Source organism: Chanodichthys erythropterus, chromosome 3, assembly GCF_024489055.1.
Source record: "Chanodichthys erythropterus isolate Z2021 chromosome 3, ASM2448905v1, whole genome shotgun sequence".
Taxonomy (NCBI): domain Eukaryota; kingdom Metazoa; phylum Chordata; class Actinopteri; order Cypriniformes; family Xenocyprididae; genus Chanodichthys; species Chanodichthys erythropterus.
The window spans coordinates 40,168,145-40,229,092 of NC_090223.1; the positions used below are offsets into that span (position 1 = coordinate 40,168,145).

The window sequence follows — 60,948 nt, forward strand, 5'->3', positions numbered from 1 at the left end:
TACCTGTGCATAGGGGTAGGGTGACAGCTTGCTTGAGACTACTGGGTGGAGACAGATGCGAACCCCACCTTGTTTTCCCTCATCCAGATGCTCTGTCAACCTCTCTAATTCTCATTGACTTGGAAATACTATGAAGTTTTGGGGTCATGGAGTTTACGTACCTTGGTGATCTGCTCATCTAATTAGAATTTTAGATGACATTTGTAGAATTAATTATTCGGTGTACCAGTTTAAAAGGTTCCAATCAAGCTTTTTCAATTTAAATAAGTATAAAACAAAACTAAGTGTTTTAAAAGTAAAAAAAATAAAATGAAATACAATTATGCTAACACTTTAGTTTAGGGTCCAATTCTCACTATTAACTAGTTGCTTATTCAATATCAAGGCAAGGCAAGGCATGGTTTATTTTATGGTTATGCTTTGTTTCTTTGCTCTGTTTGTTTTGCCATGTGTTTTGTGTCATGTGATTTCCGATTGCCCTCATGTGATCATGTCATGTGCTCCCCCTGTCTCATGTGTCATGTTCTGATTGGTTGTCATAGTCATGTGATTTCAGTTCTGTCCTGTCATTGGTCCTTTGTCTTCATTGTTCACAGGTGTTCCTTGTTTGTCATCAGTCTCTTTGTATAAATAGCCCTCATGTTTCATTGTTATCTTGTCTAGCTTTGTTGTATGTAACCCGCTAATGGTGAGTGTCTGGATCTGTTGTCAAGCCAAGCCAAGCCAAGCCAAGCCAAGCCATGCCATGTCAAGTCACGTGTTTGTTTTTGTTCCTGTTCATGTTTTTGATATATATTAAACTGCACTTGGGTTCTACCTACACTCGCCTCCAGTGGACTCCTTATGTTACAGCTGTTTATTAGTACTTATAAAGCACATATTAATGGCTTATTCTGCATGACCTTATTCTACATCCCTTAATCATACCCAATACCTAAACTTAACAACTACCTTACTAACTATTAATAAGCAGTAAATAGAAGTTTATGGAGGTAAAAGTCAATTAATAGTGAGTTAAAATTAATTAAAAGTCAGTTAGTGGAAATTGGACCCTAATCTAAAGTGTGACCAAAATTATATATATATATATACTATTATTCCTAAATTGTATTGTTACTTTTAAAACACTTAGCTGTACTTCAACTAAGCATAATTACTTATTTGCAGATTAAAATGCAGCATTTGATATACGTCAGACAGATAACATCTCTAACATACGGTATACACACTGAGGCCAGGCTTAAGTCAGTTTTGTACAATTTGTATTTTTATACAGTATACACCAAGGGATCTTTGACTTGAAAGAGGTTGACGACCTTGATGTACACTGATGGACTTTTGTGAGGCACTTTAGATCTAACCCTTTTTGGAAAATAAAGCTCAGGTCTTTGCCCTTCACATTGAAATGCTTTAGTGTGTTATGCCACACAAGTTACAGCCGAGGTACTAACAAAATTAGTTCAGATTGTCCCTACTGGTAAGTCACTCCCATCTTTTTTTTATTCCGGCTTTAACCATGAACACATGCTTAAGAAGGCCTTTACGCTCAATCACTTTTATCTCTAGCAGGGACCATTACAAAGAAGAACAATTTCACCCTGATTAAACACTTACACTCTAAATTAACTGCTGCTAACTATCGAGCACTTGTGCTAGGAACCAAAGAGACTGAAAGGCGTTCATAGAAAACTCTACTGAGAGCAACATCTAGATGTTTCTGAAGAGATTTAGTGGGCCAGTTGTTGTGAAAATTGAAATAAAAAGAGTGCTGTCCTACACAATCACTTCAAATGTTTTACATTTCTAATGAGACAATTAAGAAAATGAGATCTGATTGTACAATTAGCATGCCCACAAACCAGTGTAAATAATTAGATCTAAACGTTATAGTGTGCACTAGTGAGAGCGAATAGAATTTAGGTCTAAACTAATTGGGCAAATTAGTCATTCACAAGGAGAATCATGCATTTCAAATTGACCACCCATTGAGATGTTCTGCAATTTGGTGTTTTGTTTTTACGTCACCATTTATAAATATGTATGCACTTTTCTCAATGCTTCGCCCAGCTCTCAGCAATTAGGTTTGTTTTCCTTGAATGCCAAGTGATTGTGTGTCTTACATGCTTGTCTTTGTTCCTTGCCGGGTGTTTGCGAAAACACACACTTTGCCAGGGTCGGATTTACGCATAGGCATTCTAGGCATGTGCCTATGCTCGCACGTCCAAGAGGGCCCAATTACAATGACAGAAATAATATATATATATTTAAGTACTATTATTATTTCACTCTAATAGTAAAACACTGTACTACAATTACTATTTAAACTAACAAAAATTTAAATATAGGGCGAAAACCTCATATCTCCATATTTTGTCTTTTTTTCAAGAGTCATTATTGGTCATGCTTTATGTCTGTCTGTGGGTTCTGCAAATATTTAACCAATGAAAATTATTAAAAAGAGCTTGTTACTGAACCTCGTATATCCACTGGATCATCAAACTGTCAATCAAACCTCATAACTCCACCTGCCTTTATCTGTTGTTTGCAGTGCATGGGTAAATAAAGAACTGGATCTTTGAATAAGTAGCTTCATTCTTTACTCATAAAACACTTTATTATAAAGGTTAATCATTTATGTGTTTGAGGAGCAGCGTAGAGTGTCTTAGTCTAGAATTTGTCATCGAGTCATTGCCAATAGCTGTCTTAAAGGGATAGTTCACCCAAAAATGAAAATTATTCCATGATTTACCCACCCTCAATCCATCCTAGATGCATATGACTCATCTTCTTTCAGATCACAGATCGGCTGAATGGATTCAACAATGGTAAAAACTCAACTTTTTAACTCTAGGGGAGTTGGAAAATGAGCATATTTTCAAAAAAAGTGGAGTGTTCCTTTGAAAATATCCTTGAAAATATCCCAACTTTTGTAATGGTTGTGAATGGGGGCCACATTTTGAAGCAAAAATAAAATGCATACATCCATAATAAAAGTAACCCATGTGGCTCCAAGGGGTTAATAAAGGCTGTTTGAAGTGAAGCAATGTTTTTTTGTAAAAAAAACTTTAAAAACTATAATAACTAGCTTCGGACAGACAGATGGATTTTTGGGTGAACTAACCTTTTAAATAGCATGTGTGAAGCACTTCATCTTTTATAACATGATATTTGGCCAAATGATAAAAAAATCGAGTGCCCACATAGTTACAGTAAACTTTATAACCAGTAAGTTGATAAAAACGTAAAGCCATGCCCTTACTGCCTTAGATGCCGTATGATGGACAAACACAAAATTCTTCTAAATTTGCAGGTCAAAAACTCATTTGACTCACATTTGAGCTTGATTTAGGTTGAATGTTAATATAATGGCACATGCAAGTGTCTGACCACATATAAAGCCACTACATCAACTTTGACAACTCGGGGCCCTATTTTAACGATCTATACACAAAGTGTAAAGCGCACGGCGCAGGTGCACTCAGGGCGTGTCCAAATCCACTTTTGCTATTTTAACAACGGGAAAACGGTCCATGCGCCGGGGCGCATTTTTGAAATGGGTTGTCCCTATTCTCTTAATGAGTAATGGGCATAACGTTCAATTAACCAATCAGAGTGTCATCTCCCATTCCCTTTAAGAGCGAGATGCGCTCGAGCCATGGCGGATTGCTATTTACATGCCGGAATTTGTTGGCGGAAAAGCTGAACGCTTTTCAAGCGAAGAAACCGATCTGCTCGTGCGCGAAGTTAAACGTTTAGTTAGAAGGTAAACGAAGTTACATTTTTATATTTATGTAGCCTACACAATAATATTTTTTTACACTGTAATCCTTTTGTTTTTAATATTTGGCATGTTTGTGTGATGCGCATCCCTGTGTGTAATAAGCAAAGTCGACGCGCCCAGAGGCTCAGTTTCTACCAACGCGCTCTAACAAAAAAATATAGTGCCATTGACTTTAGACTTTAGACCAGGTTTGAGTTGGTCTCTGGCGCAGTCTATTTTCGGCTCCTTAAAATAGCAATGCGCCGGCAATGCACCTGAACACACCTCCTTTTTAGACCAGCACGCCCATGGGCGCACTAACTGGTGCAAATGCATTTACTAATTTAAGGACGTGGCGCTGAACGGGAAAACGCGAACGGCGCCGGACGCAAACTAGCAAACACACTTGCGCTGCGCCTTGCGTCGCATTGCGCCAGGTGTATTATAGGGCCCGCGGTGTTAAAAAAAAAAAAATCCTTTTCCTGAAAAGTAGCGGTTTTGGATATAAGAGTTTTCTGCCAGACAGTGACGATATGTATCCTATGTAGTAGGCTGTATGTTGGCCTAGTACTGGGTGGGTGGGCGTGGGGTATTGGGGGGGCCATAATATTTTTTTATATTATATTTTATAAATATATATTATATATTTAATTTTTTTTCAAGCACTTTGCCATTAGTCTTCAAACACAAGTGAGTTCTTGTCTCTTTGCGCGATAAATTTGAGGACATATGCTGGCAACATGTGGGTGATTAATCTGAGTGCCGCATCTCATCTGTTATTTTTTTTATTATCCCTGTAAGTGTGCTGTCAGCACACGCTACATGGCTCCTACGTCTATACGGTAAGCGGCTCTCGAGCAAGTGGCTCAGTCATTATCTGTTTACACCAATTGACTCTGCCATTTCCTCAGCTCCTTATCTCCCTCCGTAGCAATTCAAGCCGAGTGTGAATAAAATTATTCTGGTAGTTATGAATAGCTGCTCTGAATGTTGCCTTCGTACTGGAGGAAGCCTATTTAAATGAAGTCGTGTTCAGCTGTTCCCCACATTGCTGTCGCTGAAGAAAATGAATAAATAAAAGTCTAGAATTGAGAAAATAAAACATGTGGAACTGCAGTGTTACTCAACAAAAAGGAGAAGAGTGAGAAGGATGTTCCGCACACCCACCCAAAGTGAAAATCGGGCGAAATGAAGAGTCACGGTAAAGTCAACAAAGAGTCAAAGCTTTAGCCATCGGCCATGATGAGATCAATCTGAAATAATGGGTTTCCTCCACAAAAATCATTCCTAAGCCATTTCCCATTTCCTGTTAAGACAGCATCACAGAGGGCGGCTTTTATTCATAGATTGACTGCTGTCTCAATGAGGGAGTTCATTGGCCTCCATCGGTGTGCACTGGCCTGTCTTACTGGAGGAAGTTGAAGATGTGATTGAGAAGGTCACACTAAATCTGATCCCCCTGCTCCTGTCAGGACCTGTGTGAAATAGTCTTGGAGGATTTCAGCCCGGGCTGGTGCTCAATCCATGCACGTTAATATATTTGGGAAGGGTGGGGAGATAAGGCATGTTTTATCGCTAGAAGAGGGTAATTTAAAAATGTTGACACAGCAGCTCAGATTAGAATCTTGCCAGGCTGGATGAGGCCTGCATTGTCTCTGGTCTGCGATAAAAGGTGTTCTAATGTTGTATAATCAAGACTTCAAAAAGAAATGAATTATGGGCAGACACCTAAATGTTATGATTGCTTAAGGAATTTTTGTGAGAGATGTGTTTACTGTGCATGGTGTGACTATTAAGAATTCAGTTGTACTATATAAAGTGACACTGTAATTCACACTTAAAAATGTAATTGCATTAGATACATGTCAAACAAAGCAGCATCTGCAAACACTAAGCTCACTTTCATGAGCCATTATTTTTAACCAGCAGTTGTTGAGGTCATTTTCATGGATGTATGAATCAGTTTCCCTCAAGATCACACAGTTGTAGCAGAATTACCACAGACGTAGTTCATTATATGTGACCCTGGACCACAAAACCAGTCATAAGTCGCACGGGTATATTTGTAGCAATAGCCAACCATACATTGAATATGGGTCAAAATTATCATTAGGATATTAAGTAAAGATCATGTTTCATGAAGATATTTTGTAAATTTCCTATCATAAATATATCAAAAATGTATTTTTGTGAGTGGATATGCATTACTAAGGACTTCATTTGGACAACGTTAAAGGCGATTTTCTCAATTTTTTTTTTTTTTGCACCCTCAGATTCCAGATTTTCAAATAGTTGTATCTCAGCCAAATATTGACATATTCTAACAAACCATACATCAATGGAAAGCTTAATAAGTCAGTCAACTTTCAGATGATGTATAAATCTCAATTTCATAAAATTGCCCCTTATGAAAATTGACCTTAATTGAATAAATTACCCCTTAAATTGCCCCTTATATATATAATATATATAATATATATATATATATATATATATATATATATATATATATATATATATATATATATATATATATATATATATATATATATATATATATATATATATAATTCCTTGAACAAGCTACATTTTTATTATTTTTAACTTCATTACTCTTATAAAGCAGCTATTGTAATGTATCATGGATGACTGCCTGTAATGCTTCACTTATAGACAACTTCAGACTTGAGCAGAAGCCTCGTCTGTAGAGTTAGTGAGACTTAAGATGGAGGAAGTGGAATTGACAGGCAGAGATTAAAACATTGTTATGGTGAGGATGGCTGACTATCTCCAGACTCAGGCAGAGAGGAGCCAATCTGCAGCCTGCACTTGCTCCTGTAGATAACTCACCCAGTGAATCATCAAAGCCTGTTTAGAAAGCACACATCCAAAATTCCCTTCATCCTTTTCAGTGCAGAAATGAGGTTTTCATAAATCCTCTTGTTTTAATTTTCATCCATCAGTCTTGCCGCTGCTTAACAGACATGCTCAGGGAGCAAAATAGCTGCTTTTTCAGACAACATGAAATTATGTTTCTTAAAGTTTCCAAGGTATTTTTTTTATCAACCTTGGCTCACTGGAAAAACGTGCCTCTACCTACATTTTTGCAAAATTCACTGGTGTTTACAACTGAAATTACCACTAGTGGCAGTAAAACACCACCATCTTTTATTCCTGTTCAAAAACAAAATTATAATTACAGAGGCAGATCTATAAAGACTTGTTTTTGTGCAGTTCCTTGTACAATACGATGTCAAAACACTTTTACCTTAATGATTTGTAAACTAATACATTTTGATGTTTGCATCACACAACTAACTCCATACTGTATACATATCATTGGTAATGCAATTTGAACTTGCTTGGTAGCTCACCTGGTACAGCATTGCACTTGTAATGCAGAGCTATCAGATATGATTAAACACATGTTTGAAACACAAGTAATGATAAAATGGGTCAAAAAGTTCTTGAAGCAAGTTGACATGGCATGGTTGTGTTTGTATTTCACATGTGCTTTTGATAACAATATCTGTTAGGATTAAGGTATGATTTAGTGTAGGTGGTATGTTACGTTAAACTTAAAAATAAAGGTTCTTTACTGGCATTAATTAAGAACCTTTAACATCTATGGAACCTTTTCATTTTAATGGAAAAGCATTCTTTAGATTGTTAAAATGTTCTTCACAGTCAGAAAAAAATGGTTCTTTTAAGAACTGGTCACTAAAAGGTTCAATGGGGAGCCAAACATTGATATTTTTTATAAAATCTGATGGTTCAGTGAGTCTTCCATTGCCAGCAATATAATTAACACTTTCAATGCCCAGAAAGGTACTAAAGACGTATTTAAAACAGTTCATGTGACTACAGTGGTTCAACCTTAATATTATGAAGCGACAAGAATACTTTGTGTGCGCCAAAAAACAAAGTAACGACTTTATTCAACAATATCAAGTGATGGGCGATTTCAAAACACTGCTTCATGAAGCTTTAAAGCTTTATGAATCTTTTGTTTTGAATCAGTGGTTCAGAGCGTGTGTCAAACTGCTAAAGTCACATGATTTCAGTAAATGAGGCTTCATTACGTCATAAGTGTTTGAAATTTCAATGGTTCACCACTGGAGGGCTTGACTCTGGCAGTTTGATACACGCTCTGAACCACTGATTCGAAACAAAAGATTCGTAAAGCTTCGAAGCTTCATGAAGCAGTATTTTGAAATCGACCGTCACTAGATATTGCTCAATAAAGTCATTATTTTGTGTTTTTGGCACACAAAAAATATTCTCATCGCTTCATAACATTGAGGTTGAACCACTGTAGTCACATGAACTGTTTTAAATTTGTCTTTAGTAGCTTTCTGGGAATCTGAAAGTGTTAATTATCTTGCTGGCAATGGAGGCCTCACTGAAAATAAATCAAAAATATCTTAATTTGTGTTCTGAAGATGAACGAAGGTCTTACGGGTGTAGAACGACATGAGGGTGAGGAATTAATGACAGAATTTTCATTTTTGGGTGAACTAACCCTTTAAGCTTTTAGTACCACTCACCAGACATTTAATTTCCAGCTGTTGTGATATGTAGGACAACCAAAATTATAAAACATTTTCAGATTCACATGTATTCAACTGAATGCATTTTAGCACCTCTCACTGGACATTTCACTTTGAAAGTGTCACTAAACAAGCAAAAAAGCAACAATATTATTTTGCAAAAATGACACCACAGGCACGTTTTTCCAATGTGGTTGATGGTTTCTTGAGAATGTATAGTCGGTGTCAAGTTAAAGGGCCAAAAGGGGCAAACAGGTGAATAGGGGAAGGAAAAGGGAAGAACTGACTGAGAAACATGACCTTTGTGTGATAGCTATCTTGCTACTGCTATATGTGGGAGCAAGCTGGTGGGTGCCCATGAGGAATAGCAATGCTTTTGTTGGTAATCTTTGCACGATCAACCTGCCCTGTTCTGTGTCTATGACTCAGATCTCCCTCATCTCCAAAAGACACTCACTCAATACCGCCTGCATGGATGCCCTCACTCACCCCTGCAAGGGACCAACCTCAGGGCTTCAGACCTTCATCCTTCCTTATCCACCAAAACACAGCCTCTTGAGAGACTCGCCTCAGGTAATGTCACTGAAAAAAAAGCTCACCTGCATATTCGTATTCAGTCAGTCGCGTACCTGAGATCTGCTGCACTTTTTATATGGCTCCGTGGGATGATTATCGTTGCAGACGTGCAGCTGTCCACCTGTTTGGAGGTCCTATGTGCTCCACTTCAGTCTGACGGCTCAGCTCTCACTCACATTGGCCCAAATCAAGCGGCAATGCCCTATTGAAGATGAAGAGGTGCAGCCTGGAGCTCATACGCCACAGACAGGGCTCCTATTGATTTTATAGCACAAGCTGCTGGTAAGCTGTGCTCTCTCTGGCATACTAAGTTCCCTGCCCTTCTTGGGGGGCTTGATGAACTGCCCAGATAGCTCTCACTCATTCCTCTTGTCAGAAGCACTTGAGCTAGATGAATGTCTTACCTGTGCGTCATGTGCATGCGAGTCACTTAAATGTTTCCCGGCAAACTCTTGGAGCTTTTACTCCCGTCTCTGATGATGAATGGCTTTTTTGAGAGAGTGTTTTAAATGATTTCCAGGCTTTGCTGTGGAGGATTTATCTTCTGATGAATGAAGACACATACCTGCCACTGACCTCTCAATCAACGTAGATAGACAGACTGAAAGTTAAACATCATTACGTGGGATATAATTGTTTAATAGGGTATATAATAGGGCACTGAATGGGCGTACCTTCATTGTGTTAAAGTCAACATGAAATTGCATTCAGAACCCATTTTACATAATGTGACTTATATGTGATCTGTATGATTCCTAAAGGCTCCATATTGCGAATAAATAGTCTCAAATACGACAAAAAATGACTGCTAGTGACAGTCAGGAAAGCTTAATGTTCGCTCATATGCAGTTTCGTCAGATATTATCTTGATAGCCAACATTCAAAGTACTGTATGAATATATCCACAGAAAACAAATTACCACCAATACATTTGAAAGAAAAGCATAGTACGTTTTCTAGAGCTAATCAACAAAATTAATAATTATTTCTGACATAATTATTTATTATGCCCGTTTTACAGAAAATTTTGTTGGGAAACATTGGTAATTCTAACCTTGTCCTCACAGTTTTGATTAAAATACATCACAACTGGTCAGGCAGCTGCATACAATCTAGCCGAAAAAAGTTCAAATACTGCATTACTCTACAATGGAAAAGGTAGAGTCTGCATCAAGTTTCATTCACAGAAAGAGCCGTGATGTTTCATTCATGAGCAAATTACTCTTATAAAATGGTTCATTTGAATAAAAAGATTCATAAAACAACCTTGATCTCACTACTTCACTGAACTGTGAGTCCTTTTTTTTCCAAATTAACCAGGAACCATCACTTCTAATTAAAAATACATATTCACAACAGAATTGTATTGCAACACAAGGTATTTAAATGTTCCATACTGTCATTGTTTAGTTAGGCGCAATTGTAATGTCATAGTAGTATTTGTTTAGTCTGGAGCACTACAGAGCAAGTTATTACCTTTTCATGAAATTATTATTTTTTTTAAATAACGTGCACCGATAAGACCTTTAATGTGAATCAAGAAAGTAAATTGGGTCAATTTTGATTTCATGTTGACTTTAAACTTCTTCCATCCCTGATTTTGAACCAAAACATTGTCTGTGCATTACTTCAAAATCTGTTTGCACACATTTTGGGAAGAAGACAAAGAGTGCATTGTTGGCATTCTTAAAACTGACTTTATTTTTCTAAATCTTTAAATATCTCGCCAACTATTATCTTTATTGATGTAAACTACTGTATTGAAAAGGTGTGCTTTTTTTCTACAGCATGAATCAAGCTGAGACTGCTGTTTTTGTTGAGAGGTCACGTACACAATGTTGCAGGCCTAAGTGGTGAGTGACAGTGCCTAAGACTCTATGGGTGTGATTGGCTGAGCAATAACAGTCCTGGTAAAGAGGAGCTGATGCGAGACTGTGATGGAGATGAAGGAGCAAGCGAGCGAAAGCGATGGGTGCTCGGAGTAGGCAGAAGAGAGAGGCACTAGGTGCTCTGAGAGAGACTTGAAGGGTTAAACTGTTCAACTGTGCCGAAAGCACTCTGGTGGACTCCTTCAAATATGAAACACTTAGTTTTGGACCCAGAACAGCACGATTTCACAACATAAAGTGGATCCAAACAAAAGGCAACATTTACAGTAATATTTCCAGTGAGGCGGCAGTGAGATCTCTAGCATGACTCCAGTAAGCTGAATGAAATAAAACTGAGGATGAGCGACTGGCTTGCATGAGTCTGAAAGCTAAAGTACATGCATGTCAGCTTTTGGGGCTTCTGAAATGAGGTGGAAAAACTACGTTATTATAGATGTTTCAGGATCTACTTCCATTTCTACCTAACTGACACGTGGATTAATAATTGCGACAGATGCAAAGGAAAACTTACTGTATACATTATATCATTACGTCTGGATGTGTTTTGCATACATGTATATTGTTAGGTAAAGAAATGTTCTTTCAATTTAACTATTTTAAGGGCAGATCTGTTGGCTAAACTTCATTAAAGCCCTTGTATGCTTGTTGTTTGAAAACCAAAAGCCCTTGGAGTTTATATTCATCAGTGTGGTATTGATAACATTAACTAAGCAACTAAAGTACAGTATACATTTATATCTTGTAGTTAAGTTCAGTATAGCTTCAATGTAGCATTAACGTAGATAGAATGAGCAGTATATATTTTCAAAGAGGTGTTGCATGTTCATAAGCACAGCGTTTGTTGTTGTGTTGTTACTGTGTTTGGACTGGAACCTGAAAATCCCATCAGTCTATTTAGAGGCTTGTCTATTCATGATATGTGAAGGGTCCAAGTACTCAGGGCAGTTCCTTTTGACTCTTGATGCCCATCTTTTGGTAAATGTATGACAATATTTTCTCTAAAAATATTTCAACTATACACAATTAAGAAATCTACATTTGGCAGCCAACTGCTTTTCTTTCGCTAACAGGTGAGGAAAACTCTACAGCAATAATGACCACAATATCCATATTAATAAGCACAAGGGCCTCCAATAAACCTCTTATCAAGGATATCTCATAGGAAACCTTTCGCTAGGTTTTTTTTTTTTTTTTTTTTTTTAATCTCAATGAAAACAATGTAATACCAAAAAACTTTGGTGGGCTAAAAGATCATATTTAATAACACGCACTTTAACCCTGTTATAAAAGTTTATGCAGGGGAATCTGGGGTGTTTGAAATGGAAACATTGGGAGTAAACGTAAAAAACAAACAAAAAAACTGTGTGGATGGCATGCAGAGCCCGGCCAAGTAGCTCGTGGGCAGTGTGTAGGTGGGATGAGTGGGGGTGATCAGCATTAGACAGTGGCACGAGTTTGTGGGCTCAATTTCCGACCCGGGAGAGAAACCAACAATGTATACAATCTTGTGAGTGTGAGGCGGCACTCACAGCTATGGGCTACTGAGCTGTGCATAAGGCGAGTATCGGAACAGCCTTTCGGTTCATCTGTCAGAAGCGTAACAATCCTCCCCCTTAGAGGGCTTCACAGTTTCGCTGGGCTACCTTTGTGCACTTCAGGAACTTCAATCACAAAATAAATGACATTGAGGAAAGGACTAGCATTCTACTCGAGTAGCCCTTAGGGGGAGGGATGTGTGACTCAGGTGAAACGACAGAAACAGTGACTGAAAAATGAGGATTAAAAGGAAGCACCAATGATCTAACAATTACCATCTATATTTATATATACTGTTATAGAAAGAGGGTTATAGCCCTGCAGGCCTCAAGTGAATTCTTCTTCCTGCTGGGGTCCAGCTCAAGTCTGTGGTTGTAACGTCTTGGCCATGGCACTTCCTCTGTGCTTAGACTCTCTCAGACTGGAGTGGTCCTCCTGTTGGCCGCATCTTTGAAGTCCTTAGCGTTGGAGTTGTGAGCCTGCAAAAACTCCCTCTCGGAGTTGAGCAAGGCACCCATTGCCGCCTTGGAGGGATCCCTGGACAGGGTGTACATGGAGATGTCTGCCGCAGCGGGGCCCGTGTACCCGCTCTTGCCCATGGGCGAAGCGTCACGAGAGGCGGGCTCGCTGGAGCGGCAGCTGGAACGCCGGCGGAAGCGGTAGCGGTAGCTGGGGATGCGACTGAAGGCCGATTTCTTGATCAGTTCGGTGCGGGACTTGGCACGCAGCTTCCGGTGTTTCTCGATGAACATGTGCACGGCGAGCACGCCCACCATCTCGGCCATTATGAAGGACAGGGCGCCGAAGTAGAAAGACCAGCCGTACGAGTAGCTCTTCTTCGAGTCGCTCTGGCCCGGGTCACCTGAATTGGCGGATATGTACACGATAATGCCGATGATGTTACTTAGGCCTGCGTGAAGAGGAAAAGCAGAGGAGAGGGCGAGAGAGTGAGAGAGAGAGAGAGTTACGGCTCAGCACGCAGCTGTGGCTCATCATTCCGTATCATTACACAAGAATGCATCGCTTATCAGCCATGCGGAACAAAGAAAAAAAAAGAACAATTGAAACATTTTAATTAGCTTTTTATCATCTCCATCATATTGGAGGATAAATAATTACCAGTTTGCTGTCGAATATTTAGATCATAACCAATAGGATGAGGCGATTCGAAGCACATTGTTGTGTACAAAGCAACGCTCAGTCATCGGCAGAGCGTTCGCTGCAATCATGAAGATTGATTCATCATAATTCAGTTCTAACGGAGGGAGTTGGGCTCATTTGTGTGCTCATGAGGTCCTAATGGGGCCTTCTCTAAATATTTGACCAACATGCAGTTCTGTTTGAGGATCCCCGTCTGTCACCCCTTTCCAAAGCAGAACTACAGCAGTGGGTCAATATGCTGGCCTGCTGTTTGTTTACACTGCTCTAGTCGGCCCATCCATTTCCTTTGTCAATAATCAGAGTTAATCTGGGAAGTCAACACAGATCTGCAGAGTCTACGGGGAGAACGGCATCCTAACCTGCCTGTGAACTAATCCATTTTCAACATGCTGTATTCTGAACCCAACCATACTCTCTATTATGTGGGTAAACCCTGGACTGGACAGTTGACTGTGGTAAGACTGAAATATGCTAAAGCTAAAAATATAAACAGATTGAGAGTGCTAGCACTGATGCAGTGGGTTTAATCTCTTACCAGCAGAGACAAAGAAGATTCCAGCACTGAGGATGACATTGTGTCTGCTCCTGTAAAACTCACTGGCAGCTACACACAAACCTCCCATGAACAGAAGCCCAACGCTCATGATGGGGAAGATGCTGGACGCTCTCACCGCTCCTGAGGGAGACACAAAGAAACCCAACCAAATTAGCGTCACTGTAAAAAGTACAGAGGGAGACTCATAATATACAGTCATTAAACGCTTTTATGTGAATGACAGGTCCATTTATGCTTAAATTGATTATTTAGAAAATAGATTATTCTGGTTCTGGATTCAATCGAATGCAAACATCACAAAAAAGTAAATCAGCATCTTTTTGTTAATGAAGTGCATGATTTGTAAACAAATATATTTTGGACTTTGCATCGCTTAACCAGCTTGATTCACGTGATTAATCACGATAAAAGATTATCGTGATGATTCACGATAAAAAAGCTCAAAGATACGGAGCCCCACACGTGAAAAATTTAATTAAATTGTGCACACGACTTAGGCTACTAATTCATTCCCTCAATTCAGCAAATTTATATGTGCATGATTTATAAATCGAGCAAACAAAATAGTAAATCGTGTGCACGTTTTAGTAAATCGAGAAAACAAATTTAAATTGTGCGCGCTATTTTTTCCTGCATGTCATGTCCGTGGGCTCCTACAAAGCTGAGAGATCAAAAACAAGCTAAAATGGCATGATTGCTAATGCTTTTTATATCACATTTGCTTTTGATAACACTATCGGGTAGGTTTTGGTGTAATATTGGTGCTACGTTATTTTAATGGAACATTAAAGGGATAGTATATCCAAAAATGAAAATGATCCCATGATTTACCCACCCTCAAGCCATCCTAGGTGTATAAGACTTTCAGACAAACACAATCGGAGATATATTTAAAAATATCCTTAGTCCTCCAAGGTTTATAATGGTTGTGAATGGGGTGGTGTGTTTTTTTTTTTTTTTTTGCATTTTTTCATTTTTTACAACAAACAAAAGCATAAAAGCATATACCAGTGCACCCACCCTCCCTCCCTCCCCTTCCATCCAATGTAACCCAGCAGTCTCTGTACAATGGGGTACATAATGCATGGAAATGTTAACAGAAAAACAAAGCCACAGGAATCATAAAAAAAAAGGGGAAAAAAAGGGGGAAAAATACAGTATTAAGGTCCTGATCATGATCATTACTTTGTGCAATATACTTGGATATCTTTTCAGCAACTAGTCCAAATCTTTAATGTAGAGATTTGTGCCAAGTTCACACGAGCCGTGGATAATTCCAACATTATAATGTCCCGAAGTTGAAACAACCACTTGTATACATCCATGGAATGAGGTGGAAGCCAGTGTTGTGCTAGCAGTTTTTTCGCAGATGTTAAACCGGCCAGCCAGACAATTTTTTGCAGCTAAGAGACATTCAACTGAGAGTCGTCATTCAGTAATAATACAGAGGGGTTCAGCGGTATAGAACATTGAAGCATTTTTTATAAAATAGCACATACCTCTTTCCAAAAATTTTGAACTTTTTCACATTCCCACATCATATGGAAAAAGGATCCAAGTTGTTGGTCAGGACACTTATCACAGAAGGGATTAAAAGTGGAGTCAATATGATATCTTTTGAGTGGGGTCCAATAAGTTCTGTGACAGAAGTTATGGGGTGCCGCGTTTTGAAGAAAAAAAATAATGCATCCATCCATACAAAAAGTAATCCATAAGACTCCAGGGGGTTAATAAAGGTCGATGCGTTTTTGTAAGAAAAATATCCATATTTAAAACTTTGTAAATTCAAATAACTAGCTCCAGCGGACAACTTGCGCCAAATGAGTTATCCTCTGATGTGATGTATGACAGGATGTAGGAGTATTGTAAGCTTTGAAGCCTCTCATGGTTCAAACATATAGGGCTGTGCAACAAATTTAAGCTCCTCTTCTCTTATATCAAAATCCTCAGAAATTTCTCTTTAAAAATAATCGTTTTAGACTTATAATCCAAGACCGGTGATTTGTTTTGCTCTATCCTCTGTGCCTCCGCATTCGTCATTACATACGTTGTGTGTCAGGTCAAAGGATACTCTTCCGCAGCAAAATGAGCATTCTGCGTAGGGGCACCGGAATCTAGTTATTTGAATTTATAAAGTTTTCAATATGGATATTTTTTTTTTTACAAAAACGCTTCACTTCAGAAGGCCTGGATGCATTGTTGTGTACAAAACAAAACGTGGCCCCCCCATTCACAACCATTATAAAACTTGGAGGACTAACGTTAAGTCTGAAAGAAGATAGTCATGGCTAGGATGGCTTGAGGGTGAGTAAATCATGGGATAATTTTCATTTTTGGATGAACTAACCCTTTAAGCTATAGGACATTTCAAATTAGAACTGCGGTAATGCGTAAAAAAACAACGTAATAAAAACATATTCACATTCATCTATTTCAGAAAAAAACTGAACACGCTTTTAGTAAACATTTCTCAGTAAACATTTCACATGGAAACTGCCCCAAAACATACATATTTTCCTTCTGCAGAAATGTTCCCATAGGTTCGTTTTTCTAATGAGCCTGGGCTGAAAAAAAAAAAAAAAAAAAAAGTTTCAAACAACATGATGCTGAATTGATAATTATATTTTTTTAAACTATCCCATTAAGATTAACTGACATCATTATTTTATGATACCCATAGGTTGGTATTTTTTTGTATTTATGGTATAAATCAGACTGTCTCGTCTGCTCTTCTCTCATAGATGTAAAGAGAATTAAAAAGCACCACAGAGGTATAGGGCCTATTTTGGTCTAATAACCCTGAATTTGAAGGTTCCTTCCCGAGTGAGCCATCCTATGGTGCTCTGCCAAAAGAACGCCTGTGTTTAGTTAAGTCGTCGCAGATTTGAGCGCTGCAACAGACAGCATCTGTCCAAAATGCCTCGCACTTCCATCCAATTATTTGCGGACAGTTCTGCATCACAAAATGCAGCACACATGGGGCTTCTCAGACTGGCTGAACTCCTCGCTCCTTCACTCTGCCTCAGATCAAGCTTGATCAGCCTCTTCAGAAACAGGATAAAAGCTAAAGGAGGGGCGTCTGAGAGTGTCAGGATCAATGTCAATAGCCTAGTTGACTGCCCTTATCAGTACTCTATTGCTATGCATACCGCAGCGCTGCAGCATTTGCCCTTCTGAGCGCTTCTCCTCTAAGAAATAAATATTTTGGAACAAGAGGGGCAATCATGTCCACAGATGAAATAACCAGTGAATGTGATAGGAAAATGCATCAGTTTAGCTTTTTTATGAAATTCAGCTTTTACAGCTATCCTTTACTGCATACATGCAATACAAATGACAGTGATGTTTATATATACAACAAAACAATGTAAATCTCTTTACTCTTTTTACATTGTCAGACTTATATGCATTGCTGACAGAATGTGATTAAAGAACGGAATTTAGAATGCCAATTTAATTCCTTGTACAATTGAATTCCATCATTTAGAATAGAATTGAAATTCTTATAAAAGTTAAAGCATTTTAAAAATGTTTTCATACACAGTACACAGTATGTACTATTTTCCAGAAACATATATTAACAAATCAATAAAATACCATCTAGTTGAACTTAATTTGTATACACTGTGAACCCGAATAAGTTGTCAAAACATTAAAAAAAAGAAAAAAAAAAAAAGAAAAAAAAGAGGTAATCAGTTACATCCATTTTTTTTTAAGTTAAAGAAATTCAAAGTTTATGTAAGCAAAACTGACAGGTACACTTTAATTACTCCTAACTTGAAAATTTCTGAGTATCTTGAGGAATTTTAGTATTTATTCTCCCTTTCGAGTGTCATGGCAAGGCTTGCGGAGAAATAGAAATCCCAGCCCAGTTTCAGGTAAATTTAAGTTTGTCTAAATAAAAGCAAGTTCACAAAACTCAAAACAATGAAACAATTCAGATTACTTAAAATGTGTCAGTTTCGTGAACTCAAAAGAAAGTTTGAAATACTCATAAAAGTTAATTTGATTGAACAAATTTGTTGTTTAATTTGAGTTTGCCCTACTCAAACCAATTAATTATGAGCATTAAGGTTTAAAATAATAAATTAATACATTTATGGCAGAGGAACAATTCTTTTTCAAGGATGTTCTAAATTGCCTCAAGTTTTTTTTAGATATCTGAAACAATGCGGTGGACATTTTGCAGGGCTATATGCCAGCCAAAAGAGAGCGAGAGAGAAATAAGTCACAATTAATGACGTAATTATGTTTTCTTGCTAAACTAATGAAGTCCCTCTGTGTGACTGTGCTGAATTTCTTTGAATTTCAGTTCATTTATTCCTTTTCCTGTCATACCAATCGAAATTTCCATTCAATATCATGTGGGGCCTATTCAGTTCATCTTCATAGATTAAAGGAAGCCAATTCTTAAATTATGAATTCTGAAAACTGGAGTAACGAGCAAAGATCTTTGCTTTTTCCATTTATGAACTGCCAATGATAAAAGACTTTAAATGAGCATTAAACAGATGTGCATTCACTGATGATCATATGGGGTCAGTTGTTTATGAAGGCAACTGCACTATGGTTTCATTGTCTTTTTATAACAAATGTCACTCTCCTTGCCTCTCCTTCATTTCTCTCTCTTCTCAGTGGATCAGCAGTCTCCCATGGCACACCTCATTAATATATTGGTGCCCAGGGGAAGACAAAATACTCCTCCATCATCCAATTTTCCTGCCATCCTTGAAAAATGGATCAGTGGCCGAGCCGTGCTTAATTACAGCTGGAAATGGGAGATATTTATTGAAGAGGATTGTGCAGAGCATTAGCATGCAACAAAAGGGATGACATCTACGTCCTTGATGGGTCCATCGGCTCGCTGACAGGTAAGCTCTACGTAGGGTAATACCTCTGTGGGATGACTTAAACATTTATTTGTGCTTGGCTGAGACTTCCAGTTTGAAAACTGGATGGATGGGCCTCTCTGGCTAACAAGTCGAGGTTATCAGCCTAGCAAATCCCCTGAAGTCTGTGTGGTGGGCATTTTGTACACAAAGATGTGCAGGGCAGAATGTGAAATGCCCATCTGAACTCGCATGCAGTGCATGTTAAGCCAGAGGACACGGCCCTCTGCTTCAAATGAATAACAGAGAAATTAGAACAATGCTCATAGGGAGAGACAGCCATCTCAAGGGTAACTAAAGTACGCTGTGAGAGAGACAGATAAAGATCGAGAGAATCAGAGGCAGAGAAATGAACCATTTTGACTGCATTTCCCTTCATAATCAGCTGCTCACAAGTGTATGTTTTTATAGTGCTCATGAATGTATTTCACGGCATTATTGTTTACTGTGAACGACATGGCAAAATATCAATATAAACAGAGCAGCGAAAGGAGCTGTAACGCAAAGCTTCAAACTATGCCTCTGGTCTCCTGTTTTCTCTCTTTGTTGCCTTTTAAAGTCTGGGTAGGATGTCGGTATTTTTGGTTTGCACAGTCATGCCGACACTGATCACGCTAGACTCATCTCCTGTGAAACTTCAGTCTAAGACGTCTAGTGTAAATAGTTATTGGCAGAAATCTCGCTTGCTGTGGTTCGTTGTTTACATGCGGTAAGATCTCACATCACATCAGTCTCTCCATAAATCTCCAGAGTGGAAGGCTGCTGTTGGACTTTTTATTAAAATGATAGTTCACCCAAAAAATGAAAAATTACATTGCTGCCATTATTTACTCACTCTCTTGTCATTCCAAACCCAAATGCTTACGTACGTTTTTCTTCACATAAAACACAAAGAAGAATTTATTTTAAAGAAGTTTCACTCTCTACATACAACAACAGCACATTCACGAGTTCATATATCCATATCATTAAATGGAGTAAAGTTATTCGTATTTGGTGTGCTGTCTGGGTAGAGGGCTCCGAGCTCTGAATTTTGGCCTGAACCCAGAGTACTCCCCCCGGTGTGGTAAAAGTAGAGAAAATGGGGTGGAGGAGGGATACTGATAAACCCTCAGATGAACAGAAGTCAGTCTGCTGAATTTATACCTTTTGACATTGGTTGAGTTGATTAACTGAATGCTCTCCACCTGTGCTAATTATCTGAACTTGCTCCCCCCGAATTTTGTTAATAAAACATCATTTGTTTTATTAAACCTTGTATGTCTAAAACTGCTACTTTTCTGGAAATGGATTTATATATATATATATATATATATATATATCAAATAATTAAACACTGTGTTGTCCAAGTTGATATTGTGGCTTTATATATATGGTCAGACATGTGCATGTGTAATTATAGTATTAACATTTTACCAAAATCAAGCTCTATCTATCTATCTATCTATCTATCTATCTATCTATCTATCTATCTATCTATCTATCTATCTATCTATCTATCTATCTATCTATCTATCTATCTATCTATTAGGGGTGTAACGGTACACAGAAGTCATGGTTCGGTATGTACCTCGGTTTTGGGGTCACAGTTCGGTACGATTTCGGTACAATATGAAAAATGGTCACACTTTAGTTTTAGGGTCCAGTTCTCACTATTAACTAACTTTCGCCTCAATACACCCCTAATTACTGCTTATTAGTTAGTAAGGTTGTTAAGCTAAAATCTTACTAATATGCTTGCTAATAAACAACTAGTTAACCTGTTGGCATTTCACTGCACTGCCCTTTTTTAGACATTTTAGAAATTTTACAGAACTGCTAAGGGGTTAATAGTGAAAATTGGACCCTAAACTAAAGTGTTACCATAAAAAGCAACAAATCCACAATGCTAGGTTTCTTTTCATTTATTTTGAAGAGACAGTAGTGCAAATCACAGTTTGTTCCACCTAGCAGCATTTAGTTCCCCCTGAGGTAGTTGGTACACCACAGCCTCCTTTAGCCTTCCTCCTTTCCACTCTTGCATAGGTCATATTTTTTGCAGGGCTGATAAAAAAACAAATGGTATTTGGTCAGCTACAAAACTGAAAAGCATCTTGTGTTATAAAAGTACAAATTAAACAGAATAATAATAAAAAAAAAAAATTAAAAAAAAAACTTGTGCATTAGGACAGTTACAATTTGCTACACATAAAGTATATTTAAACATTCAAAGCTTAAGCCCTCCTACACTAAATTTCCACGTTCCGCTCCGTTTCATGAACAGTCGAGAGCGAGTTTTTTTCAAAGTACATTTCTTTGTTTGTGTGCGCAGCAAGACGTATGCAATGTTCTTCTTCTCCTCTTTTTCCTGTTGTGGCTGTTAGCAAACAGTGTTGCATTACCGTGTGTGCCCCCTTCTGGACTGGAGTGTGGATCGCCTGTGATTGACTGTATTTGTCATCTAACTGCATGAACCGAACCGTGACATCTGTATCGGTTTGGGATGAATAGTACATGTACCGTTACACCCCAATATATATATATATATATATATATATATATGAAGCCTCTAAGTGCCATCTGAAATTTTCTTCTAAAATAAGCATTTTTATCAAGTTTGTATGTTTATGTTCAGTTATTTCACTTTAATGTCAATGAAAAGGACCTATTATTTGCCATTAAAGTGGAATTACTGAACCTAAACATACAAGCTTGATAAAAATGCTTATTTTAGAAGAAAATTTCAGATGGCACTAAGAAGCTTTTGCATCTGAAGTCTTCATAAATTGTTTCTTGAGTAAAGAAAATGCTGTTCTTATTCAGACAAACTATTTTTTTATTTACCCTTGCACTGCAAACAAGTAGAGACAGTCCAAACTGTGTGCGGCACTTAATATGAGGTTTGACTGACAGTTTGAGGACCTAATGGAGTTACAAGGTTCAGTCACAAGCCCTTTTAAATACTTTTCACTGGTTAAATAACTGCAAATTCCAGAGACAGATGTAAAGGGTGACCAATGGTATATAAAAAAAAATGTCAAAATATGGAGATATCTGCCTGACAGCAACAATATAATCACCAATTGATAAACATAAAAAAACACCTTAAAGTCAACATGAAATAAAAAGTCACCCTATCTATTTTAAAAATGCATGTTATAGAATTTATTGTGAATGATTCATATATGTTTACTTTTCAATTTCTAAATCTAAATGTTATAATTTGATCTTTCGGTCAAGCGACAGACTTCTCTGTGGTGATGCATGTCGGACTTCTCACAAGATTTAGGGTGTTTTTCCTAGTTCATTTGCACACTCAAGTGGTCTTATGCAGATGTATATGATGTATTATGGTTCCCTTTAACTGACCTGGGTTTGGTTCATGTGAAAACACTCTTAGTCACCTTAAACCTACAAGTCCTCTACATTTCAGTTTCAGTGTGACTAGAGTAATCTATACGAGAGGACCACTAGGGGGCTTAACCTATGGTCCATGGTACACTTGTGCCCCTATAATAGCAGTAATGGCTATCATTTGCCCACACTTGACTGGTATATCTGTCAAAAGTGTATAAAATTCAAAAAATATAATCATTAAATCATTATTATGCAAATAACTTTATAATTTATAATTGCACCTCTAAATGCCTGTTAATGTAAAAGGTCTAATTACTGATGTCCAGGGTGTATTTATGGGTCATTAGCAGCATTGTGAGTATTCCCTCTCCACACATATTTATTTAAATTACACAAGATTGATTTTCCTGCTTTTGATGAATGGATGTCACTGAGAAAACCACTGGTAATTTCTTGATTTTTTCCCCCTGTGCAAATTTAATTGAAAATAAATAAATAAATAAATATGGTTGGGTTAAAACAAATAAAAGACTGGTCCCGATTGATGCACCATCAAGGTAGCAGTAGTTTTCTCAGTGATGTTCATTCATGCATTAGGATTCCTCAATGTTTTGCTTCTGTGTTCCACAGGAAAAAAACAGCATACAGGTTTGGATCAACATTTGGATGAGTAAATAATGAAAACATTTTCATTTTTGGGTAAACTATCCTATTAACGTGTCACTGTATGCACTGCAGCAGAGATTCATAATCACAGACATCTGCTGGACGCCTCATCATAAATGATGTAATTATGTAACACGCAAGCAAAAACACACAACTTAGAGAACAAACATATTGAACAAACAAGAATATGTACGAATTTACATAGGGGAGCCAGTTAAAGAAGATGTCACTTAAATAGTACAACCAAATGACCATGACAGTGTAAAGGCTTGTGGGTAAGCATGATTTATCACTAAGCATAAACCATGACATGCTTGAATGCGTGCATCTACTTTGTTCGGCTCCAGTCACCAAGCAATTTCAAGACATGCTGCACCTAATCTATAAGATGGTAAAAAGTGTGGAGGTCATTGCAAAAACTAAAGAAACCCAGCAGGGCTAAACAAGAAAAATCCATCTCACCAATATGACCCTTCTCTATGCATATCATCAGTCTGGGTGATTGTGAGACGGTGAGATGTGACTGTGTGTGTGGTGGACTTCTGAAACCTCTCTCTCTGGGTTTGAGTTTTTAGTCAATTCATGCATGTGTCATTTGATGTTTATATGGTTTATGGGAACAGCGTTTATCAGTACACAGCCAATTCTATAATAATATTGCGTGCTACAATATCACTATCGTTCAAGAGTTTGGAGTCATTAAGATTTCTTAATGTTTTTGAAAGAGGTCTCTTATGCTCACTAAGACTGCATTCATTTGATCAAAACCACAGTAAAAACAGTAATATTGTGATATAACTATTTTCTATTGTGAATCTATTGTTAAAATCTAATTTATTATTAAGCTGAGTTTTCAGCATCATTACTCCAGTTTACTCCATATTATCTTGTTTTTCCAAGATTCTCTGATGAAAAGAAAGTTTTAAAGTTCAGCATTTATTTGAAATATAAATCTTTGGTAGCATTATACATGTCTTTACTGTCACTTTCGATCAATTTAATGGATCATTTCTGAGTAAAAGGATTTCTTTTATTAAAAAAAATCTCACTGACCCCAAACCTTTGACTAATAGTGACACTTTTCAATAAAACCAACATACATAATTTATTTTAAATAACATTTATAAATGTGTTTAAATAGCATTTATGCATTTTTGTATAACTATATAAAAATGGTAACTCCAAAAAATACAGTAACAATCATATTTTGTGTATCTTTTTTTTTCAACTAATTGTTCAGCTATTATTATTATTATTCATAACAGAGACCTTCTCATAAAATGGTAGCAGGCATGAAGGTGCACCTGAAAAAGCACTTACTAAAAATCGACTAATTAAGTTAATTTTTATTCAGACAGGACAGTGATGATGTCATGTTGTTTGTAATTAAACAATTACTAGCATTTTGACCCATTAAGGCAATTTGTGGGCCATGATAGGCATTATCACACTGATAACACGATCAGCCAATCACAGTGACGTGGAGGCACTGCGTCTCCTCAAATGACTTATCGCCTGTATTTTACCTTTCCCCGGCCTTCACATTTATGTCATGCTATAGGATCTCAGAGACCTAAACAGAGCTAAAAGAGAGACTGCCTCCCTCTTTATCTGTTGGTATCACTGTTGGACAATGAGTTGAAAAATGAGTGCTATACACAGTATTTGAGCTCATATTTTGAAATATTTGTTTTTTTGTAGTCGATTTTTTTCTCATCTAATTTATTTTGAAGAGGTGCGTCGGCTCCTCAGAGAAAATGCCCCTGATGTGTGGTGTTTTGACAGACTTACGTAGTAAATACTCTGCTGCATCCTGCTCATAATCTGCATCCTCCGGAAAGTGGTCAATCTTCTTACAGACACCTCGAAATGTTCCTGCAGCCATGAAGAACAGAGAGCAGAGGAGAGAGAAAGAGAGAGAGAGTAAAATACCATTAGTCTGTTTTTTTGCAAGCATGTGTTGTAGTGCATACAAATACACGCAACACAGGAGTCCATTTTTTGTGTAAATACGAAAATATATGTGTCTTGGTGTAATTATTTTGCTGGATTTTCTTATGCATTTATCAGGTCAGTGAGCACAGTCCTAGTAAGCTGCTTGTTATGTATATGTGTGTGTGTGTGTGTGTGTGTGTGTGTGTACGTATGCATGCCTTCTTGTGCATTCACTGACAACCCGTTCACTCGGCTGTGTGCTCAAGATGACAAATGAACAAAAATAACGTTTCTGCCCTTGGGCGTAACATGTGACCGGCTAATGAAGAGGTTTATCGTACCAAATACATGTGCCCTATGTAGGGGGAAACCATTCTGACACATGCTGTCACATTCTCCTCTGCATTAAAGGCGTTTAAAATGTTTCCGTTTTAAGCAATACTGATACATCAACTTATCTGTAGCTAATATCAATGCACAGTACTGTTAAAACAAAGTAACTGTTAAAATGAAATATCAAATTAAATACTTAACCCCTATTTTCTGTTGAGATTAAAGTCTTTATTTTAGGGGTTCCAGAGATCCCCATGATTTACATAATTTAAAATAAAACCAACCTCTTATTTTCCATTCAAATTCTTTTGATGTGCTCCTTGAACCGAATCAAAACCCATCTGAAAGATACTGAAACATTAACCCTCTGTTTTATCATAAAACTATCATGTAATTCTCAAATATGTAACTGGTATCCATTTCTACTCAGGTTCAATTTGGTCACAGCAAAAACACACTTATATATGTACTTTATATAGAAAAATATATAAAATAAATTATCCTCTCAAAATAATCAACCGTCAAGAGTGCATTCGTGCCTACAAAATCACCATTTTTACTTGGAAATACATAAAATGACATGATTGAATATTTAATATATTAATAAAATTAAAAAATATGCTATATAAAGATCTCTAAAATAATATAAAATAAATTTTATAATTGAATCTGAAGTTTAAAAAAATCAGAATAAAGTATCAGCTGCTGGAACAATCAAATGTTACCTATTAAAATTGCATTGGGATCTCAGAACACAAGCAGAACATGAGGGTTATGACTCAGCCATTGAAAACCCATATTGATCAACTAACATTTTGAAAAAGAACATGCACGACTCTGAATTAATATAGAACACGCAGCACCTAAAGTATCCACACAGACCAACTTCATGGTTTTATTATCCATGTGTTTGCATGTGTATTTGTGTGTCAGCGGAATGCTTTTAGCCATTTTGTTTGAGAAAGAGACAGAACAGGTCTCTGTGGTGCATGGTGATGGCTTTCAATGATTAAGAGTGAATCAGGGCACTCAGGCTCCTTCAGAAATCCCCTCTGGCTCAGCCCGCAGCCTTCTTCCACCATCACTGTCTACAGGTGACCTGACAGACTGGCCATTCAAAGCCATTCAGCTCTATTCACTCCCTCAAACACACACACATACAGGCACACAAACAGCGCCTGCTCATAACACAGAGATGGAGGGAGATCAGAAAACGAGTAGGCGATAAAGGCACTGAGAGAGGGACGGTTATTGTCATGGTGACTGTGACTGCTATGACGTATATATGCTTTGAGTGGGAAGGGCTTTAATATGATTTGAGTTCTCAGATATTAAATAATTCAAATTTTGATAAGATAAAAAATTGTGGTATAAAACACCTCACTGATCAATGACTTCACACAGAGCTTGCAACGTACAATGTAAAAAAAAAAAATTACGAAGAATTACAAAGTGTTTTTATGACACTTTATGAACACAGCTTTTACAAAACAGCCCCGTATCTCAATATGAGCAATTGTATGTAATGGTAACAGTATATATTATTATATACAAATGTTTTTTTTTGCCAGAATTGTACCAGAAATTCATGAATACTAAAATATATATTATAAAAAATAAAATATATTAAATGACATCAAATCTACTATATATAAAACCTCCTCATTTTTGTCACGGTATAGAACTACAAGGCACGAAGCAGAAAGAATAGTTCTTTTTAATAAATCAGGAGAATACGCAGGATAAACACATCTAACACCGACAACATTGAATACTGAACAGAGAAAACTGTTCAGTGGGTTTATATACACACAACTAGATAATTAACAAAACTAAACATCCAGTAAATTGATTTTAGTGTGGCATTGTCCAGAAAGGAGCACTGTGCCAACACATAAAACCGGGCAGAATAATTTAACAAAGAAAGTCCTTCACAAGCGAGGAGCAATGAACGGTGCTGCTTTTTTTTGGTTCATCAGAGTTCTTTTTAATAAATAAGTTCAGAGGAGTAAAGAGTACCTGAAAACCATACTTGAGTAAAAGTACTGATACCTAATTACAAGTCACCAATTCCTAAACAACTTGAATAAAAGTCTTAGAGTTTCTGATTTTAACAGTACTTAAGAATTTTTCCCATGCTGAATGTAGGCTCAGAGATGCACTAGTCCTCAACACCTGAGAGACATGCCAGTGAATATAAGAAACAGTTGATTTGTAAGATGAGAAATCAAGTTTATTTTCTAAAATCAAAATAAAACTGAACACCTCAATGTTGCAATAAATCAAGGTCGACAGTCTCAGTTAAGCTCAAGTACTCAAAAAGGCCATAAATAAAACAATATCCATCAAAAAGATCTTCTCAATATAGTGAATACAATAATGTTAAATACAATTAAAAAGTCAAAGTCTACTAGCACTGGATGTGCTGGTTTGAGCCTCATCAGCTGCAGTCAATTCCTCATCTAATAAGTCAAACACCTGCAATCAGAAACTACCTGCTAATGCACTCACATTCACGTAAAGTAGCCTTGTAGACAAGTTTTGGGTGAGTAAAGGCAAAATGCACAAGATATTGTACCTTTAATGACTTTAGATATTGATATTGCTTCTTTATAGCAGAAATAAACTGCTGCAGAAAAAATTAGCTGCCATGAAAAATGTAATGTGTAATTGCATTACTCATCACAAATGTAGTGGAGTAAAAAGTACATTTACTTGCTCAAAAATGTAGTCAAGTAGAGAGTAAAAGTTGCCAATATCTTTGAAATTCAGTACAACTACAAAGTAGCCAAAAAGATACTTAAGTACAGAAACTAATTACATTTACTCAAATACTTTACACCTCTGAATCAGGAGAATACACAAGAGAAATAACTGAGGCAAATACACATCTAACACCGAAAATGGCAAACACAGAACAGAGCAAACTAAGGGCTTATATACACAGAGCTAGATTATAACAATACTCGAAACAGGTGTGTAACTTAATCAGGAACCATGGAAGCTAACAATGAACTAGAGGTCTGCATTCCCGATCAGATTTCTTGTGGCGTGGGATTAAATTTTGAATGAAAGGCGGTAGCAGTCGGTAACTCTGGTGTACTTTGGGTGGGAGCGGGCAGTCTGACAATAGCCTGGACGCTCCTTACATCCTTTAACAACAGTGCATTTGCGCTTGAACTTGAAGCAAACAAAACTTTCTGCAGTGGTGGCGTTCACACAGTTCCCAGTTCCCTGCCCTGATCAACCTGGCAAGATATGTTCTTTGCATCCCGGTCACAGGTGAAACCGTCGGTCAGTGAGTCAGTGACATATTTGTGTGGATATTAAAAAAAAGTTTTCATTTTGCAATATAGCTAGTAAGCCAACAGTTTTCGTATATTCATATTTTTGGCTTTTGGCCTATAGTTTTGAGTGACAGATGTCATATTTAATTTAGCCTATTTTTCTCTGTGACATTTTTACAGTGTTGACATTAGCCTATCATAAGACAATAACAAATAAAAATCTAGCCAACATTTTATATTATCCCCAATCATTCTTTCTTTATGGTAAGTTTAAATGTGAGATTCTGGAAAAAGATCTAAATTTAGCGGGACCAGTAGAGTCGGGAAAAAAATCATTGGGAGCGGGACGAAAAAAAAAAACAGTCCCGCGCAGACCTCTACAATGAACGAGAATACAGGCAAATGGGATCAGGGAAAACAAAACCAAAACACAATGAAACTAAACATAACTAAACAATCCCTAACAATTTCTCAGTATGCTACTCATCCATCCATCCATCAATAAAATTTCATTGAAAAATTGTATTATAGTTAAATTGTATTTTTTAGAGGAAATGTGTCTTTAAACAAAACTGTCAATAAAATAATGACAACGTAACAAGTCTTACCTAGTCCTAAAAAATTTACTAAATATATATTTTCTTTTGATTTTCAAGTGAAATATGATCTAGGCATTTCTATGTGAAATTTACCCCCTAACATTATAAAGCAAATAGTTTTATCTGTCCGGATGAGCCACATTCAAAGCCATTTTAAAATGCCTATACACACACATACACATTTACCTAGGTGTCTAAATGGAGGGTGTGTCTCAATCAGCTCCCTTGTTCAGTAGACAGGGCACTGATTAGGGAGTTGTCCATTTTAAGTGCTGTCTCAATCACATAATCCTTCCAGTGGTCTAAAAAATCCCACAATGCACAGTGAAAACCAGGGAGCATCGATGCTCCTTTAACTGAAATTCTGAAGCGTGAAACAAATTGCGCGAGCCAAACTCAATACACATAATGACACAAGATAGTGACAAGTACTGTAAATCAGGGTCCTTACTAGTGCCTTATTTAGTTTACTTGGCTACACATTTGTCCCCAAAATATGATTAGTAGGTGGAGACATGCACACATATAAACAGTAGTTTCTAACACTTCATTGGAATGTCAACAGAAAGACAGTCATCTCATATCATATTTCAATAAACCACCTGTCCACTGCCTGTGTCCATACTTATCTGTCTAGCGTAGTGTGAAGTACAACCAGGCCTCTCCATCCTCCAATGAGCTGCGATAGATTACAGCAATGCTAAAAGCATCATAAGACCAGCAGCTGCTTTTACCTACAATCACTCAGATTTAGAGCCCTAATCTTTGTCTCCATTTACATAACACAAACCTGCAGTCGCGGACCTTTCATAGAGCTTCACCAGAGGACGGGTGTATGCATTAGCGAGGACGTATTTCATTAGCTTTTATCTGTGCTAACTATCATTACAAACTGCCTGCGAATAAATAAAAAGAACACTGATGCTATTGGCTGAAAGGGTCCCCTGGAAAAACGCCTGCAAGGAATACTTTGTATTAAGTCCTAATTTGGTTTCTATGCCGACAATGCAATGATTCAGAACAACCTGATTAGGACATTTGAACATCGTCTTCATAAATTCACACACACAAAAAAGACGAACTTTTTTCCTGTGTTGTTGTTGTCTGCTGGTGGAAAGATTTGTCTTCATCACCACGTTGAGGTCTCATTGACCCTTTTGTCTCAGGAACCTCTTAAAACAATTAGTCACATCTGAGTCTCAGTTTCACACTTTAAGCTAATGGAGTGCCTGTGCTCGGATATCAATAGAGATGCTGAGAGAGAGAGGGAAGGGGAAAAGCAAGTAGTTTACAGTCAGTATTGAGGTAAAATCACCAGAGACATGTTTTCAATTAAAAGCTACCCTTGTGCGGATTAGAAAACAACTCATCCGGTTGTGTTGATTCGAGCCTCTGGGTCTCCGTGTTGGAGAGAAGGTGAAAAGAGCGGCGAGTCCCTTGGGTTGGGGGCTGTCGCCCCCACTGACACACCTCCAGTTTGAATAATTTAACAGAGATCGCCTCAAAGGTGACAGCTTTGTTGGATGAGACCAGAAAGATTAAGGAACTGATGGAGACATTTTCCACCATTCTTCCCTTCCTTCTCTTGGATTGTGTAGCCAGTGCAGCTCTCTGGCCCATTCAGCACACCGCTAACAGATAAAACGAGACTTTTATAAAAGGAAAAAGAGAAAGGGGGATGAAAAGGGGCTTTTGTGTTGCTCTGCATCGCCGCTCTCGTCCGCTGGTCCTGTGTGGCCGGCGGTGGGTGGCTGTGGGCGCCGTGACGAGCTCTGCCGCTGGAGCTCCTCTGATAGCACACGGGCTGCCTGCCTTGCTCTGATTGACACACGGTTAGTCACACTTCAGAGAAATACATGCTCAGCTTAATTTGCCTATGCATTCACCCTCAGCTTAAAGGGAACTTACAGTCAAAGTGTAAAGACTTCATTTGTGCTGAACAGAGCGATGGAGCAGAAGTCAGCATTTCCATAAAATTTCCTGTCAAGCAAGATTTCACCCTGTTTCTGGAATATGATGGCGGAATACATTGACGATTTTAGAGGCAAAAGCCTTTCTTTTTAGTGTGTTCTACATGAGAAGAATATTGTAATTTTCTTATAAGATATTATAGTTGCATTCCAAAACGTAGTGAGTTACCTACCTAGACAGCATTTCAAGGCATTATAGGACACTAGAGGCCCCGATAAAGTTCAGACGAAATTGAAGAACGAACTGATGTGACATCATTTCGAACAACGAAGTTCGTTTGGAGTTCATTTTGGAAGTTCGAAACAGCTTGCCAAACAGCAGTTGGTAAACACATTCGTGCTACCATTGGTCCGAGGCCATTACGTTAGGTGTGCGCTGAGGCTCTGCCTTCTTTCACTCGGAAAATCTTTTCCAATTCATTTCTCCTCTCAAGTCCGTAGAAGTCCTCGAGTGAAAACATGAACACTGGAGAGCTGCTTTATAGTAGAAAACAAAGTTGGACTTCTGATAAAATGAGAGACTGACACTGTTTTTCGTGTTTAATGTGGTAAAGCTGCTTGATTTTAAGCAATCTATTTTATAAAATGTTATATGTGACCTGACCGGAGTGCCGAATTACAGAGCTTGTGCAAACAAACATATCCACGTTGCAATGATCAGATGCTTTTCTTATGCTTTATTAAAAATCCTTGCTAGTTTCTCAATTTTGTTGTGTTTATTTTGTTACTGAGAGGAAAGCGCGCAACATTTTTACATATTCATCTAATCGTCGCTCTCAGCAGTGTGGGAGTCAGATGTTCGATTGCAGTGTATCACTGCTCACGTATTTCAAACTTCATTCTACCCCTAAACGAAGAACGAAAAAAAACTTTGCTTGTAGTAAATCGGGCCCTTAAGGGGCCATTCACACAGAACAGGCTTTTGTATTTCACTGTGCTGCTTTTACAATGTTTTTCTTTGTAAACATAGATGAACGTGTGTCTGACCGCTGCACTTGCGTCTTGCGCTCAAGTTCAACTTTTAAAAAACATGACGCTAGAGTCTCATGTTTTCTCTCATTTTGTGTGAATGGCCCCTAAGGCTGTCTCAAAAGGTATAGGTAGCATAATTATGTTTAGAATAGCTTGTTTTGAACAAATTCTAGGGTGGCATAAATGCACTGCAGCAATAAAAAAAAGTAATACAATTATATATCTAAGATGGAGGATGAGTTAAGAGAATAACATTTTAAAAGGTGCCCTAGAACTTTTTTTAAAAAAAAAGATGTAATATAAGTCTAAGGTGTCCCCTGAATGTGTCTGTGAAGTTTCAGCTCAAAATACCCCATAGATTTTTTTCTATTCATTTTTTTAACTGCCTATTTTGGGGCATCATTAAATATGAGCCGATTCAGGGCTACTGGCCCTTTAAATCTCGTGCTCTCCGCCCACGGAGCTCGCACTTGCCTTGAACAGTGCATAAACAAAGTTTACACAGCTAATATAACCCTCAAATGGATCTTTACAATGTCTTCGTCATGCATGCTGCATGCGTCGGATTATGTGAGTATTGTATAATGTTATATTGTTTACATTTGATTCTGAATGAATTTGAGGCTGTGATCCATGGCTCACGGCTAATGCTACACTGTTGGAGAGATTTATAAAGAATGAAGTTGTGTTTATGAATTATACAGACTGCAAGTGTTTAAAAATGAAAATAACGACGGCTCTTGTCTCCGTGAATACAGTAATAAACGATGGTAACTTTAACCACATTTAACAGTACATTAGCAACATGCTAACGAAACATTTAGAAAGACAATTTACAAATATCACTAAAAATATCATGATATCATGGATCATGTCAGTTATTATCGCTCCATCTGCAATTTTTCGCTATTGTTCTTGCTTACCTAGTCTGATGATTCACCTGTGCAGATCCAGACGTTACTGGCTGCCCTTGTCTAATGCCTTGAACATGAGCTGGCATATGCAAATATTGGGGCGTACACCAAGACTGTTACGTAACAGTCAGTGTTATGTTGAGATTCGCCTGTTCTTCTGAGGTCTTTTAAACAAATGAGATTTATATAAGAAGGAGGAAACAATGGAGTTTGAGACTCACTGTATGTCATTTCCATGAACTGAACTCTTGTTATTTAACTGTGCCAAGATAAATTCAATTTTTAATTTGAGGGCACCTTTAAATGTTATTAAAAACAGACTCCTTTACTTAATATTTCTGTGTCATATATTTTGTGTGCTTTATGCTAATACTGTGATTAACACCGGAAAGTACATCAGACTGATTCAAACCATTAACCGGACATCAAAAGAATCAGCTTGTTTTGGGAAGCAGGCTACACTGGTTGCTCTGTATGTTTTGATTAGCTAAAAAGGACCAATTCAGAGCACTTTTCCATGAATCAGACCACAATAGTGTTTGTTTTTTAATTATCACCATTGGCTAATTAGTTTTTTTGTTAAGCCAGTAAGATTCAGAAATGGATGACTTTTATTTTGACTCACTGAGAATGCCAGTGTCTGAACGCAGATGCACAGGATCTCCCATTCTCCATATTTATTAGTGTTTACAGTCTTTGTTTAACAGTTCTGTCAAATAAATAAATAAATAAATAAAGATAGGACTGTTTAACAAAGACAGTAAGTAATGTTATATGAAAAAGGATTTCAGATTTTGTCTTATTATTAATAATAGTAGTAGAAAGGCAAATAAATGCTCTTTCATATACCGTTGGCATTAGGCAAATACGATTTTATGTAATTTGAACAAGTCTTTTTCCATATTCATTCGTTTTTTCAAATGATTTGTTTCTCATTTTGTAAATATTACGTAAAATAAATATAAAATTCATTGCAGCAATTGTTATGCATATGTTATTTACGTCTTTAAAATAAATAGTACTATATCATACATATAAGCTTTAAATCGCTCAATGGCTTGTAACCGTGATTGTCACAAAGAAAAACATGTTCCTGGATCAACACATTTTGTTCATCCTGGAACAACATTCCTGTCCAAAAATTTAGTCCTAACCCTAACCCTACCCATAAGTTATCCCTAAAATGAGAGGGAAATAATAGGTTAATATAACACTGCTGTACACTCTAAAAAATGCTGGGTTAAAAACAACACTCAAAAAAATGATTGTTGGATTTACTTAAAAAATAAGTGTCAAGTGGTTCCACGCAACAATATTGAGTAATTTGTACAAAAAACTATTTAGTTGAATGAACAAAAGAATTCAAGTAAAGCTGACAAAATTTCATTGAGTAAATACAAATCATTTGAACGTCACTGTTACATAATATTTAAATGTGCAGTTTACTTAATAATATGTTGATTTTTTTGAATAATCATTTAAATAAAAATGATACAACATATCAGACTGCAACCCCAAAATGCATTCAAAAAGTAACTAATTGAACAGACTCAATTAAATGAGTGCAGGAATTTAATCCTATAAACATGCATATATGAGGCTCACAGCCTAAACACAGGCGACACTCTTCTGCATGATGGTAACCACAAAATTCAAAAACATTACAGAAACTACTCTAAATGTCCAACATAACTGAACATTAAACACTAACATAAACTAACAACATCTCTCCCTTTACTGAAAAACACATAAAATAACACTTTAATCCCTAAATTTACTCTCCTAATACAGTCCCTTGCAAAGCATGCTGGGAACTACGGATCCACTGCACAGTTAGTTATGTCAACAATAATGTGTGCGTTTCACACAGCAATGTTAAGTTGACTGAACAAACACTTACTAAGTAAAGCTGACAATACTCAATATAAGTAGAAACAACGCAGTTAAATTACGTTCATGTAGTTACATGAGTTTTTAAGTAATGTGAACAAGGGTGGTTTGAGTGAAACTAACAACAGTGAAAGTTCATTTTTTTGAGTGAACCCAAGTTGGGTTGAAAATGGACAAACCCAGCAATTGGCTTGTTTTAACCCAGCGGTTGGGTTAAATGTGTGCCCAACCTGCTGGGTAGTTTTATTTAACTCAACTATTGTTTAAAAATGACTGTATTGATTAATTAAAATGAATGTTCAATGAATAATTATTAAACAATAAACTTTTATTAAATTGCTTATTAATAAATTCATATTAATAAACTATTAAACTATTAAATTTATATTAATAAAATATTAAAGCTTATTAATAAACATTCACCTTTTGTCTATTATTGTTGTCTCTAATTGCATCTGGTTTTTAATTTCCCAACTATTTTGGGTTCATTTTAAGTTAGCCATATAGCAATTTTTAAACAATAGTTGGTTTAAATAAAACTACCCAGCAGGTTGGGCAAACATTCAACCCAACCGCTGGGTTAAAACAACCCAATTGCTGGGTTAAAACAACCCAATCGCTGGGTTTGTCCATTTTCAACCCAACTTGGGTTGTTTTTAACCCAGCATTTTTTAGAGTGTAGAAGCACCTAACCCTGCCTAAACTTGACATAAACGGTAAACTTGTCCCTCAAATTTGATTGGTTGATTGGAATGCTGTTCATCAAAGATGTTGATCAAGGAACATGCTGTACTTGATGAAATCATTTACATCGTCATGGGCTACTCGGCTCTCTAATTGCTTTTTTTGCCATTTTTTTGAGGTACACTGTCTTTTTTATTGCATCAAAACCCCGTCAAAAGCGGGTGGATTTCAGCAGTGGTGTGTAACGTAGTAACTTTGGAAAACCACTAGGCACAGAGGCTGGTGAGCAAAAAAGTTAATGTCAAGCCCTGTTCGATACACACTATCAAATTAAATTCAGAAATTCACAACCACTGAAAATAGGCACAGAGTGAAAGATCAACTTAGTGATTTTAATTGGATATCATTTAAATGAAGATCTCGATTATTGAGCTAGCGATGGCTTGTGCCAGTCAGAGAGTGACTGTAATCACTGCTCCAGCGACAGCACTGCAACTTTCTGCTGCTTTTAATGACCTGTGTGCGTTTAATTTTGCAGGTAGGGTCTGAAAATTAAGGCCCAGCTTGCAGACAGACTGATTGGCCTAATGGTTTCGACACGGTGAGTCATGCACATTTATTAGGCACGGTTTTAATGATCCTCCACAGGGCACAATATCTTTGCACAATAATATTCCTACCAACACGAGAAGCTCACTTACCAGCCTGCTAATTCAACTAAACATAACAAGGAAAGGAACGCTTTATTTGAGATCTGCGATAAGCGAAGACATGGAGCGTCCATGTTAAATCATGTTTCTGAAGAATGGGGTAATAAATGTGCAATGTGGCCTGTCTAAGACTACTGGGATGGGGCTGAAAGACTGTACAAGAGGCAATCTTCTTTCACTTGTGGCGTCTATTGCCCTCTTCTCTCTCCCGCTCGCCTGCACACTCGGCTGCTGTTAGCTGCTTATTACTATTGTCTCAGCAGGGTCCAATAACTATTCTTGTTTGTTTAAATCTGCTACTTCTGCTTTGGTCTTTTCCATTAAATGGAGTCTTTTCAAACAACAGCACACTTCAGAAGACGGGTAGAGGGGTTGTGCAGCAGCTGATACAGGCAGCCACTTCCTCTAGAACCGCAGGGGCTCTTGAATGCCTCTCAGGGACTGAATAGCCTAAGGGGTTCAGGTTTACACCACTCCAGGACAATATCTCTTCCTTTCCTTCCAGAAGAGTGATGCCCATTCAAACTAAGTGCCCCCTCAGAAGTGGATTAGCAATGCAATTTCCATGTAAAAACCATATATCGTATCGTATCGTATCGTATCGTATCGTATCGTATCATATCATATCATATCATATCATATCATATCATATCATATCATATCATATCATATATCATATCATATCATATCATATCATATCATATCAGTCATATCATGTTTATTATTTGTATCTTCGATAATTAAAATAAACGAAGAAAAATTATTTGTGTACAATGCTATGCAAGATCAGCCATTCATAATATACACTACTGTTCAAATTTTTTTTTTTTTTTTAAAGAGGTCTCTTATTCTCACCAATTATTTGATTAAAAACACACTAAAACCAGAAATATTGTGAAATGTTATTGCAATATAAAATTTGAATTTCACTTTAAATATGTATTTTAAAGTATAATTTGTTCATGTAATGTCAAAGCTGAATTTTCAGCATCATTACTCCAGTCTTCAGTGTTACATGATCCCTCAGAAATCATTCTGATATGATGATTTGATGCTCAAGAAATATTTATTATTATTATCGTTAAAAACAGTTGTGCTGCTCAATATTTTTGTGGAAACCATGATACCTTTTCTCAGGAATCTTTCATAAATATACAATTCAAAAGAACAGCATTTGTGTGAAATTTTGTAACATTATAATGTCATTACTGTCACTTTCAATCAAATTAATGCATTCTTTCTGAACTAAAAAAAAAAAAAGTGTTGATTTATTTTCTAAAAGATTTGTACTGACCTTAACCTTTTGAATGCTGGTGTATGTATCAAATATATTTACTTTCGCAATTGTCAGAAAAAAAGGAATGACATGATAGTAAGTAAATAATGATAGAATTTTAACTTTTATCATAAAACATTTTATCACCCAAAAGGTTATGAATTTCTGTATTAATTTCTTTCAGTACACAAAAAAAGAGGTTTTGAAGAATGTTTCAACTGTATTTGTTCATACAATGAAATTCAGTTGGGTCCAAAACAACACTGGCACTCCTTCATTTTATTTTTAAAAATGTTTGTAAATTGTTTTTTGTGTGTGTGTGTGTGTGTGTGTGTGTGTGTGTTCCACATAATAAAGGAAATTAATACATGTTTAGAAAGACGTGAGGGTGAGTGCCTGATGACACACATTTCATTTGTCATTGGGTGAATTATTCCTTTAAATATTTCTAAAACTATTTAAAAAACTAAACCTGACCAAAACCTGGCCTGAAATCTGCCAGTTTGTGGGGTTGCAGATTGCTAACTCATCCCAGCAAGGCAAAAGTGCTTTGACAGAGGAATGACAGTATTCATCAAAAGTGGGCTGCACTCCTTATTTGTAATTCAATGAGACCATCTTGTCTTTTGGTTGCCAAAGACAGAGCTCATGAATATTTGGGCTTACTGTGCAAAACATGACAGCAGAACCATGAAAGTGAACACATTTTGTGTGGGGGCTAATCCTTAAAGGCCGTATGTTCGGCTGATAAATGTTTCCCCGACACCATCGGAGCCTGATCCGAGGGATGAGAAGTGTTCTGCTGAAGTTTGCTGTAAGTATGGGAGGGACTCACAGCCAGCTGGTACATACGTGTGAGTCTGACAGCAGCCAATTCAGAAGCTGTGATTGCTGTGAAAGCACTTTTTCTGACACACATCGAATGATCTTCATCTCATGGCTATTCTTCAGAGCCAACGTGCTTGATTTAGTTTTCTATGAAAAGGAAGAAGCTGCCTGCGCAAGCCAGCCAAAGGTTCCTGCCAGCCCATTCTCCACAGAGAGGTCTCCTCAGGCACGGGCCAACATTGAGTTTAATGGACTTATTTGGCTTGTTTACACTCTAGCAGCGCTGCCCGTATTCACTCAGAGGTGAAGTCGACACATACACATCAATATTCAGTTCTATCCCTCCCTGATCCCTTTGCTTTCCCATTATCTCTAATAAAATAAGTATCATACAAGAGCTCGGGAATAGTGCTGGACATCTACATGCAATGTGCCAAAAACTGTTCCACATGAGCGAATGCAAGTGAGTAAACAACTGGGGCTTAAGGGAGATAACGGCACTTAATAACATAGAGGAGGAACACGGCTTTTTCAGCAGGCTTCCTAATCACAATACTCCAGGAGATCGCAGAAACACAAGACAGATTGCTCATAAAAACAGGGACACAGCCATAAGTATTGTTCGGTGGTGAGTTTATGAACCCCCGCAGGTGGACATGCTGCAGATATTGAAGACACTTACTCATTGCCAAAGCCACAATAATTTTTGCTGTGACTTGTACGGACAGGCCGGTGTGGATGCTACTTTGAAGAGCTATAGCGAGACTATTGAGCTCTAAGTACATTAAGAGAAACACCCCAGAGGCCAAGACAATCAATGTTTGCCCAAGGAGTGTGAAAGTCTGTGTTTGACACCGCAAAGGACCTTGGGACTGCCGGACCTATTGTTGTTAGTGTCAGATAAAACTCGCCATTTAGATATAACAATTGTGTGGGCATGCATGCGCACATTATATGAGTGTTTCTTCAACTACTGGCACCTTTATGTCCCAGGAGTTGATTTTTATTCATACTAGAGCTTCAAACTAGAAAAAGATTTATCTTTTTTATCTACACTCAAACAAATGATAAGTTGGATTTACTTAACTTTTTTTATGTCAACAGGTTCCATGTAACTGGGTTATGTTGCATTTAATTAACATTATGTATTTCAGTTAACTTAAGTTTATTACAGAAGGTTAATTCAATGCCATTTAGTTGAATCAGGATAACATTCTTAATTTTGTCCAAAACTATCAAGTTCAATTATCCAAAAGTTAATATCAAACAAAAATTAAAACAAGTAATCCAGTTTAATTGGTTAGTTTATTTAGTGAATGCATTCAAGAACAATTTTCACAAATTTTACAAATATAATCTAAGAATAACTTTTACGAAATCTTTACTCTGTAAAGACTTTTTTTTGTTAGGTATTAGCCAGAAGATTGTTTTATGACATCTATGGCATGCCCAAAATAGTGGTCTTTTATTATTAAAACAACTTTAATTGTTGTTAGCAGGTCCTAAACCCAAGCACATGCAGTACACTTCATAATACTAACCCCCCAAAACACTAACATACCAGAAACTCTTGAATGTAAACATAAAAGAACATTAAACATTAACAAGTCTCCCAATTTTATCATCTTGATTAAAAAAAAAAAAAAATGCAATAAATAACATTTTATTTCAACATTTACCCTTTTATCCTTATCCTGTGCAAAGCATGCTGGGAAGGGGAAATCCTGTTTATGTAGTCTCAACTCAAATGGGCTAAGTAAAGTGAATGAAAAGAATTGTGTTGGCTTAACTTAATTTACTTAAGTAAATTGAACAAGCATCAGATGTTATTTTTGGCCTACTTAACTGATTAATTAAATTCTCAAAATAAAAATGTTGAGTTATAATAAAAACTGTTTCACGTCAGTTTAACACAATGCAATTGTTTGAATTGCAAACCTAATACAATGGTGTTAAATGAAAATTAATTTTTAAATAAACAAACTGAAATCATTTGTGTATATAAAAAGGTCACATAAAAACTATCATGGAAACTTTTCACAAGTGCCTTTCATATAGATTTTACATGAACAAACACAAAACAATGACCAGGAGACACAGCTGAACTTAGTGAACTAATCATATCAGTAACCATGACAACTCATAAGTGGCAGGAAACTAGACAAAGGAAACAGGTGACTGAAAGTAACAAACTAAAAGTTCGTGAAAATAAAGGAAGGCGCAACCTTGCACTGCAACTGAGAAGAGTGGGTGTGGGTGAATGGCTGGAAAAAAGGAAAGGCAGACTGGCAGATGATGATGACCAGGGAGGAGCAGAAGGAGGTAGTTGCCATGGAGGAGATGTCATGAATGTCCTGATTGAGGAGACCCAGAGTGCAGTTGGGATGACAGCCCATGGCAGAGTCAATGGCAGGAGTGTAAAGGTGACCGCTGACATCCAGGTGATGACCGACAGAGATGGAGATGTTAGAGGATCCCCGGGTGCAGATAGAGAGCTGATGGCCTAGAGTAACACCGCTGGCTCCGGAGACCAAAGCGTGGGTGCGGTGACGAGTGCTCAAGGTGGAGCCAGAGTGGCCGAGGACTTAGGCGGAGCTGGTGCGCTAGAGGACCAAGGTGGATCTGGAGGGAGGGTGGAGCCCGCTGGAGCCAAAGGGGTGGAGAGACACAGCGCAGCAGATGGCTCAGAAGCCGCAGCACAGGCAGGGTGACAGCTGATCAAGGTGGAGCCGGAGGGACGAGGGAGCCTGGTAGAGCCGCAAAGCTGAGGGCCTCTGGTGGGAGGAGCCAAGGCAGCACTGACAGATTCATGGGTCGAGGGGGAGCGAAAGGATCAGAGGCGGAGACGGGGGATTCTCTCACTTAGGCGCAGCTGGAGAGTGCACAACCTGAGGCTTGACCACATCGTGAGAGGTTACAGAGGAAGGTGAAGAGCTGCAGGCATACAACTGAGGTGGGGCTGGAGGACTGGCTGAGCTTTGTGGTGAAAGAGACAGAAAAGCTGGACAGGATCAATGGAGGTAATGTTATATCCATATAGTTCAATGATACAGTTTTCAGGCTGGATAGAACCAGCAGCGAAGGAGACTCAGACAATGATGTAATCGATGATTCAGGGTGGGGTTGGGTGAGAAGCTTTACCTCAGAATACCAGTTTATTAGCCAGTCCTCTGTGTCCAGTTCCACCAGTATTCCCTCTGTCATGGTGGTTGCTGGCTCACACCCCTGGTCAGACTTACTTTGAGGCCCTTTCCTCACAATGGGCGGAAGCTATCCATCTGCGGGGGCTCGGGTGAATTCTCCGTGGTCAAGGATGGGCTGAGCTCTGGGTCTGGCTATTGTCTGGATTGGGGTTAGATGCTCTCCAGACACCAGATGATGGCCTCCCTCCAACTAATTCCTTCGGTGTCTGGGAGGTTACTGGATGGTAATAGTTTGTCCCGATCCAAAACAGAGATTTCAATGTCACATCAAGCGCGGTCCTTTCTGGCAGCTTTACAAAAGAAAAAAAAAAAAAAAAAAAATTGAGGCCACTACAGGCCAACGTGACAAACTGAGCTGCTAAGTCCATTTTCAGCAGTCAGTTATTCTGTCACAACTTTGAAAGATCCAAAGATGAAAAAGATTCAGAAAGTTCCATCACAGAGGTATTCAATAAAACACTCAGAAAAATCACAAGGCATAACAGAGGGTGTGAAACCCAAACAATAACCAACCATGCACAGAGGAACCAAGGGAACTTAAATAGTGGTACAAACAAGGTTGATAAGGAGACACAGCTGAACTTAGTGAACTAATCATATCAGTAACCATGACAACTCATAAGTGGCCGGAAAATAGACAAAGGAAACACATGTGATTGAAGGTAACAAACTAAAAGTCCAACTAAACAGAACCATGACAGATGTGATAAGCCAATAATAATTTTATATAATAAATGTTATGACTCATAATCAATAAATTAAAAAAAAAATTAGACCACAAAAGACCACATCATTACAATGTTCAGAACGGAAAATCAATATTCATTTTAAGTTTGTTAGATTAAGTTGTAAGAGTTTTTAAAGATAGGAGAAATGAGCAAGAACAAAAATATTACAATATTTAAAGCTACTGTCAGTAAGATTTGCCTCTTCGTCGCCATCTCTGTTTGAAACCTGCAATTGCAGTTATATGCAGAATTATTATCTTTACATGCATTCTGCATCAGCACGGCTCCTGAGTCTGGATGAATCTAATGTTTGCTGTCAGTCACCACACCGGTGTGGATACTGTACTTCAGAATCACAGATTGTAGTCTTGAAGTATGACCAAAGTAGGAATTTTCACCAGAAAATATCATCTGAACAAGTAAGTAACATGTCTGCCACTTTTGTTCTGACCAACTGAGGAAAAAGCATTAGGCCTACAATAAATTGCGCTACCAATGATGATTAAATCTAACGATTGCTTAGCTCGGATCACTAACCGTGCAAATTATTATTATTGTTTTATTTTTTTCTCAAATTGTTAATGTTAACAACATCAGCATTGCGTGACTTTGTATTTAGTGTGTATTAGCATTACTGTAGATTTCAATTTCTGTAGCCACTCAACAGTCCGAAGTCTTTTGCTTTTTGACCACGGTTGAATCTCCAGTTTTTCACTGATGATTGTCATTTCGACCTTTCTGGATTACAATCCGCCATCAAAATGATAAGTTTAATTATTGCAGCTGCTGTGAGAAAAGACTATGAATGATCGGCTACCAGCAGCATCCTATATGCAGGGACTCCTTCCTTTCTGTTTACGGATGTGACGTAATGATGCAAAGACGAACCTCTGCATGCTCGAATTTCCCACGGAAATCCACCAGTACCGCTCTTATTATAAAACATTATTAGAAGCTTACCGTTGTGAATCAGGCTAAGGGGATAGTTTTGAACACTGGCTGGTTATGTACTTGCTCAAAAATTGATTTTGGATCATTTTTAACCAAAAAAAAGTTACGGAATATAGCTTTAATATCCAAAATTGTCTGATACCAATCAATCCAAAATAACATATCTAATATCAGCTGATAATTGATATGGAACCCATTCAGTATATCAGCATCTCTGCAAAAGTTTTTATATACTTAGAAAAACAGTGACGATCATGTGTAAATAATAACATTACCATTTATAATACCATTAAGAATTTCTTGTGAGCAACATATATTTATATCTATCAAATTATGCAAAAAGTGTGGAAAATATTGATTAATGAATTTAAACACCTTGCCTTTGACAGTCTTTGTGAGTGATAACAAAGTGACAGTACTAGTGGAAGAGCAAATGGGCCACACACACAAAGATGGATTGCCAGCAACACATTCTCAGAAGCCCTGTTATCACCTAAATCAACACTCATTGAAAAGTGTTTGCACAAACAGATTTTTCAGGCCTGCTTTCTCTTGGCACCCTGTCCCTCTCATCAATATAATACAGTCTCTTACTTTATTCCGTGCTCCCCCTTTCACCATAACCAATACGAAATCCATCCTAGCCTTGGCATTTCCATCTCAAGATAATGTGAGCCACTTAGTATCTCTGGCAGGTCTGTGTGAATATGTGTGCGTGTTTATGTACTGTATATAGTGGGCACGTGTCCAAAAGAGAGTGTTTCGGGTCATAAGAGGACCCAACGACATCCATAAAACTATATCTTGCTCCTTAGTAAATTGCTTTCAAATAACAGCACATATAAATATAATCCATCCTCCTTGTTGCAAACCCAGTTACACGTCACCAGCCTTTGATCAGTATGTGCTACCTTTGAGACTAATGCATGACTGATTGTGCAGCTTTTGAAAGGGTCATTAAAGTTAACTCAAAATGCATCCTCACAAAATTCGACGCAGCTCCGTATGAATGCAGATCAGAGTGACGGGTTTACAGCACAACCTCACTTCCTATAGCTTGGGCTCAGACCCACAGGAGTGGGGGCCAGCCGTGTTATCTCTGGTCGCTGAGCCTCTGAGATGGGGAGGAGACGCAGGGAGCTATTTTTGCAAGCTTAACCAATGCTGTTAGAGGATCTATCAAGAGTAATTTGCCTCACAAAGGTCATCACAGCCAGGGGCAGAGGCAGCATCACAGGCAGGAGCCTGGAACAGCAGTGACTCACTATGGTCCACATTCTCCTGCCGGCTTCACAGGACGCCATGTACCCACCACATCAAATCAACACACTGTCACGGAGGGATAAACTAGCATCAATATTGTATTGATTTTGCATGGCATTAGATATTAATACATCGGTTTGCTAAACATTGCATGGTTTCAGAAGCCCAGCCTATACAAAGTGCAAAAATTCTGCTCTTAAACATAATACTCAAAGTGCATGGTGGGTACGCTGTACTTTCAGCAACTCATTCAATGCCTTTCACTCTAAAAACAGTAAGGAACATGGGATAAAAGGTCCCAGAGTTTCCGTCTGCCATAGATAATACTCTGGAATAGACAATGGGTTTCACGGTTTGAAAAACAAATCACGATTCATCCAAAACGTACACACTAAAATATATTCTAAATTTACAAAAAAAAAAAAAAAAATGTAGGAACAACTGAAAACACATGTATGCAATAATCACATACTATTTTAAAGGGTTAGTTCACCCCAATATGAAATTTTCTGTCATTAATTACTCACTCTCATGTCGTTCCAAACCCGTAAGACTTTCGCTCTTCTTCGGAAAACAAATGACAAATCATTTTGATGACAGAATGCTGTCAGATTTCCTTCCATACACAAAAAAATTCAGAAAACGAATGCATTTGAATGTAGTGGTTTAGGCCAAATTTTCTGAAGACACTCGATCGATTTATATGATGAAAAGGTTTAATTTAGGCTTTTACTCACATATAAACATTGATCAGCGAACATAAGCAGAAGTTCAACCGAACCTGAATATCGTACAAGAACAAACCTCTTGCAGAAGCTCAAATGTGCTGCGTAATGAGGTTCATTCTCGTGTGTTACGCAGCATGTTTGAGCTTTCACAAGAGGTGCGTTATTCAGTTTAGGTTGAGCTTCTGCTAATGTTCGCTGATCAGTTTACACGTGAGTAAAAGCCTAAATTAAATCTGTTCATCATATAAATCGATCGAGTCTCTTCAGAAAACTTAGACTAAACCACTTGATTCAAATGCATTAGTTTTCCGATCTTTTTATGAACTTTTTGAAGCGTCAAAGTGGAAGTGGCAAAGGCAGTCTATGGAAGGAAATCTGACAGTATTCTGTCATCAAAAATATCTTCCGGAGATGAACGAAAGTCTTACGGGTGTGGAACGACATGAGGGTGAGTAATTAATGACAAAATTTTCATTTTGGGGTGAACTAACCCTTTAAGTGTGTATACATATATATACACACACACACACAGTAAAAAAGGTGCATAATAGCTTAAGTTGTGACATTCCTCTGCATAAAAACAGATTTGTGTATATACAGCTGGCTATTGAGAAATCTGCAATCTGGGTCTTTATAAAAAGCATTTATTGTGTTTGAACTGGTTTTGAAGATGGAACACTTCTTTATACGTAGTTTCGTATGTAGGTTGTGTGGACAGCCCTTATGGAAAAAGTTTAAGCAAGTTTTATGCAAATTATGCAAAAAACTTTGGGTACACTGTCGCTTATTTAGAATATTTCACGTTGTGAATTAGACAGAAACTTTTCTTGTGTTCTTCTACATAATCCATATAATTATTAGTGTATGAGACCCAATGCTCTCTGGAATACTTAACTCTGATTGGTCATTCACAGCATTCAGATATTTCCTAGTATTATTAGGCGGTCTATACTTTTATATGATTGTTTTGCACATTGTAATGAACTCAATCGAAAGCTTTAAGATAATAAAATTATACAATAATTTCAATTCAAATCAATACTTAATGCTCACATATTTATTTATTTGGTGAGTATCCATATGATAAGTAGGATAATGTACAGCCAGTTGTACCCCTACTGTGTGTTATCGCTTACATACTTTCACCAGAAAGAACAGGCTGCTTACTTGTCATCGTTTAAAATCAGGAATTCTCTTCACATCCCCCCTATAAGTCTTTACACAAAGATATGTAGGAGCTCATGTCAGCGGCACTAAATGAAAATGGTGAAAGCATATCTGACTGTTATACTGACTGGGCTTTAACACAAAGAAACATTCATTATTAATTTCTTCTGCTCATTTAAATTGCCACAAAAAAAAATTCTGCTAGCGTATAGATAAAAAGTGTATTTCAACAATGTACTGCAAAGTGCTGACAAGTTTCTTCCATTACCAGTGCCATAATAAATGAAGTCCACTGTAGCCGTGTGTATTAGCCCAACCTTTTGTTCCCAGCCCTAACAGCCCTCACTCGCACCTTTAGTGCACATTAAAAAGGCAAAAACCCAGGGCCGCATGCTTGCAGAGTGTCCCGAGTGGCAGTGTAAGTGGTTATGAGGAACAGTTGTATGTTCACATCCCAACGAGCCAATCTCATTGTCCGTTTGAGGATATGTGCACTGGTGCGTGCGCATCTCTCTGTGTATGTTTGACACATGTTTGAGATGCAGTGTGATGGCCGGGCAGCATCTCATGCTTATTTCTGTTTTTCCAAAGCATTCGTGAACAAGGGGAGGAGGAGGAGGATGGGAAGCAGGGTTGAGGATGGGGGAAGGTATGGAGATAGAGCAGTGGGCCTATCTCGCAGACGGGAGCGGCTGGTTTCCAAGGAGATGTGTGTGCGTGATGAGAGTGTATGAGACAGGCTTTGCTTGGGTGCACACTTGGAAGGAAGAGTCCCTCTTCATCACTCCCTGCTTTGCCTCTCTCTCCCCCTTCCCTCCCCACCTCAGTTCCCAGGTCATCATTTATCCTGAGCAAGGCCAAACTGTTCCCCTGAGATCCACCTGCACTTGAGGACCAACTGCATTAATCTTACACCTCCATTCAGCAAATGAACCCGTGTTAAATTCTATTGGAGCATTGCATTATTATTATGTACATAATCGCTAATGTGCCTCCTTATGACATGTGACGCCATATATTTAACCCTCATGTTCTGTTTGGGAGATCTCAAGGCCTTTTTAATGGCTTGAAAAATGGATTAATATTCAAGTATTAGGATGATACTTCTTGACTTTTCCTATTTTATGAGAATTGATCTTAAACACAATTTCGACTTGCGCTTCAAAAATTCCTCTATGAAAAATGTTACATCACTTCTGTTTTGGTCTCACAGGCCCAAGATATAAAACATGATTAAATGTAATGGATTTTCACATGCTGTTTTCTGAAATTGTACACATACAGCCAGTCGATTTTTTTCTTACTAGAATGATTGGAATTAGTAGTAGTCTAATCTGCTGACTGGGTTTTGATTAGACTAGATTAGACTAGTAATTCTGAAAGGTTAATTTTGATATTACTATCATTTTTTTAAGGCATACATTTCTGTTAAAAATAGTTTGGGGTAAGTAAGAATTTTGAATTTTTTTAAAGTCGTCTCTTGTTCTCTTTAAGACTGCATTTATTTAATAAAAAATATATAAAAAAGAGAGTTATTTTAGGAAATATTATTAAAATTGAAAATAACAATTTTAATATATTTTAAAACGTAATTTATTCCTGTGATGCAAAGCTGAATTTTCAGCATCATTACTCCAGTCTTCAGTGTCACATGATCCTTCAGAAATCAGTCTAATATGATGATTCAATGCTCAAGAAACATTTATTATTATTATCATCAATGTTGAAAATGGGTATGTTGTTTAATATTTTTGTTGATACCTTGATTCTATTTTCTCTGGATTTTTTGATGAAATACTGTATAGGGGTGTTGTACAAAAAAAAAAAAAAAAAAGGTATAACCTCCAAAGAATATGAGGGTTAATAAAGTCATGCCTTTTGGTAAATGTGTTTCAATGAAAATTGGAGCAGTGTGCAGTGAATCACATCTTCACGCTGATTCATATTATTCATATGAATTGTAATGGTCCGATATGTTGTTTGCATTAAACATATGACTGTACCTTCAGCCTTCGGCATTTAAACTGTAATTACGTGGTGGGAATCATGATCTTAAGCAAATCTTATGGCCTATCACATTCAAGTTGCACTTCAGTTCACAGCTTTTCCAGGAAGTCTCGATCAGTGCTTGCTGTTTTGGCCTCCTGCAGAGACAGTCATTTACATATTGGCATACAGAGCTGTACTTGACGAACTCCCCCAGAGTGTTTAACACACGTGGCTGTTGGACATGTAAGGAGGCTGAAGAGAACGATAGCATGACCTGACAGACTACTAAAAACACATATAGACTAATGTCTATGTCATAGCTATTCAACAAATGGACTTTCAATCCTACACCTGTAATACAGTCTTTTTGGAAATGTGTAAATGTCTCTCTTCTGATGCTTTATCCTAAAATTATAAGTATCCAAACTACTATTATCAAAGGAATAGTTCACTAAAAAATTCATGTTCTGTCATCATTTACTCACCCGCATGTCGTTCCAAACTTGTATGACTCTTTGTGGAACATAAAAGAAGATATTTTGAGAAATGTCCCAGTGATTTTTTTGTCCAGTCAATGAAAAGTTGTTTTAGACCACACTGACTTTCATTGTTGTTCTACAAAATATCTTATTTTGTGTTCAGCTGTACATGAGGGTGAGTAAATGATGAAAGATGAAAAAAATTTCATTTTTGGTTGAACTATCACTTTAAACACAAGAGGCCAAAGGCCAGATTTACTAACAGTTTGCATCAGCGCAAACCCTCTTTTGGTGTTAAAAAACTTCTGTCAGGATTTACTAAAGACAGGCAGTGCAAAATCAGCGCTAAAAAGGCATGGACTGAGTTGTTTTTGCGGCATATTGCATATACATTTGTAATAGTTTCCCTTTCAGACACAAAATTTTGAGAGGAGAATATTTAAATGAATCACACAACACAATATACTAATGTTTGCGCTAGTCAATTTACTGGTATTTGCGCCATTATTTTTTATAGAACAGAGAGTGCATTGTAGAAGGGAGAAAATATTAATTTCTGTGTGTAACAAGTTGTGCCTGTGTTGACCCGCACCTGATGAGCATCAGCTCTGCTAATTTGCACTGCTCTTGGTAGATTGTGTTGGTCATTAAATGATTTGACTGCGTCTGTGTTCTTTCATTTGCGCATCAGCAGTAGATCACATGCAAAACTTGCGCTCTCATGATAATTTGCCCCGCTTAGTAAATCTGGCCCCAATTCTCTTAAGAGCAATAAATGAACGTATAAGAGGTAAATATTTAAAGGTGCCATAGAATTTACCTTGACTTGGTTGAATGATAAGTGTTCTGTACATGGAAATGACATACCGTGAGCCTCAAACACCATTGTTTCCTCCTTCATATGTAAATCTTGTGCGTGAAAAACACCATGGAAAAAAGGGCGAATCCCAACATAACACCGACTGTTACGTTACATTATTTACGCCCCCCCCAAAATTTGCATATACCAGCCCATGTTCAAGACAAGGCAATATTAACGTTGTGGAGCTGCACAGCCAAATCATCAGAAGTTCTTCAGGTATTGTGAAGCAAGCAAACAAGGACAATAGCGAAAATGGCAGATGGATCGATAATAACTGTTCATGATTCATGATATCATGATATTTTTAGTGATATTTGTACATTGTCATATTAAATGTTTTGTTAGCATGTTGCTAATGTACTGTTAAATGTGGCTAAAGTTACCATTGTTTCTTTTACAATGGTAACGTTTTGTTTTAACCCGAAAACATGTGTAGTCTGTATAATTCATAAACGCATCTTCATTCTTATTAAGTTTCTCCAACAGCGTGTAGCTTTAGTCACGTTAGCCATGCAGCACGCTATCAAAATCATTCAGAATCAAATTTTAGCAAACATCCACAAAATACATGCCATACTTACGTGATTTGATATGCTGCATCATGAGCAGTTTGTAAAGATCCATTTTGAGAGTTATATTAGCTGTGTGAACTTCGGTATTGTTGTTTAATGTTTAATGGAGTCGCAAGCTTGGGGGCGGGGAGTACAAGCATTTAAAGGTGTACACACACCAAATCAGGGCATTTTTAATCCCACCCCAACATAGGCAGTGAAAACATGGTATAATAAAACATTTATGGGGTATTTTGAGCTGAAACCTCACAGACATTCTGGGGACACTTTAGACTTATATTACATCTTGTGAAATGGACATTCTATGGCACCTTTAAAATGCCCCTATTATGGATTTTTGAAAATGACCTTTCATGCAGTGTGTAATGTAGCTGTAAGTGAATGTAAACAGTCTGCAAAGTGCATCATAAATATTGTCTTATTGTGTCTCAAAAGAAAGAGCTGACTCTGAACCGCTTAAACAAGTTGTTTGTAATTCAAATCCCATTTCTGTGAAGTTCATACGTCACAAGTTAACACATTTGCATAATGCCCACCTACGTTCTGCGTGGACATCAAAAACTGTAGCTGCCTGGCTCGTATTGTGTACATGCAGAGAAGATGCTGTTTTCTGCTGTGCAACACAAATTCACTTTCAAAAGATGAGGATGTGAAGAGTCAGTGCTTAAAATTACTACAGCGATACAATGGGATTTACAAAATGCTTCTCCATTAAAAATAGGACAGTACCAACTTTATTTGGACCAACCTGCTCCTCAGAGTCACAACCTGTAAGTGTGATTAATTATTGATGTACTGTATATATTTTATACCGAGTGTTCAAAATACATAGTTTTGTGTTTTAGCTATACTGTGTTATGTCTCCGGCTAACCAGCTAACTCACATTATTACTGTCTTACTGAAATACTTTTGCTAATCAGCTGTGGGCCCACTGCTGCCTAAAACTGTGTCCATTAATGCAGACTGTCTGCCATTCTTACTACTTTGAGAAATTATAAAGGATGGAGCAATTTTTTTTACAAACTTTAATGTTACATCAGTCATTCACATTAGCGCTTGGCTAACATATGCGATGTTGATACAGATAATAATACAGTTCCCACAAGTGCACCGCAATAAATTAGAAATTAACGGACATACACTTGTCAATGCTGATGTAGAGGAATTACAGTTGCAAGATCTCAGGATGAACGTCAAACCGAGTAGCATATCACTGAGAAACGTCATGCTCAAGTTGTCGTTGCGATGGAGGCTTAAGGCCAATATTTCATCATCGGATTGATATGGTAAAATCAATGCCATAGTTACTGTCTTTACAGTGCGTACAATCGCTGAACTTTAGGAAGCCTCCGGAAGCCTCCTGAATCAGTTATGGAAATGGGCGTTTGTTGTTTGCGGCTTTGCGTTGTAAGTGGTAGACCAATCACAACAGACTGGGCAGTCTGGCCAATCAGAGCAGAGTAGGCTTATGGAAAGGAAGGTAATTAGAGACGAGTCATTATACTGACTGAATGAGTCATTTGAGAATCATTGAAAAATGTGATGTGCAATGCAAATTATGAGAAAATGTTTTTGTGTTTCAAGTGTTTTTGACCTTTGATGCATGTATACCTGTTGTAGGAGACCTCCTAAACAAAATTAGGAACCTTTCAAATAGCATAATGGGGCACTTTAAAGTCATCTGAATTAGCATTCAAAACCCTTTTTATTTCAGAATTCAATTCGTTTCTGAGTAAGAAATACTATTTAATGAGAAAAACTTGTTTTTATCAGTTGAGAATTGATTGGATTGTGAAAAGTGGGCGTTTCATACCAGAATGTATCACTAAAATATGTCTAAATACCTATTTTGCTATTGGTTAACATGATCAAACAGACTGCATGGCCTAGATGATGTCAGCATGACAGGAAAGTTGTTTCCAGTAAAAAAGATATTTTAATTACAAAAAGCAAACATCTTTTTTCTATGAAATAACATGCACAATGAGACCAGAAATGTGCATTAAGAAAGTAAAAAGGCAAAAACCATCAACAAGCAAAGCAAAGCTTTCATGCATGGAGGAACACACCGAAGGTAGTGAGTGGCTGTAGAGCAGCACACACTTGAAGGTTATATTCAGAGAGGCTGGTCATGTAGTCTTGTCCAGCAGAAAGCCTCATTATTACCTTCCTCAAAGATTTATGTACGGACAAGCATAGACCATGACTCAGAGTGATAGGTTTCTACTTAGACGGATCAATCCCTCATTGATATTAAGCAAATAAATCATGAGAATCTTTTTGAGATTTAAAGTGGATCAAATATGGCTGTGGGTATCTGTGCACTGGGTGACAGTGACATACACTTCAATTAAATTAATACTGAAAAGTCAATCACTGGATTTGTGTAATCTGCCATGGCCACATCTATTGGATTGCGCCCATCCCTTTCAATTAAAGATGAGGATCTTCCCATCACACTGCAGTCATGTCACCTCTCTGTGTTCCCTGGGGCAGGAGATTAATCAAAGTTTGAAAAGACATTATGAAGTACATTATTTCGCTCCCAGTCAAGCAGTGTCAGGGCTGCCAAAACCTAAACTGCATGGAATTAGAATGAATCCGTCCAGAGGACAAAGGCAAGGAAAGAGAGGGAAGATAAGGAGAAAAATGAGGAAAATAGAGGAAGAGGATAAGCAAGTCATCATCATGTTTTTGGGGTATATGATGTACATTTGAATTACAGGGTATATTTTAAACTCCATAGGGTGTTTTGTTGAGCTCGCTGTACTTATGTAAGGCTGTGGGCTTCTAGTATGAATTGACTTTTATTTCCCCTCAAAGAGCCCTTTAAAGCTGCTTTGTGTGAGAGATGGGACAACAGGCTGTTCACTATCGTTAAGAGCATCTTGATTGACAGAACGGTGTGGCTGATTACAGCTTCAGGAGTGCATACAATGCACCCCCCACCCCACCCCAAAAAATATATTCTCATAATTTTGAAGGTTCCTAGATTATTGTCTTTATGTATGGGATAGATTTACTATTGTTTTTATTATTGGTAATAATCTTGCATACACACCAACAGCAATGGCCAAGTATTCTGTGTCAATACTGAGAGATTTATACTTTGTAGAGTAAAGTGATTTTATTGAACTGCAATATAATGTAATCAATATGACTGCCCAGTGCCCATCTAATTTTGGATTGACAAGCGAGTAATTAGACAATTTAGCCCCGATCTATTGGTTATATGACAGCTGCAATCATCATGCTGTCTATTTAAAAGACTCGATTTGTGACTGTGGGAAAAGAGCTTCAAAAAACCTTCGATTCATTTAAACAGTTAGGATATCGCAGCAGCTGTAGTTAACAGCAGCTAAGAGTTGTAAATATTGTAGTATAAGTAAGTAAATTTAGGTGATAGACTGAGATTAGTAGAGCTACCTGAGTGTCATATTAAATAATCCTCATCACTTACATAGGGTAGAATGAACAGTGTGTGTATAATAGAAACGCTATAGTCTACTAGAATCTTAAGATAGATAGATAGATAGATAGATAGATAGATAGATAGATAGATAGATAGATAGATAGATAGATAGATAGACAGACAGACAGACAGACAGACAGATAGACAGATAGATAGATAGATAGATAGATAGATAGATAGATAGATAGATAGATAGATAGATAGATAGATAGATAGATAGATAGATAGAGGAAAAGACATAAGTTGGACTTAGCACACAAAACGTTTTACCTTCTAGACAGCAGGTTCTCCAGAGCCCTGAATGGGTCATGACTTCTTCATTCTTCCTGCTCGTCTCGTTCTCGTTATTACTTTTGACCCGGCACACTCCTCGTGAGTACAGCCAATAGTCCGTTCCCACAGCGATAGTCATCAGGCTGAACGCGGCGAAAGCGCCCACTGTTGTGATGAGCATTTGGACTCCTCTGTCACACATCAACATTTTGCCTCATTTCAGGATGGGGGGGTCAAAACAAGGTTCTTAGCGTGTCTCGCAAAACCTCCTAGCCTGCCTGGTGTGCGGACTCCATGCTCCAATCGACTTCAGAAGCCCATACCATTATTATGTGTTGATTTCTGGGGTGTCGAGACTGTTGCAGTCGCTGTTGCTGCTTCTCAAGTTCAGTAGGAAGCCTCACAGTGTTTCCATCGCTTACGCGGAGAGCTATTTGTTTCTCATTCTGGGTTGTGAAAAAACAAGTGTTATCGAGGAACAGTCTCTCATCAGCACCACAGCATTTTGCAATTGAGGTACAAGGCTAAACGAATGACACGATGTTTCGCATGTGACTTCACAAAAGCATCTTTGTTTCCCGAAAACGCCAATAGATCAGTGTTTATGCACGGAGAATAAGTATCAAAAATAGTGTCCCTTGTTAATCCAGCAGAAAATACCTTCGTTCAACGGATGCATCCGGTATTTTTCTCTAAAACACAAGAGAGGAGTGAAATATCCCACTTCATGAGCAGCTTGTGTTTCTCCAAAATTCCCCTTCTGATCTGGCGAATCTAAAAAAATACATTTGATTACATGTTGAGCAGCATGTTATGAAGGCACCTATCAATAAGTGATCGTTTAAATGAACATAATCCCAACACTTGTAATTGCTGTCAACGGTGATGCTGGTCCCCGCAAATGTGTCTTACAGCAATGACAGCTCCCACGTTCCTCCCGAATCCGCTCGTTTGAAACACCGCCCACAGAGGGAGCGGAGCTGAGCGGAGGGAGCGCGCTGGCTGCTGTCCGCGCTGCTGAATGGACGAAGCCTCTTGTCTAATCTCTGAGTTTCTCCCCGCACAGCGCCCCTGGCTCAACCAATGTGCTACTTAAGGCCTTCATATGCAAAGATATGGGCAAGAAGCGATGCATGAAAAATCGGACCCTGGAGAATAGGAACGTCCTTAAAGAGCCACAGACATTTTCAATGATTTCCTCCATGGAGACCTTCATATTGGGCTGTTCTGTAGACTTTTATAGATCATTGGATAATTTGGATTCATAGGGATATGCTGATGACTGTACAATCAAAAGTTGCATGATTTTCATTGACCTTTTCTTGTTTGTTTGACTTTTAAATTTATTTTTGAATAGGGTTGGGTGAAAAAAGGTCCTTATTCAGATTCTTCTGTTCCTGAGCTGACTCAAATTACTCTTATGTTGGTTCTTTTTAGTAATCACTAATCATGCAGCTTTACCAACACTCTAAAAAATGCTGGGTTAAAAATAACCCAAGTTGGGTTAAAAATGGACAAACCCAGCGATTTGGTTGTTTTAACCCAGCGGTTGGGTTAAAGGTGCAGTATGTAAGATATCTGTCCACTAGAGGTCGCTAGAGGCCTATTCAAAACAAAGGCGTAGCTTGATGACGCTAAGTTTGAGCGTGGAATCTTGGGACATGTGGTCTTCATCTCAACGGACGGTGCAAAAGAATCAGGATAGGACTCGGGAAGAAATCATGTTCATGGATGCGATTATTAACGTTACTGTAGTATGAAGCAGAGCAGGACCGAGTGTTGTGGAGCTGAACGAGTCCGCTGGAGCTATTGTGCAACACACGGCGTGAGCAGCGGACCTTTTATTATGACACAGTCGCCGGCACCGCTTCTGCTTTTCCGGTCATGAGTATGTGGTAACGCAGCTCTGTTTATCATATTAGATACATTTGAGAGTGTTGAAAATGATGTTATAACATTACTCTGTGCGTTCGCTCGGCGACTGCTGTGAGACACTGTTGCACACTGCAGTAAGATTGATTTTAGAAGATCATATTAAATGCTGGATGGCTTGTGTTGATAAATGGCATCCAATTAATTTTAAAACGTATTGTATGATGGAGAAAATTCTGTATTACTGTTACTAAAAATAAAGCTGCATATAATTATGCTATGTTAGCTACTTGACAAAATAGTGTTTTTCTCTGAGGCATGGTAAAGCATTGTACTCGCAAAAAAATCAAGAAAATTAGATGTAAAAAAAAAGTGTTGAGCTATATAACAACAATTCGTTTTCTGTCTATGAATATATCAGTTGTTCCCTCGTCTATTAAAACGTGTAAATATTAAAGCGTCTTTGGTGTTTCCATGTTTTCTACAAAATCAAACCGGAAACCGAGGCAGACCGAGGGTAAATCGGGTATGATGCAATTGACAGGCGACTCCTCACACGTCCCGGAGCCTTGGTTAAAATTGCAATTTTCTCACGATTTACAAATAGTTGGAAAAATTTGGGATATTGTAAGTACTCAAGTGAACAAAATATATAACACTGGCCTAATGGTTTTTGGATATTTTACTGCAAAATTATTACATATTGCACCTTTTAATGTTTTCCTGACCTGCTGGGTAGTTTTATTTAACTCAACAATTTTTGAAAAATTACTGTATTGCTTGCTTAAAATTAACCCAAAGTATCTTGGAAATTAATATTTATTAATATGTTAAGTAAATTAACGTTTATTAATAAGTTTAATGAATAATAATTAAACAATAAACATTTATTAAATTGCTTATTATTAAATGTTCACATTTTGATTATTATTGTTGCCACTAGTAATTATGTGTCTGATTTTTAATTTCCAACTTATTTTGGCTTCATTTTAAACCAGCCATATAGTAATTTTTAGACAGTAGTTGAGTTAAATAAAACTGCCCATGTTGGGCAAACATTTAATATACATTTATATAAACATTATATAAACTAACTTGGGTTGTTTTTAACCCAGCATTTTTTAGAGTGAATGTGGTCTGATTCCCAGATAAATTTCTCTCATGAACACAATTCTTTTAGAGAATCGAAAACCATGTGACAGTGTTTTCAGTTGTTTTAGTGAATCATAAACCACTGAATCACTTACTGAACCGCCTATAAATAGCCTACATCAAAAACCATTGCCATGTTATGTTGTGATACTTTAATCAATTACAATTCATATGTCACTGAGTAAATAATTTCTTTTTTTGCTCAAATATTTCTTCATCAGACGTATGTAAATTAATATTGATCAAATCAGATCAGATTTGTTATAGAGATTTGTTATAGGCCTTATTTGCTGACAATTATGCTCCCTTACACAGATTCCCTTGCCTTATAATTAATGGGATAATTCACCCTAAAATGAAAATTAAGTAATCATTTTTTTCAATTTTAGGCTGAATTATCTCTTTAATGGCGTATTATAATCTCTCTGTTCACTAACATAACATGTCAATATAGTCTAGTAAATAAACAAAATCATGCAGCGTCACATTCAGACTATGACCATTATAAACAATTATACAAACCCGATTCCAAAAAAGTTGTGACACTGTACAAATTGTGAATAAAAACAGAATGCAATGATGTGGAAGTTTCAAATTTCAATATTTTATTCAGAATACAACACATTGTCATGTTGGAAAATGCAAGGTCTTCCCTGAAAGAGACGACGTCTGGATGGGAGCATATGTTGTTCTAGAACTTGGATATACCTTTCAGCATTGATGGTGCCTTTCCAGATGTGTAAGCTGCCCATGCCACACGCACTCATGCAATCCCATACCATCAGAGATGCAGGCTTCTGAACTGAGCGCTGATAACAACTTGGGTTGTCCTTGTCCTCTTTAGTCCGGATGACCTGGCGTCCCAGTTTTCCAAAAAGCACTTCAAATTTTGATTCGTCTGACCACAGAACAGTTTTCCACTTTGCCACATTCCATTTGTTCCCGATTCTCTGAATCTTTGGATGATATTATGCACTTTAGATGATGATAACTTCAAACTCTTTGCAATTTTTTTCAGAGAAACTCCTTTCTGATATTGCTCCACGCCGCAGCATTGGGGGAATTGGTGATCCTCTGCCCATTTTGACTTCTGAGAGACACTGGCACTCTGAGAGGCTCTTTTTTATACCAATTGTGTTGCCAATTGATCTGATAAGTTGCAAATTGGTCCTCCAGCTGTTCCTTATATGTACATTTAACTTTTCCGGCCTCTTATTGCTACCTGTCCCAACTTTTTTGGAATGTGTAGCTCTCATGAAATCCAAAATGAGCCAATATTTGGCATGACATTTCAAAATGTCTCACTTTCAACATCTGATATGTTATCTATATTATATTGTGAATAAAATATAAGTTTATGAGATTTGTAAATTATTGCATTCCTTTTTTATTCACAATTTGTACAGTGTCCCAACTTTTTTTGGAATCGGATTTGTACATGAATTAGAGAGACTCATTCCATTATGGCAAATGTCTATCTCTCTGTCATTCAGTCTCACTTGTCTACTCTGACCTGCATTGACTCACACTTGGAATAATTTGGAGTTTATTGATATTTTGGATTCTGTGGATATTTTTCTGCACCTGTTGTCGTAAGTAAGCAGGCTTGATGATGAAGCTGATTGGCTTAAATGGTTATCTCTGATTATGATTGGATAGGCATATATATCCAGATGCAGGCAAATTTCGTTTAAACTTTAAGGGAAAATGTTTTTAAAATAAAACTTTTCAGAAGCTTAGTGATGTCATGTGTCATTCATTTATACCTAAAGCCAATTGTATTTAGGCTTTAAAATGCATAAAAGTTGTGTTTGTTTGTGAAGATTATCATAACGAACAAAGCTTATATTCTGCAATAATCCAAAAGCCAAAGATAAAATCCTTTTGGGTTTTTGTCAAGGGGAAACAGGACGTTCTGGGTCACTGCAGTGATCTATTAGCCTTCAGAGTTGACCTACTCCTACAAATTGACATCGTGACTAAACACCGTTATTGCTTGCAAATTTAACTTGTCATTTTTTATCTTGTCATTTTTTCTTACATGATGTGACAAAAAAGGCTGTGCTGAATTATACTACGTCAGGGTGCATTTTTTGCACATTATTCCAAATTGTGAAATAAATGAGCAGCTAAAAAAACCTCATGTCACACCTAATGTGACACATCACCTCTTGTACTGTGTGAATACAGCTCACAGTGTTATATGCTTTCTCACAAAACCTCCCTTCATTTAGCATGTCATATCCATCTTCACAACCCCTAAATATAGCATGGAAATTACATTGTGTTTTACTTTATTATTATTGTTCACTAGGTCTCTACAATGCATGCATATTATGGAACCATACTAGTGAGATTCCCACCCTTTTCACCAAGACGCTGAACAAGTGGGAAGCACCTTTATCCCCCAAACCGCAATTCCTGCTTTCCTCCGACAGAGCCAGCATAATCTTTGAGGATGAAGTTATCCTATGAATAATGCTTTATAATTCAAATGCTCAGCTACAAATCTCAAGAAGGATAATGACAGATGGTACAAATCGAAGGAATCGTTGCTGTAATGCAAAACTTGGTTGCTTTCTTACTGACACAGCTTTGTGAGTAGACTTACAAATTGTATTTAAATTTATACTATAATTCTGAAATCAATTTGAGTGACATTCTAGTAAAAAGTAATCATTTTTTTAAGCTGTCTAATAAACAACCGAACTTACCCATCCTAGAAGAACATTGCAATAACAAGACATCAAGCTTTTGAGATGAATCCATTTATTCACCATGTGCCATTTCCTGTGAAGTGATTACGATAACCCCTCTGTTCACATCCCTCTTTAACCTCTCATTCACAGTGGTTCCCCACAGAGGCACTGGGCTTGATTGATCTGGCACTGTATGAATGCCCGTGAATGAGCTCCAGATTGTCTTTAAATGGGGATGTGGGGTTTTATGTTAGAGGGACCATTGCCATGAAGGTCAGTTCACATAGCTGTGTCATTTGCTGATGGAGCTGGAATGCAGTGAGATCGCTCAGCTTTAAGGTGACAGAGAAGCACAAGGATTCCATTTCTTCAGCAATAAAGCTAATGGCTGAAATAAAGAATTTTAGAAGAAACCGACAGCAGAGGAATTCAGATTATTATGGTCAAACATCTATTTCTCCACATGCACACTTTGACTTGTGCCAGATTCCCTTTTTTTAATGCTTTATATTTTATTTTCTGGCTACTTTATATATCATGCTTTATTTGAAATGTTGATTACTCCCAACCAAGGTTCAAAATGAACAGCTATAAATATATAATAACATCAATTATAATAATAACACTAGTTCTGTCATGACAACTCTCTGAGATTTTGAAATGGTAATGTATGACAATGTTTGGTCTTGGTGGAGTAGATCTGCTACGCTGCTGATGATTATTGCTGCTGCAGAGCAAGTACGGGGCTGAGTTTATGCTGAGTTTAACTGCACAATGGCTGCTAAAAATTACAACAAAGCCAGCAAAGATTGAAGTTCAGTCGCCATGTTATTGTTAACACGGTCGTCAAGTATACCACGTGGGCAGCCACACCTTGTCTCTGTTTCACTCCGTTTATACTGAAATGCAACCCCGGCATTTCAAACTAAAACAGGAACTGCAACGTTTCTGAAAGTCTCAGTTTTCGAGGTTTGAGAACGCCGGCGTAGTGTAAACCACAGGCGTAACCGTATAGAAAAACGTATGCGTTTTAAAATGAAAACGCACTAGTGTAAACAGTGCCTTAGGGATTAAAGTGTCAGAGGAGTTTCTGTAATGTTGAATTTTGTGGTTACCATTATGTAGAAGAGTGGCGCCTGTGTTTAGGACTCATATACGCATGTTTAGGATAGAATTCGTGCTCTCAATTCAATTGAGTTTGTTCAATGAGTTATTTTTTA

The 60,948-nt window shown here is 37.5% G+C and overlaps 1 protein-coding gene across 1 annotated transcript; it reads right to left on the reverse strand.

Annotated features, from left to right (window-relative positions):
* Positions 1-12,727: 12,727 nt before the first annotated feature.
* cacng3b (calcium channel, voltage-dependent, gamma subunit 3b) lies at positions 12,728-54,222 on the reverse strand. The gene is made up of 4 exons (XM_067375423.1): positions 54,003-54,222; positions 24,711-24,794; positions 14,008-14,148; positions 12,728-13,221 (listed from the first exon to the last, which is right to left on the reverse strand). The coding sequence occupies exons 1-4, from the start codon at positions 54,211-54,213 to the stop codon at positions 12,728-12,730; spliced, it is 930 nt and encodes a 309-aa protein (XP_067231524.1). The 5' UTR covers positions 54,214-54,222.
* Positions 54,223-60,948: the final 6,726 nt, after the last annotated feature.

Coding starts and splice junctions, on each gene's coding strand:
- cacng3b (XM_067375423.1), bottom strand. CDS start 54,213: ATGTTGATGTGTGACAGAGGAGTCCAAATGCTCATCACAACAGTGGGC. Junction 14,149..24,710: donor TGCAGCAGAGTATTTACTAC/GTAAGTCTGTCA, acceptor TGTCTCCCTCAG/GAGCGGTGAGAGCGTCCAGC. Junction 13,222..14,007: donor AATCTTCTTTGTCTCTGCTG/GTAAGAGATTAA, acceptor CTCTTCACGCAG/GCCTAAGTAACATCATCGGC.